The sequence below is a fragment of the Rutidosis leptorrhynchoides genome, chromosome 3 (genome assembly GCF_046630445.1).
Source record: "Rutidosis leptorrhynchoides isolate AG116_Rl617_1_P2 chromosome 3, CSIRO_AGI_Rlap_v1, whole genome shotgun sequence".
Lineage (NCBI taxonomy): Eukaryota > Viridiplantae > Streptophyta > Magnoliopsida > Asterales > Asteraceae > Rutidosis > Rutidosis leptorrhynchoides.
The window spans coordinates 119,775,025-119,847,113 of NC_092335.1; positions in this window are offsets into that span (position 1 = coordinate 119,775,025).

The window sequence follows — 72,089 nt, forward strand, 5'->3', positions numbered from 1 at the left end:
GAGGACAATCCGAAGATTGCGGAACCAATCCATAAAGTTTGTATGGTTGAGTTTGTCTTTCTCGAGGAGAGACCGTAATGATAGGTTGTTAAAGTTAAGTGGTGCGATGTTCAAGTTGTTGTTGTTATTAGCGGCCATCTACAAAATTCAACAAGGTTCATATAAGTATTGATTTCAAATTTAATAAACAATACCCTTTTAATTTGTTTTTATTAAATATTAGAATCCAACGGTAAATCAAATTTCGGTTAGGTGACCTTTATCCCGTCATTTGATTTAGCTAGGTAGTCATAATGACAATTGCAATCCTTTTGCAACTTCTAAGTTATGGGATCATGCAATCCTTTTGCATGGCATATTAATCCCATCAACGCCTATTTGTTCCTCATGCTTCGGTGACCCTAAGATCATGATTCCCAAATCAAGTCGTCCTACTTGTGTAAACATGTAGACTTAACATACAAGTGGTTAGGTGACCTTTATCCCACATGTATGCAAAGTGCACCTTATTCATATTAGTTCACTCATGACGGTTAGGTGACCTTTATCCCATCAAGAGATTCCTAATATGTCTAAGTGTTTCCACAAAAGGATGGCGTTTAACTTGTTTACCTTGTTTTAATTAAAGGGATTTTATGTTTTCTACATTCTAGTTTTAGAAAACAAAATGCTATACACCAACATGCATTTGGTGTGTAGTGTTTTATGAAAACCTATTTTCATGTCCTTTTAGTAAACCAATTACTAGTTTTGAACCAATTCATTACCTTTTAAATAAACCATTTTATTTAAGTTTAATAACCAATTATTAGTGTCATTTTGTTATGTTTTATTATAACTATTTATAATGTATTATGCAAGTTGTAAACATGTGATGTTCTTGTAGCAACCAAACATACAAACATACACAAACATGCATAACAAAGTGTTCACAATCAAGAGCCATTTTAGTGGACATTTGTTTAGCCAAAAAACAAATGCCACTTAAGAGGGTTAACCAAAGTAAGAGATTTTTAAACAAAATCTCCCACTTAATCTTGTAATCTTCAAATCTTCATCTTGTAATCTTCATCATGAGTCTTCATTTTCATTTTACAAAATTATATCCTAATACAATTTTTCTAGAAAATGAAATAACAACCTATTCTATTTTACAAACCAAATAGAATAAATTACATCAACAAATTACAAGATTACTTACAACTTATTACAAACCAAAATTACCAAAATTATTACAACCATATGAATGAATATTACAATCATGAATAACAACCAAATCATTCAAACATATAACCACATGGTCTAGGCTCGATTGTGAACAACAACATAACAATAATCTTGGCCAAACTTGAAGTCCCAAACCCATTTTTGGGACCCCAATAATTCGGCCATCCCATGACACCCACCAAAACTCAAAGTTTTTACATTCTACTTTCATGCATGTTGGTAGATTGTAAAATAAATGAGTTTACTAGCCAAAACAAGAAGCATATTAACAAGACTTTGGCTCTAGATACCATTGATGGAATTCATCACATAAACAAAGTCACAAAACCCATTTTTGGATATATAAATCCGTGTGTGTATGTATATAACAAGCGGAAGCAGTTTATAGTTTATGCATGTAAAGTTTAACCTTTTTAAACTATGAATTCCATTAAAGATCTAGTCTTGAAAAATATGCCAAAATGTAAATAGAAGCTAGTAAGATGTTTATACCTTCTCCTAAAATGGAAGTGAAGCAAGATGAAGATGATGATGATGAAAGGCAAGTTTCTAACTTGAAACCTCAAGATTTGTATACCCACAAGTTATGTAATCAACACCACCAATCTAGTTAGGATTTTACACACTTAGAACACTTGCAAAAATCAACCAAAACCCTTTGAAGAAGCCCCAAGTTTTCGGCCAAAAGAGGAAGAAAAAGGAGAGCAAATTGCAAGATTTGAAATGCTAGAAATGTATGTGTGTGTTGGTTGAACAAATGCATGCAAGTAATAATAATAATAAGAGAGTACCAAGGCAAAGTGGCTCCTTGGTTACCCAAATATGGCCGCCACTTTTTGCCCCCATTTCCCTTTTATTTTATTTTTTTAATTATTATTATTACACCCTTAAACATGCATGTTACTTTCAACATTTTTTATACATTGTGCATATAATTTTATAAACCCATTATAAATTAATATGCCACAAGTGTTAGTTTAATAAAATAATTAAACTTGCATAAATAATTATCCATATAATTATCTCTAGCATTTCACTTTAGAAAACCAATTTCATAGATTCAAGTGTCGTGTATTAGTTTTAATGATCCAGTCGTCAAAACAAATACATAAAGTGTTGATAACTTGTTATTGTGTATGACCCGACTTGGGTCATAACATGTAAGCCACATTAATTAAATATGTCTCTCGGGCATAAGAAAATCCTTCATTTGGTACACTCAAGAACACACCATGAACAGCCCACAAGTCATGATATGCAGCCAATACACTACTTGGAACTTCAATTCAACCAAAAACGTATTTTAGACGTAACGGGTGATTCGTGGCTCGGATTGAGATGACCCGAACAAGAAAGTTCGCCCCACCATCAGTCCTAACACACTAACACACCCTAAAGTCACCAAATATGGTCACAAAGTCAGAGCCAACCTGGTTCATACCAAAATCACATTTCAATCTTAACAAAATACCACTTTGATCATAATTAGGGTTCATGGAATCGAAACGACATGAATCCGGAGTCTAAAATTAATGTCTTGATGAGAGGAACTCATTTATATACTTTATTTTATGATCAACATCAGTTACAAAGTCAGAAACACACGAAAAATCTGCTGTCCCAAATATATCAAACCGAAAACATAAGTTTACGAGTAATTCTACGCATACAATCAACATTACAACAACTAATAATCATCATACTAATAATATAAACATAAAATACAGAAAAATAAATAAAAGTTAAAAGTTCTAGGGTTAGTGTTTATACCCTAATCAAGAATCAATTGGTGTTATCGCGTAGAGAACGGAACGAGGAATCCGATTATATGAACAATTGATTGATCCAAGTAATATAATTTATGAAATGATGATGATGAAGGTTGGTGGTGGCGTTGATCTCAAAGGAGGAAGAAGGGAGGAGAGGGTTTGAGAGGAAATAGAATTTTAGGTTTAACAAATAAAATGTAAAGTGAAAAATGAGAAAAAGAGAAAGGCTCCCCTCCCCTATGGGGGGTTAGGCTGATTTGGATGGGGTGGGCCCCACTTTTGGGCCACCTTGCTAATGTGATTAAATCCTAGTAGCCCGAAAGTCCGAACGAACCCGAAACGCAAAAACGCACGTACGCGATTAAAAATTCGGAAAGATAACAAACGCGCGACGAAAAATAAATATAAATAATATATATAATAATATGATCTTAAAATATCATATTTAAAATAATTAGGATTTAAATATCCCAAAAAAGCGACCGTTGGTTTGAAAACCGAAAAGATTCGCCGGATAAAAATCCGCAATTCGTATAAACGTACGATTTAAAATATGAATACATATATTCACATAACACATAATAATTAATATATTATTACTAAAATAATAATATAGGTCATGAAATGAAGTAACACAATTAACAGTTAAATGTCGTTAAATAATTACCGGAAAAGATAACGGAAAAAGTAGGGTCGTGACAGTACATTCCCGTTACGGAAATTTCGTCCCGAAATTTAAGCAGGTGCAGGGGTTAACTCAGCATCTGGGAACAAATGCGGATACTTCTGCTTCATCTGATCTTCACGCTCCCAAGTGAACTCGGGACCGCATCTGGCGTTCCATCTAACCCGGACAATAGGAATTCGGCTCTGCTTAGGAGTCTTAAATTCTCGATCCATAATTTCAATAGGTTCCTCAATAAAGTGTAGTTGCTTATCAACATGAAGTTCTTCCAAAGGAATAGTCTTATCGGTTCTGGCCAAACACTTCTTTAAGTTCGATACATGAAAAACATCGTGAACAGCATTGAGTTCTTGTGGCAACTTCAAACGATAAGCCGCCGGTCCAACTCTCTCAACAATCTCAAACGGTCCAACAAAGCGAGGACTTAGCTTTCCCCTTTTACCAAAATGGATCACACCCTTCCAAGGTGAAACCTTTAACATAACACGATCACCAACTTGAAATTCCACATCTTTCCTTCCCCTATCGGCATAACTCTTTTGCCGACTTCTAGTGGTTCTCAACCTTTCCTTAATCTGTACAATCTTCTCGGTAGTCTCGTGAATAATTTCTGGACCTGTGAGTTGAGCAACCCCAACCTCATTCCAATAGACAGGAGACCTACACTTCCTACCGTACAGAGCTTCAAATGGTGCGGCTTGAATACTTGCGTGATAACTGTTGTTATAAGAAAATTCAGCTAGCGGCAAATATTTATCCCACCCATTACCAAAATCAATAACACACGTTCGCAACATATCTTCCAATGTCTGAATAGTCCTTTCACTCTGACCATTCGTTTAAGGATGATAAGCGGTGCTCATATCTAACCTAGTTCCCAAGGCTTCCTGTAAAGATCGCCAAAACCTCGATACAAAACGACTGTCTCGGTCCGAAATAATGGATACAGGAACACCATGCCTAGAAACAATCTCCTTCAAGTACAAACGAGTGAGCTTCTCCATTGAATCTGTTTCCCTGATCGGCAAAAAGTGAGCCGACTTAGTGAGTCGATCTACAATCACCCAAATAGTGTCATAGCCACCCGCAACTCTCGGTAACTTAGTAATAAAATCCATCGTAATTCATTCCCACTTCCACTCGGGAATCTCGGGTTGTACCAACAGTCCAGACGGTTTTTGATGTTCAGCTTTAACCTTAGCACAAGTCAAACACTTAGCCACATACGTAGCCACATCACCTTTCAAATTTGGCCACCAATACAGCTCCTTAAGATCATGATACATCTTTCCTGAACCAGGATGAATAGAGTACCTAGACTTATGAGCCTCATCCAAAACAAGTTGTCGCAGTTCACCAAACTTCGGAACCCAAAGACGTCCTACAAAGTACCTAGTACCATCTACTCGAATCTCAAATTTCTTAGCCATACCTCTTACGTTCTCTTTCACAAAATTCTCTTCCTTTAAGGCTTCTTGTTGTGCCTCAAGAATCTGCCTTGCGAGGTTTGTTCTAATTGTCATATTCAAGGTCCTAAACCTGCGAGGTTCAGCCCTTTCTTTACGACTCAACGCATCAGCCACAACATTGGCCTTACCCGGATGATACAAAAGTTCACAATCGTAATCGTTCAACGTTTCAATCCGTCTTCGTTGTCTCATGTTCAACTGTTTCTGATCGAGGATATGTTGAAGACTTTTGTGATCTGTGTACACAGTACTCTTGACCCCATACAAATAATGTCTCCAAATCTTAAGTGCAAAAACAACGGCCCCCAACTCTAAATCATGAGTTGTATAGTTCTGCTCGTGAATCTTCAACTGACGTGATGCGTACGCAATAACTTTCTTTCGTTGCATCAAAACACAACCAAAGCCTTGACGCGAAGCATCACAATAAACAACAAAATCATCATTACCCTCAGGTAGTGACAATATCGGAGCGGTAGTCAACTTCTTCTTTAAAATATGAAAAGCAGTCTCTTGTTCATCCTTCCACTCGTACTTCTTCCCTTTATGCGTTAAAGCAGTCAGAGGTTTTGCAATACGAGAGAAATCTTGAATGAACCTTCGATAGTAACTTGCCAATCCTAGGAACTGACGAATCTGGGTAGGAGTTTTTGGAGTTTCCCACCTTTCAATTGCCTCAATCTTAGCAGCATCAACTTGTATCCCTTGCTTACTAACAATATGTCCAAGGAATTGAACTTCTCGTAACCAGAATGCACACTTAGAGAACTTAGCGTACAACTCTTCTTTTCTCAACAGATCAAGCACTAACTTCAAATGTTCCTCGTGCTCTTCATCACTCTTCGAATAAATAAGGATGTTGTCGATGAACACAATAACGAACTTGTCCAGATAGGGTCTACACACACGGTTCATGAGGTCCATGAACACAGCAGGTACATTCGTCAATCCGAACGGCATAACAAGAAACTCAAAGTGACCGTAACGGGTGCAAAAAGCAGTTTTTGAAACATCAGATTCTTTAACACGCAACTGCTGATAGCCAGAACGAAGATCGATTTTTGAAAAAACATATGAACCCTGAAGCTGATCGAACAGATCATCAATTCTCGGAAGGGGATAACGGTTTTTAATAGTAAGCTTGTTCAACTCACGATAATCAATGCACAAACGAAAAGAACCATCCTTCTTCTTAACAAACAGAACAGGAGCTCCCCAAGGGGACGAACTAGGACGAATAAAACCTTTGTCTAACAACTCACGGAGTTGACTTGACAATTCTTGAAGTTCAGAAGGTGCAAGACGATAAGGAGCACGTGTTACAGGAGCAGCACCGGGAACAAGATCAACTTGAAATTCTACCGCGCGTTGCGGCGGAAGGCCAGGTAAATCTTCGGGAAATACCTCGGGAAAATCCCTAACAACATGAACATCTCCAACACTCTTCGTTTCTCTTTCGGAATCAACAACATGGGCTAGAATAGTATGACAGCCTTTGCGAAGATGTTTAAGAACTTTCAAACAGCTAATAAGATTTAACTGTCGGCATTTCTTATCTCCAAGAACCATCAGCGGCTCTCCAACCACATTAGTAATACGAATAGCTTTATCATAACACACAATCTCAGCACGATTCGCAGATAACCAATCCATCCCAATAACAACATCAAAACTACCAAGTTCAATCGGTACCAAATCTATCTCAAAATCTCTACCAGCTAAACTAATGTTACACTTACGATGCACAGTCTTAGCAGTGAGTACCTTACCATTAGCTATTTCAACAACATAAGTATTGTCTAAAGGAGTTAACGGTGTTTTGATTTTTGGACTTAATTTACTCGATACAAAACTCAAATCAGCCCCTGAATCAAATAGTACATAAACTGATAAATCGTTGACCGAGAATGTACCAGTAACAAGTTTAGGATCTTCCTCAGCATCCCTAGCGTTAATGTTGAAGGCTCTACCATGCGCAGTCTCTGCAGTCTTCTTGTTGGGACAGGCATTACGGAAATGCCCCAGCTTTCCACACTCGTAACACACTCTCGGATTACCACCATTATTCGACTTTCCATTTCCATTACCATTACCATTACCACCTTTATTACCAGCATTATTACCACCTGCGGCAGGAGTAGCAGAACCCGGCAAAAGCACCTTACAATCCTTAGCAATGTGTCCCTGTTTGGAACACCTCTTGCAAGTCACAGTACAAAAACCATCATGAGCCTTGTAACAACGTGGACACACACGCTGACTGCGGTTATTTGAACCAGAAGTATCCTGCTTTTTCTGCTGATTCTGTTTTTGATTGCGGTTATTATCCCACTTTCTCTTCCCATTATCAGCTCTCTTAACAGCCTCTTCACTGGGTTCGGTTACAGCAGCCTTGCTTCTTCTCAAGATCTTATCATTCAACTTATGAGCCATTGACATCGCGGCCTCAATAGTCTGAGGCTTACTAGATTCAACTCCATGTTCAATTTTCTCAGACAACCCATCAATGTAAGCTTCAATCTTAAGATTCTCATCGGCATTGTAGCGACCCGACCAAATCATGTTTGACGGCGCCGTCTACTTAGGTCCCGTTACGTGGTCATAAGTCTTTAAAACAACGTTTGACCAAAAGATATGTCGCATTCATTTCAAATGTAAAGATTGTTCAAAGTCTACAAGAATAGTTCCACCACAAGTTACGTTACAAAGTTATAAGTACAAATGAAACTTATGCGACACAATTTAAAAGTAGCCAAAAACGCTCCATGTATGCATAAATATACTCGACATCCAATGCAAGTATCAAAATAATGAGCGGAAGCATGTATCATGTATCGTTCAAGGACCTGAGAAAAACATAGAAATCTGTCAACGAAAACGTTGGTGAAATCATAGGTTTAAGTAAGTAAGTACAAGTGAACCACAAGATTTGCAACAATGAGATAATAGTAGTACATTCCAAAAGTTTGTTTCACGAGCACCCAATTATCAATGCTTAACATTCCATCCATTGAACCCCATCACTTAGTGCTAGAACATACACTGTTTCTCAAAAATATATTTTATTCGTAAACGGTAGCCAACCGTTTGAATGAGGGTTTGTCAAACCCATATGGATCCATACAACATAAGTTCTCGCTTACACCCGACAAGTGTAACTAATGATAATCGAATTGAGGATTTTGTTCTAAACTCGTATGTAGAATGTTTGTTTTCCTGTACTTGTGTTCACTTAGTAAAAGAAATGTTTATGTTTTCTCATCCCAAATGTAAGTTCAAAAAAAAGAGTAAAAGTGGGACTATGATCTCACCTTGAGTGCACGAGTAGTAAAGTACTTCAACAAGTAAACGTGTGCAAAGAACAATGCTAGTCTTGACCTAAACAATAGGTTGTATCAATAACGGTAAACACGATAGGTCAAAGATGTTCAATTAGTCCTATGGCTCGTTAAGACTCGATCATAATAGCATGTGAATTAAATCGTCATGTTTCATGCAAGGTACAAGTATAAAAGCATGTTAGAACGATTGCACAAATATTTGGTTAAGTTTGATTAAAAGTCAACTTAGGCCGGGTCAAAGTCAACGAAAAAGTCAACACGTTCGGGTCGGGTCCCGAACTATTTTTCTGAGGTTTTTAATCATATATGAGCATGTTAGAACAAGTTACATGTGAATCGGAGGTGCGTAGCATAGTAAACATTTTTCGAAAAATGACCAACGAAGACAGAGGCCTGTCAGCGTATCTGGACGGCGTCCAGATTTTCTGGACGGCGTCCAGCTTTGAAGGCTGGGACGGCGTCCAGACTTTCTGGACGGTGTCTAGCTTTGAATACCTGGACGGCGTCCAAGTATCTGGACGGCGTCCAGGTTGGATTTCAAGTCTGATGCAGAACTCCTAAGTGCACGAACCAAAAACCAAATAAACACAATTTATGATCCGCAACAATCAAGTCAAGTATTTTATACCGTTCAAGTATTTTATACCGTTGGGAAGGTAATTTGACGAGGAAGACAACTAAACACATTTCATCAATCAATCTACCTATTATAACAACCAAAACCGCATCTAATGCTCAACATTAATCGCATACAAGTTCATAAATGCAATTCAATGATTCGGGCAACCAATTTACATGAATGACATGCCGTTTCGAAGGTAACCAAGCATACAATCCAACTAAACACTTACCAACCATAATCCATGGCATTCAATGCATCAAAAGTCCATTTCAAGTTCATCAAACCCTAACCCAAATTCACCAAAATCATAAATCGAGTTCATGAACTTTTCTAAAGCAACCTACACATCAAATTGAAGCTAGTGATACTAGGAACACAATTAGAACATGAACTTTTAACATCTAACAACATATGATCATCCAAAATTCAAGAACAACACACCAAAATTCAAGTTCATGCTAGTTACACTAAAACAACGAGATCGAGCATAATAATCATATACACGACATCCCAATGAGCCATAGACACTAACTAACACCATTTCAAGTCAAAAACACGAATTTAGAGAAATCTAGAGTTTTAGAAATGTTACCCAAACGAGATGAAGTTGGTACCAAAATGAAGAGGATGAAGAGAGGATCACGAATATGTAATTTATTTTGTGGTAAGCCTCCTAGATCGAATTTAGATGATGATTGAATGAATTTGGTAAATGTGTGTGTGTTCTTGCTAGAGAGAAAGAGAGAGAGAGAGAGGGAGATGGTTGAATGGTGGTGATTGGGGTGGACTAGTTGACCTAGTCAACTAGTTTGCCCCGTGTCAATTTTAGTCCCTCGAGTTTGTAGTCGGGTGCGGAAAATACCTAAACGGAATATTTTAAAACACGTATTAACGGGAGATGTTATAAACATATAACGGAGTTTAAATTAGTATAACGGAAAAGTAAATGGAAAAAGGCGGGATGTTACATTACCTACTCCTTAAAAGAAATTTCGTCCCGAAATTTAAGTAGGCGTAGTAGTCGTTGTTTCTTCCTCGAGATCTTGCGTTTCCGAATTCACGAATAGATGAGGATACTTCCTTTGCATTTGATCTTGTCTTTCCCAAGTAAACTCGGGTCCCCTTTTGGCGTTCCAACGGACTTTAACAATCGGAATTCGGCTTTGTTTCAATGTCTTGACGGAGGTGTCCACAATTTCAACCGGTTCCTCCACAAAATGAAGTTTGTCATCAATAGTAAGTTCCTCGAGAGGAATGACGATATCGGGTTCGGCAAGACACTTTTTCAAGTTAGATACATGGAAAGTAGGATGAACGGAACTCAGTTGAGGTGGAAGATCTAAACGATAAGCAACGGTTCCAATACGCTCCAAGATTTCGAAAGGACCAATATACCTTGGATTCAGCTTCCCGCATTTCCCAAAACGGATTACACCTTTCCAAGGCGCGACTTTTAACATGACGCGGTCACCGACTTGAAATTCAAGGTCGTTGCGTCTTTTGTCGGTATAGCACTTTTGACGACTTCGGGCCGTCCTAAGCCTATCTCGGATTTGAACGATTTTCTCGGTGGTTTCGTGAATGAGTTCGGGTCCGGTAATTTGCACGTCGCCTACCTCGGCCCAACAAAGAGGTGAACGACATTTTCGGCCATATAGCGCTTCAAAAGGTGCGGCCTTTATACTCGCGTGATAACTATTGTTGTAAGAGAACTCGGCGAGGGGTAAGTGCTTGTCCCAAGCTTTTCCGAAATCAACCACGCAAGCTCGTAACATGTCCTCTAAGGTTTGAATTGTACGTTCGCTTTGTCCATCGGTTTGAGGATGATATGCGGTGCTCATGTCTAAACGCGTTCCCAACGCTTCTTGCAATGTACGCCAAAATCTAGAAACGAAACGGCCATCTCGGTCGGAGATAATCGATAAAGGTACACTGTGTCGGGCTACGATCTCCTTAATGTAAAGTTGTGCAAGTTTCTCCATTTTGTCCGTTTCTTTCATGGCAAGGAAGTGTGCGGATTTGGTGAGACGGTCAACAATAACCCAAATGGTATCATAACCGCCCGTCGTTTTTGGTAGCTTGGTGATAAAATCCATCGTTATCTTTTCCCACTTCCATTGCAGGATCTCGGGTTGTTGAAGTAGTCCGGACGGTCTTTGGTGTTCGGCTTTGACTTTGGAACACGTCAAACACTTGGAAACATAAGTAGCTACGTCCCTTTTGATGTTCGGCCACCAATATTGTTGTTTAAGGTCGTGGTACATCTTATTGGCACCGGGGTGAATCGAGTATCGTGACTTATGGGCTTCATCTAAAATAAGACTTCGTAGGTCCCCATAACTAGGCACCCAAATCCTTCCGGCGTAATATCGGAGTCCGGTCTCCCTAATTTCGAATCGAGAGACGAGAATGTTCAAGAGCTCGTGTGAAAGGTTTTCATCCTTGAGAGCCTCATCTTGGGCTACCCGAATTTGGCTATTAAGGTTCGTGTGAATGGTGATGTTTAAGGCTCGGACACGAAGAGGCACCGCTCTTTCTTTTCGACTTAAGGCATCGGCTACTACATTTGCCTTCCCAGGATGGCAACGAAGCTCGCAATCGTAATCGTTTAAGGTTTCAATCCACCTACGTTGTCTCATGTTTAGTTGCTTTTGATCGAAAATGTGTTGGATACTTTTGTGGTCGGTGAAGATAGTACTCTTGGTTCCATAAAGATAGTGTCTCCACATTTTAAGTGCTAAGACAACGGCTCCAAGTTCGAGATCATGAGTCGTGTAATTCCGTTCATGAATTTTTAGTTGTCGAGAGGCATAAGCAATGACTTTCGTTCGTTGCATTAATACACACCCAAAACCATGTTTCGAGGCATCGCAATATACAACAAAGTCATCATTGCCTTCGGGAAGTGACAAGATAGGAGCGGTGGTTAGCTTTGTTTTCAAGATTTGAAACGCGGATTCTTGCTCGGTCGCCCAAATGAATTTCTTTCCCTTGTGAGTTAAAGCGGTTAGAGGACGAGCAACCAAAGAAAAATCCTTGATGAATCTACGGTAGTATCCGGCGAGACCCAAGAATTGACGAATGTGAGTAGGAGTAGTAGGAGTCTCCCATTTGCTAATGGCTTCGATTTTCGTTGGATCGACTTTAATACCTTGGTCACTTACAACATGACCAAGAAATTGAACTTCCTTCAACCAAAATTCACACTTGGAGAATTTGGCATAAAGTCGTTCTTGTCTCAAGAGTTCAAGCACAAGTCGGAGATGTTGTTCGTGCTCTTCTTCATTTTTAGAATAGATCAATATGTCATCGATGAACACAATAACGAATTTATCGAGATACGGTTTGCACACGCGGTTCATAAGATCCATGAACACCGCCGGTGCGTTAGTGAGACCAAATGGCATTACAAGAAATTCATAACTACCATAACGAGTTCGGAAAGCGGTTTTGGAGACATCTTCCCCCTTAACCCTTAATTGATGATAACCCGAGCGGAGATCGATTTTTGAATATACACAAGACCCTTGTAGTTGATCAAAGAGGTCATCGATGCGAGGAAGAGGATATCGGTTCTTAACTGTCAATTTATTTAGTTCACGATAATTAATGCACATTCGTAGGGATCCGTCTTTCTTTTTAACAAACAAAATCGGAGCGCCCCAAGGTGAATGGCTAGGTTGGATAAAACCTCGGTCAAGTAGTTCTTGGATTTGACTTTGTAATTCTTGCATTTCGGATGGAGCGAGTCTATATGGTGCACGTGCTACGGGTGCGGCTCCCGGAATAAGATCGATTTGGAATTCTACCGGTCGATGAGGTGGAAGACCCGGCAATTCGTCGGGAAATACATCGGAAAAGTCACTAACAATTGGCACATCATCGATGTGCTTCTCATCGGGCTCGACTTTCTTAACGTGAGCAAGGATCGCAAAACAACCCTTACGGAGTATTTTTCTAACTTTAATACATGAAACGAGGTTGAGTCCGGTGCAACTCTTATCGCCATAGACGATCAAAGGTTCACCATTCTCGATAGGGATTCGGATTGCGTTAAGATCACAAAGGATGTGAGATTTCGTTTTGACTAACCAATTCATACCGATTATTACATCAAAGCTTCCTAGTTCCATGGGTATCAAGTCAATTTCAAATTTCTTACCCAAAATGTTTAACGTACACCCCCAGTAATATGTGTCGGCACTTAATAGTTTCCCGTTAGCCACTTCAATGGTATAAGTGGTATCTAATGGAAGAGGTGGAGTGCTAAAAGAATGAGTCAAAGTCTTGGATACAAAGCATTTATCGGCACTCGAATCGAATAAGCAAGAGACATAAGAATTGTTGAGAAGGAACGTACCCGTGACTAGTTCAGTGTCATCCCGGGCTTCCTCGGTGTTGATGTTGAAAGCTCAGCCGCGCGTGTTGGTGTTATCTTTCTTCTTTGGGCATGCATTTCTATAATGACACGTTTGGCCACATTCGTAACAAGTGCCCGTCTTTGGTGCATTGGGCCACTTTCGAGCGACGGGAGTGGCACTTTTACAATCATTGGCCTTATGACCAATTCCTTGGCACCGATGGCAAATTAGCTTACTACATTCGCCAAAGTGATGTTTGTTGCATTTGTTGCAAAGAGGTAGATTTCCGGCATAACCCTTCTTGCCGTCGGAGGTGAAATATTTCTTGGCAAAGTTGTTGTTGCTTGATTGGGGAGCTTCCCATTTTCTTTTGTTGTTACCCGACTTGTCCTCGGCTTTAGGTGCCGGAACTACGATTTCGTCAACCGTTTCTATCAATTTGCGGGCCATGTTCAAAGCTTCTTGATGATTAGTGGGTTTGGATGACATTACTCCGTGTTTGATACTCTTTGGAAGACCATCCATGTAAAGTTCAACCCTTAAAGCTTCGGGGTTCACAAGATTTGGGCACATCAAGGCTAGTTCGGAAAATCGTTGATTATAAGCCTTGAGATCATTTCCGATTGCCTTTAAAGTTCTTAGCTCTTGCTCGAGCCTTAGGGTTTCTTCACGAGGGAAATATTCGACAATCATCTTTTCCCTCAAGTCGGCCCAAGAGAGGGCGTGAGCTTCATCGGTACCCACCGATTGTACATAAGTATTCCACCATGTAAGAGCGACACCGGCGAAGGTGTGAGTGGAGTATTTGACCTTGTCTTGGTCCCGACAACCGCTTATGCTAAAGACGGCTTCCGTTTGCTCAAACCATCGGGTGAGCACGACCGGTCCCCCGGTTCCATCGAAAGTGTGAGGTTTGCACCCCATGAAAGCTTTATAGGAGCATCCCTCATTTGAGTTACCGGCTCCATTGTTGTTGTTGTTGTGGTTGTTGTTATTATTGTTGTTGTTGTTGGATGAGTGACCGGCCATGGCCGCATCCACGGCGGTGGCTATCATTCGTTTTAGAGCTTGTTCGGGAGTTTCATTGCGGCGTACCCAACGAGGAGCCATTGTTCCTTCAAGACATAAGAATATCATTGATTAGTATTCTCAATAATACTAACCGTGATATAGAATAAAGATAAAGAGAAATTTTTCCTCGACTCGCCTTAAATTCTTTATGTCATAATGTCGGAACGTTCATATGAGTCACCGTAATATAATCCCGGCAATTATATTACCCTGATTCATATGTGCATTCGACATTATTCTATAAAGTCAAGATGGCGTGTCAATCAAATTAAACAACGTGAGATTAAAGTGAACTCAGAGTAGATATGAGTAGAAGCATTCGAGTATAAATGCACAAGTAGCCAAGTAATTCCTACTTCAAGTCTATATGCCGGTTGTAGTCTAGACTCACCAATGTACCCTATGACTCGAGGTTGACACCAATGAACTCTAAATCCCTACAACCAACGCTCTGATACCATCTGTAGCGACCCGACCAAATCATGTTTGATGGCGCAGTCTACTTAGGTCCCGTTACGTGGTCATAAGTCTTTAAAACAACATTTGACCAAAAGATATGTCGCATTCATTTCAAATGTAAAGATTGTTCAAAGTCTACAAGAATAGTTCCACCACAAGTTACGTTACAAAGTTATAAGTACAAATGAAACTTATGCGACACAATTTAAAAGTAGCCAAAAACGCTCCATGTATGCATAAATATACTCGACATCCAATGCAAGTATCAAAATAATGAGCGGAAGCATGTATCATGTATCGTTCAAGGACCTGAGAAAAACATAGAAATCTGTCAACGAAAACGTTGGTGAAATCATAGGTTTAAGTAAGTAAGTACAAGTGAACCACAAGATTTGCAACAATGAGATAATAGTAGTACATTCCAAAAGTTTATTTCACGAGCACCCAATTATCAATGCTTAACATTCCATCCATTGAACCCCATCACTTAGTGCTAGAACATACACTGTTTCTCGAAAATATATTTCATTCGTAAACGGTAGCGAACCGTTTGAATGAGGGTTTGTCAAACCCATATGGATCCATACAACATAAGTTCTCGTTTACACCCGGCAAGTGTAACTAATGATAATCGAATTGAGGATTTTGTTCTAAACTCGTATGTAGAATGTTTGTTTTCCTGTACTTGTGTTCACTTAGTAAAAGAAATGTTTATGTTTTCTCATCCCAAATGTAAGTTAAAAAAAAAGAGTAAAAGTGGGAATATGATCTCACCTTGAGTGCACGAGTAGTAAAGTACTTCAACAAGTAAACGTGTGCAAAGAACAATGCTAGTCTTGACCTAAACAATAGGTTGTATCAATAACGGTAAACACGATAGGTCAAAGATGTTCAATTAGTCCTATGGCTCGTTAAGACTCGATCATAATAGCATGTGAATTAAATCGTCATGTTTCATGCAAGGTACAAGTATAAAAGCATGTTAGAACGATTGCACAAATATTTGGTTAAGTTTGATTAAAAGTCAACTTAGGCCGGGTCAAAGTCAACGAAAAAGTCAACACGTTCGGGTCGGGTCCCGAACTATTTTTCTGAGGTTTTTAATCATATATGAGAATGTTAGAACAAGTTACATGTGAATCGGAGGTGCGTAGCATAGTAAACATTTTTCGAAAAATGACCAACGAAGACAGAGGCCTGTCAGCGTATCTGGACGGCGTCCAGATTTTCTGGACGGCGTCCAGCTTTGAAGGCTGGGACGGCGTCCAGACTTTCTGGACGGCGTCTAGCTTTGAATACCTGGATGGCGTCCAAGTATCTGGACGGCGTCCAGGTTGGATTTCAAGTCTGATGCAGAACTCCTAAGTGCACGAACCAAAAACCAAATAAACACAATTTATGATCCGCAACAATCAAGTCAAGTATTTTATACCGTTCAAGTATTTTATACCGTTGGGAAGGTAATTTGACGAGGAAGACAATTAAACACATTTCATCAATCAATCTACCTATTATAACAACCAAAACCGCATCTAATGCTCAACATTAATCGCATACAAGTTCATAAATGCAATTCAATGATTCGGGCAACCAATTTACATGAATGACATGCCGTTTCGAAGGTAACCAAGCATACAATCCAACTAAACACTTACCAACCATAATCCATGGCATTCAATGCATCAAAAGTCCATTTCAAGTTCATCAAACCCTAACCCAAATTTACCAAAATCATAAATCGAGTTCATGAACTTTTCTAAAGCAACCTACACATCAAATTGAAGCTAGTGATACTAGGAACACAATTAGAACATGAACTTTTAACATCTAACAACATATGATCATCCAAAATTCAAGAACAACACACCAAAATTCAAGTTCATGCTAGCTACACTAAAATAACGAGATCGAGCATAATAATCATATACACGACATCCCAATGAGCCATAGACACTAACTAACACCATTTCAAGTCAAAAACACGAATTTAGAGAAATCTAGAGTTTTAGAAATGTTACCCAAACGAGATGAAGTTGGTACCAAAATGAAGAGGATGAAGAGAGGATCACGAATATGTAATTTATTTTGTGGTAAGCCTCCTAGATCGAATTTAGATGATGATTGAATGAATTTGGTAAATGTGTGTGTGTTCTTGCTAGAGAGAAAGAGAGAGAGAGAGGGAGATGGTTGAATGGTGGTGATTGGGGTGGAATAGTTGACCTAGTCAACTAGTTTTCCCCGTGTCAATTTTAGTCCCTCGAGTTTGTAGTCGGGTGCGGAAAATACCTAAATGGAATATTTTAAAACGCGTATTAACGGGAGATGTTATAAACATATAACGGAGTTTAAATTAGTATAACGGAAAAGTAAATGGAAAAAGGCGGGATGTTACAGGCATAAACATTAGGGCACAACAAAGTCAACTCAAAGAATCTATGCTCGTAGGCATCTAATTCGGTGCCCTTCATTTTCAAGTTTTTAAGTTCAGCCTCTAACTTCGTAAGCTCACCCCTAGGACGGTAGCGGGTGATCATTCTTTCCTTAAAATTATTCCAAGTTAAACCATAAGCCACATCATTTCCCAAACTGTTAACCAAGTTGTTCCACCAGGTCAATGCACTATCCTTCAAAGTGCAGCTAGCAAAACTAACCTTGTCCTCCTCTCGGACTCGACTAACCCTGAAAATAGACTCAATTTTCTCGAACCAGTGGGTAAGTCCTATAGGTCCTTCCGTACCACTAAATTCCTGTGGACGACTTGCCATAAACGTTTTGTGGGAGCATCCCACCTGATTGTTGTTTGCATTAGCATTTGCATTAGCATTCGCTGCCATAGCAGCAGCTATCCCTTCGGTAACAAGACGTTGGATACGGGCTTCGTTGGACTCTCTAGGAGGCATGATCTTCAAAACAGAATAACACAACCGTTAGTACTAAGAATAATACCAGTGTTATAAAGGAATAGATCGAACATTAACCATTAAAATAATAGTCAGTAACCACTATGTGTAATAACATGACAGTTATGATTGTTATAGAAATAACCACCACATTCATACATATTTTATGATAACATCATACAACATACATAGCACCTAACATACATGATCTACATTACGCATAATATAACATGCCAAGAGTCACAACATCAGAAATAAAATGTGATAATGATAATAGATGTCATAAAAATAATCATCCATACATAATGAAAAACATCCCATAACAAAATCTTAATAAAATCCTCGGCAAAACGCCGTACATAACCCAAAAATGTATGTATGAAAGGACATTAAGTTTTATGAAATAAGTAATCAATCATGAATCATCATATCACATCTGCTTAGAGCAGGTGTGATAAGCTGGGCCAGCATGAGTCTCAGCAGAAGGCTCATACTTCCGCAACTTTCCTTTCACTTCTTCCAACTCTTCTTTCAAACCACGAACTGTGCTCTCTAGAGCCTCGAACCTAGCGTCAACTTCACGGTTACGCTTACGAGTCTCGAACCCAACATTGTTCTTGAAGCCAACAAACGAATCTATACTAGCTCGAATCTGGTCCATCATCTCGTTGTGTGGCAAAGTACGCATACAATCACTAAGAGCATTAATACGCGTCACTTCATTGTAAGCCCTGTTCATATGAGTAAGGGTGGAAAAGTAGTAGTAAACAGGATCATCGATCTCTGGTTGACCAGCACGGCGTCTGGTAGCAGCCGGAGGAGCAGGAGCAGCAACTGAGTTATCGCTCGAAGTCGACATCTGCAAACAGTAAAACCGCAAACCACATACCAAAAGATATAAATGCTAATGATATAACTCATACGAAATGAAATGCATAATAATGCTATAGCAAAAGGGTCGGGCTGTAGACTAGACTCTAATGCACCCTAAGAACCACGGGTTGACCACATTAAGACCGCCTAGTTCCCTACAACCTGGCTCTGATACCAACTGTGATGGCCCCGTCAAAACACTTAACGGCTCCGTCACTTGGTCCCACAGCTTGATCGAACTTAAATGAATTTAATAAATGACATTGCATTCTTTTATTTCAAAAGTTTCCCAAAAAGGAAAGCATACCAAATTATGTAGTTTAAAAATAACCCAACATATTAGTAATCCAAAGTTGACACAAAACATTGTCAACAACCCACAAGTATTAATTATTCAAAAACCGAATGCAAGCCAAAGTTTCATAAATTATTTCATAAAAATCTGCCCAAATGCATGCAGACTCTTCTAAACACAGCAGAAGCATCACATAAACTCAAGTACCTGTGAAAACATGCGAGTAAACTGTCAACACAAAGGTTGAGTGAATTATAGATTTAAATAATTGAATAAACTTTAGACCACAAGATTTAAAAATGTTAGAAAACATTAAACATTATTCCATTATCAATGAGCCACCTAGTAACCACTTAAGCCTTTATTTACCCTTACCAAACACAATAAAAATATACACTGGACAGTGTATCTACAACAAAATACGAAGTACTAAACATTCTGATTATAAATTGCTAGCGCGACTAGCTCAAAATGGGGTTGTCAAACCCGATAGATCTATCCGTAGGATTCGCGTTCACCGGTAGAAACCAATGATTACAGTTACCAGGCTAGGGAATATTTTTGTCCAACTCACAATGAATAATTTAAATTTAGTCGTCACTTGTGTCTAAACGTGAAGTAAAATGCATGTAATCACATCCCAAAAATATACTTTGAAAAGTATGTAAAAACGGGACTATAACTCACCTTAATAGTAATGAAGTAACCAACACAATTAAGCGAACAGCAAATGTAGTACAGTGATCAGGAATGATCACAACGCCGACCTATAAATAAAGCAGGTCGATATAAATAACTAACTTAGGTCAAGTCTTAGTATGATAGCTATTGTACATGTTGCAAGTAGTCATAGAACAATACTCAATATGCATCGGTTTGATCGGAACAGCTTACGAACACACACTTTCTATTTTTGGAAAGTTTCTATTTTTAGCAACTTTCCATTTTTGGAAAGTTTCCATTTTTGGAAAGTTACCATTTTTGGAAAGTTTCTATTTTTGGAAAGTTTCCATTTTTGGAAAGTTTCTATTTTTGGAAAGTTTCTATTTTTGGAAAGTTTCTATTTTAGGAAAGTTTATAAGTTAGGAAAGTTTCCTTAATTAGAAAGTCAACAAAAGTCAACTGAAAGTTAAAGTCAACCGAAAGTCAACTCAAAAGTCAACCTTGGTCAAACATGGTCAACATAAATTTTAAAAGTGTAAGTTATAATAATAATATAAGTTATAACGTTTATTAAAGTTAAATATGTCAAATTATGTCATAACATAAGTTTAATTAAATTAAAATGAATTATTAAAGTTAATATAAGTTTAAATGATATAATTAATATAACATAAGTATTTAATTAATTAATTAAATATTAGTCATAATGTAAGTATTATTAATTAATAATAATTTTTAAATCATATCATAAGTATTATTAATTAACAATGAATTATTAATCATATCATAAGTTGCTAATTATAATTATTAAATCATAAGTATTTAATAATTAAATTATAATTAAATAATAATTAAGCCTTATAATAATTAAATAATTAATTAATCCTTATTATAAGTGTTATTATAGAAATCTCATAATATAAGTTTAATACTTATCATAAGTATTTTCCATTAATAACGAAGTATTATTAATCATATGTTTAATTAAAAAGTTAATTAAATCATAAGTATTAATTAAATGATATAATAAATATATATCATAAGTTGTAAATAATAATAATTACTTTTTTATCATAAGTAATTAAATGATAATGAAATTCATTATTTATATCATAAGTTTAATAATTAATCACAAGTTTTAAATCAAAAGTTCATCGGGTCGTATCCTGAGCCCCGGGTGTCGGTTTTCGGCGAGCCTTACATATATCTCCGCCTAAGCAAACCACCCGACACTTTGGTACACTCAAGAACACACCATGAACAGCCCACAAGTCATGATATGCAGAAAATACACTACTTGGAACTTCAATTCAACCAAAAAACGTGTTTTAGACGTAACGGGTGATTCGTGGCTTGGATTGAGATGACCCGAACATGAAAGTTCGCCCCACCATCAGTCCTAACACACTAACACACCCTAAAGTCACCAAATATGGTCACAAAGTCGGAACCAACCTGGTTCAAACCAAAATCACATTTCAATCTTAACAAAATACCACTTTGATCATAATTAGGGTTCCGGGAATCGAAACGACATGAATCTGGAGTCTAAAATTAATGTCTTGATGAGAGGAACTCATTTATATACTTTATTTTATGATCAACATCAGTTACAAAGTCAGAAACACACGAAAAAGCTGCTGTCCCAATTATATCAAACCGAAAACATAAGTTTACGAGTAATTCTACGAATACAATCAACATTACAACAACTAATAATCATCATACTAATAATATAAACATAAAATACAGAAAAATAAATAAAAATTAAAAGTTCTAGGGTTAGGGTTTATACCCTAATCAAGAATCAGTTGGTGTTATCGCGTAGAGAACGGAACGAGGAATCCGATTATATGAACAATTGATTGATCCAAGTAATATAATTTGTGAAATGATGATGATGAAGGTTGGTGGTGGCGTCGATCTCAAAGGAGGAAGAAGGGAGGAGAGGGTTTGAGAGGAAATAGAATTTTAGGTTTAACAAATAAAATGTAAAGTGAAAAATGAGAAAAAGAGAAAGGCTCCCCCTCCCCTATGGGGGGCTCGGCCGATTTGGATGGGTTGGGCCCCACTTGTGGGCCACCTTGATAATGTGATTAAATCCTAGTAGCCCGAAAGTCCGAACGAAACCCAAAACGAAAAAATGCACGTACGCGATTAAAAATTCGAAAAGATAACAAACGCGCGACGAAAAATAAATATATATACTATATAAAATAATATGATCTTAAAATATCATATTTAAAATAATTAGGATTTAAATATCCCAAAAACGCGACCGTTGGTTTGAAAACCGAAAAGATTCGCCGGATAGAAATTCGCGATTCGTATAAACGTACGATTTAAAATATGAATACATATATTCACATAACACATAATAATTAATATATTATTACTAAAATAATAATATAGGTCATGAAATGACGTAACACAGTTAATAGTTAACGGTCGTTAAAAAATTAACGGAAAAGATAACGGAAAAAGTAGGGTCGTGACACTTAACAATCCAATCGTTAAAATAAATACATATAAAGTGTTAGTAAGCTTGTTATTGGGTATGACCCGACTTGGATCATAACATAGTGGCCACGTTAATTTAATATGTCTCTCGGGCGTACGAAATACCTTCAATCTCCCACTTGCACGAGAAACATAAGAAATTAATGCAAGTGATGGATACCACCTAACGACCGTCCATCACCCCCAATATATTATGACTTTTGCCATTCAATAACATCATCTCTTTCAAGTTCCCATCTCGAATATGAATAGGTGAATCTTTCATTAATCCTTTCATCTTAGATGTCATGTTAAATCCAAGAGATACAGAGTGATCACTCTCTTATAGATTTAACTTTATCAGGCCTTAGACATCTGACTCTCAACGAATAAGAGGGACAAATTCCATCTTGACTACATACGTCCTAGATATATACTTTGTATTACACCTGAGCTCTTCCTTATGAGCTACCATATTTCAGAATAGCGAAGGAAAGAATCAAGGCTCAATATTTGGTAGATATCCGAACCCAATATGTATCTCAGGTCAGAGGATACAATGATATTCGCCTTTACTCAAGATTACATGTGATCAACCACAAAGGCTCCATTAAGTAAATATTGAGAGCGGGTCTTCCAATATTTGTATCCCACAAATATCTATGAACCTTGGTAGCAACCTTGCCCCACATTCAACCTGAATGTATACAAATTCAAGTTCATAATAGTCTAAACCTCACACTTGTTCCCACAAATGTAATCGACTACGAAATTTAAAATAATAACTTATTCATGGATAAAATATGCAAAATAGGAACATAACTCAAAATAAATTAATACCATAATTATATTAATGAGTTTGAATAATTTCGGTTCGTTACAATACTTAAACAGATCATGACCAATCACTAGAATATCAAAGCCCTAATGCACAAACATGTCCTGCATGTTTTGATCCATGTAAGAGCTTCGTGAGAGGATCTGCTATATTAAGATCTGTGTGAACTTTGCGAATACATATCTTTCCCTTTTCAACTTCATCCCTTATGTAGATGAATCTCCGCTCAATGTGATGGGTCTTTTGGCGAGCACGAGGTTCCTTGATTTGAGCAATCGCACCCTCGTTGTCACAAAAGTTCTCAAGAGGGTCCTGAATGGAAGGGACAACTCCTAAGTCGTCGATGAATTTCTTCATCCATGCAGCTTCCTGAGCTGTCAATGATGCGGCGATGTACTCCGACTCTATAGTGGATAAAGCAATAACATCCTGTTTCAAACTCTTCCAAGAGACCGCACCTCCATTTAACGTGAAGACATAACCGGATTGTGATCGAGAATCATCTCGATCAGTTTGGAAACTCGCATCCACGTAACCTTTTACAGCGAGTTCCTCCTTACCAGACCCATATATTAGAAACATATCCTTAGTCCTCCTAAGGTATTTCAATATACTTTTGACAGCAATCCAATGACTGTTTCCTGGGTTATTCTGGTATCTACTTGTCAGGCTAAGAGCGCATGACACATCTGGTCTAGTGCATATCATTGCATACATGATTGACCCAATGGCAGATGCATATGGGACTTTCTTCATTCTCTCCTGTTCATCTTTCGTGGTGGGGCACTGAGATGAACTAAGAAGTGTTCCCTTTTGAATAGGTACCAAACCTTTCTTAGAGTTCTCCATCTTGAACCTTTTCAAGATCTTTTGAATGTATGCACTTTGATTCAAACCTATCAGTTTCTTGGATCTATCCCTGTAGATCCCAATCCCCATAACGTATTGTGCTTCTCCAAGATCCTTAATGGAGAAGCATTTACTTAGCCAAGTTTTAACACCTTCCATTGCCGGAATATCATTTCCAAATAACAATATATCATCCACATATAGTACAAGGAACATGATAGTGCTCCCAGTAGCTTTCTTGTATACACAAGCTTCATCACCATTTTTAATGAAGCCAAATTTCTTGGCCTCCTCATTAAAACGATGATTCCACATTCTAGATGCTTGTTTCAATCCGTAGATTGACTTCTTTAACTTGCATACCTTTTTGGGATATTTCGGATCAACAAAACCTTCAGGCTGAACCATATAGACATCTTCCTTAAGATGTCCATTTAGGAAAGCGGTCTTGACATCCATTTGCCATATTTCATAATCATAATGAGCAGCAATGGCAAGTAATATCCTAATAGACTTTAGCATTGCCACAGGCGAAAAAGTTTCATCATAGTCAACCCCTTGAGTTTGAGTGAAACCTTTTGCTACAAGTCTAGCTTTATATGTATCCAAGTTTCCATGTATGTCGGTTTTCATTTTGAAAAGCCACTTACAATCAACTAGCCTTGAGCCAGTGGGTTGTACCACAAGTTCCCAAACTTGGTTGTCATACATGGATTGCATCTCAGCGTTCATGGCTTCCTGCCATTTATCTTTATCAATCCTTGATAAAGCATCTTGGTAGTTTGTTGGTTCATCCAAATCAACCACGTAGCAACCATCCATGAGAAACCCATATCTCTCAAGAGGATTACTAATCCTACCAGATCTGCGAACGTCTTGTGTATTTTAATCATCCATTTAATCATTCACAACATTTTCACGTTGAGTGCTAGTGTCAACCAATTTTGTATTATCTACTTGATCTTGAACCTCTTCAAGATCTATCTTCCTTTCACTATTTCCTTCTATTAGGAACTTAGTTTCAAGGAATTCTGCCTTCCGAGCAACAAATACATTTTGCTCGAATGGATCATAGAAATAGTATCCCATATCATCCTTGGGATATCCTATGAAGATACACTTCGTGGATCGAGCATTCAAATTATTAGGGACATAACGCTTAGGGTAAGCTTCACATCCCCATACTCTTAAGTATGATAGAGATGGAGGTTTTCCAAACCACATCTCATAAGGTGTTCGTTCCACTTTCTTGGTTGGGGCCATATTTAAAATACGAGCCGTAGAGCATAGACAATAACCCCAAAATGATAGAGGTAATGAGCTTCTAGCCATCATAGATCGAACCATATCCATTAGGGTTCAGTTCCTCCTTTCTGAAACTCCATTAAGTTGGGGTGTTCCAGGAGGAGTGAGCTGCGAGATAATCCCACAGCTTTTAAGATGATCATGGAAAGCATCACTTAGGTATTCACCTCCTCTATCGATACGAAGTACCTTGATTGTCATATTGAGTTGATTTTGTACTTCGTTTTGATATTCCTTGAATGCTTCAAAAGTTTCGTCCTTGTGTCTTAATAAGTAGACATATCCGAAACGACTAAAGTCATCAATGAAAGTAACGAAGTATCTTTCACCATTCCTAGTTATGGGCTTAAAGGGTCCACATACATCCAAATGTATTAATCCCAATAAGTCCTTAGCCCTTTCGTAGGTCCCTTTGAAAGGTGCTTTAGTCATTTTGCCTTGTAAACAAGATTCACATACATCAAACGAGTCTAGTTCATTTGATTTCAAAAGTCCATTCTTTTGAAGTGTATGCATTCGATTCTGGTTTATGTGACCAAGGCGACAATGCCATAAGTAGGAATCACTCAAATCCCTTTTGAGTTTCTTGGTGTTTGCATGGTATATTGAGCTATTGTATGATATGTCATCATGAACCAATTCATAAATACCATTCGAAGGCGAAGCCTTGAAATAGAACACATTATCTAAAGAAACATGGATATCATCATTAATGAAATTAAGATCAAAACCACATTGTTTCAAGCGGGATACAGAAATAATGTTTCGAGATAAATCGGGTGTGTAACATCCCGTGATTTTTTTTCCGTTTAATTTATTTTAACACCGTCTTTTTTTATATATATAATATCTTTCGTTATTCAAATTTGTATCTTTCGTTAACTAACGTTCATAATATTCTCGTTATCTAATTATAAAGTCATCCGTTACTCGAACGTTTTTTAAAATATTCGTTGGGTTAATTCCCGCACCCGCTTTGAAACTCGAGGGACCGAGATTGCCAAATGGGCAAACTAGTTGACTAGGTCAACTAGTCAACCCACTTACCACATCCATTCATTTCATCTCCACCTCCCACCTTCATCCTCCTCTTTCTCTCTACTTCCCATTTTTGAACTCAAAACCCACAAACATAAAATCATCATCTAAATCCGATTGGAGAAGCAAACATCAAAACAAATTACATTTTCGTGATCCTCTCTTCATCCTCTACATTTTGATACCAATATCATCAAGTTTGGGTAACATTTCTAAAACTCTAGATTTCTCTAAATTCGTGTTTTTGACTTGAAATGGTGTTAGTTAGTGTCTATGGCTCATTGTGATGTCGTGTATGTAATTTGTATGCTCGATTTGTTGTTTTTGGTGTAACTAGCTTGAATATGAAAATTGCTTGCTTAATCTTTGATTTTGGATGATTAAAAGTTGTTTAAATTGTTAAAGTTCATGTATTAAATGTGTTACTAGCATCATTAGCTTCAAATTGATGTGTAGGTTGATTAAGAAAACTTCAAAAACATGATTATTGATTTTGAGATGTTTGACTAGGGTTTGATAGTTCTTGACATGAATTTTTGGATGCTTGAATGTCATGGAATGTTAATTGTTAGTGTTTAGTAGTAATGTATGCTTCATTACCTTTAAAACGGCATATCATATGTGTGAATTGGTTTCCCGAAACTCAAAATGCAATTGATGAACTTGAAACTTTGAAAATGGACTTTTATTGTTCGTTTGATGAGATTTCGGCTATTGTAAATGATGTTATTGTTGGACCATAAGTGCTTAGTTGTATTCCTCGTCAAAATACCTTTCCAACGATATATGATAGGCATTATAAGTGTTTTCGGTGCATGAAATGTGTTATATTGTATTTTGGTTCGTGACTTGGACCATTTTTCTGCAAACTGCATGATTCCCAGGTATTGCGCGCCGCGCATTTACCCGCGCGCCGCGCAGAATCAGAGATCCCAGATGTTTGCCTTCTTGGTTGAGTTCTGACCAGAAATTGCACTTGGGTGCGCGCCGCGCAACCCAGTGCGCGCCGCGTAAAAGCCCCAGGCCACTCTCTTTTGTTTTTAAATGTCACAAAAATGTTTCCGCTTAACTAAAACTTCGTTTAACATGAAACTTGACTATTAGGCTCTTATATGACTTCTCGTCTTGGGAAAATTGTCGGATACCCGACCCGACCCCGTTGACTTTGACTTTGACCAAGTTTGACTTTTAGTCAAACTTAACCAAACGATTATACAATCGTTCTAACATACTTAACTACTTATATCGTGCATGAAACTTGACAAATTGATTCACATGCTATATTAATCGAGTCGTAACGAGCCATAGGACTAATTGAACATCTTTGACCGTTTGTGTTTACCGTTATTGATACAACCTATATGTTTAGGTCAAGACTAGCTTTGTCTTTGCACGCGTCTACTTGTTGAAGTACTTTATTAACTCTTGCACTCAAGGTGAGATCATAGTCCCACCTTTTCAACAACTTTTATACTTTTAAATCGTGGGCTGAGAAAACATATACTTTGTTACATCTTGTACTACTTACTTTTATGTTTTGAACACAAGTGTGAAAACAAACATTCCACGTGCGAGTTAGAACAAAAATGCCTCAATTCGATTATCATTAGTTACACTTGCAGGGTGTAAGCGAGAACTTATATTGTGTGGCCATACGGGTTTAACAAACCCTCATTCAGACGGTTCGCTACCGTTATGCGGATGAAATATATTTTTGTGTTTTAGTGTGGGTTCTAGCACTGTGTGATGGGGTAACGTTGGTTAAGTTTTGATAATTGAGTGCTCGCGTATAACAACACTTTTGGAATGCAAATGATTTGGATAATCTACGTTATGGAAATACAAAATCTTGTGGTTCAAAAACAACGTTTAATACTTACTAAACCTATGATTTCACCAACGTTTTTGTTGACAGATTTCTATGTTTTTCTCAGGTCTTGCACGATATGTGATACATGCTTCCGCTCATTATTTGATACTTGCATTGGATGTCGAGTATACATGCTTTTCATGGAGCGTCTTATGACTTTACTTTAAACCGTGTCGCCTAGATTTCCGTTGTACTTATAACCTTGTAACTTAACTTTTGGTTGAACAATTCTTGTAAACTTTGGGAACAATCGTTATTTTGAAATGAAGGCGACATATTTTGGTCAAACTTTGTCTTAAAGACTTATGACCATGTAATGGGACCTACGTAGACGACGCCGTCACTTGACGATTTGTCGGGGTCGCTACAAGTGGTATCAGAGCCTTGGTTGTAGGGATTTAGAGTTCATTTGTGTCCACCCCGAGTCATAGGGTACATAGGTGAATCTAGACTACAACCGGCATATAGACTGAAGTAGGAATTATTTGACTAATTGTGCATTTATACTCGAACTCTTCTATCATATCTAACTCGTATTCGATCTTGATCTTACGTTGATAAATTTTGTTTATGCGCCACCTTGACTTTATGAAGTAATGTTAAATGCACATGAGAATCAGGGTAATATAATTTCCGGGATTATATTACGGTGATTCACATGGACGTTCCGACATTATGACATAGAGAATTTAAGGCGAGTCAAGGAAAATTTTCTCTCTATCCTTATTCCATGCCACGGTTAGTATTGTTGAAAATACTAACCAACGATATTCTTGTCTCATGAAGGAACAATGGCTCACCAAGGTCAACACAACACTCCTCTCGAAACTCTAGAACAAGCTCTTCAACGAATGATAACCACCGCCGTGGATACGGCCGTGGCCAATCACTTTTCTAACAACAACAATCATGGAGCCGGTAATTCAATCGAAGGTTGCTCCTACAAGAACTTCATGAAGTACAATCCTCCCACTTTCGATGGAACCGGGGGACCGGTTACTCTCACCCGATGGTTTGAACAAACAGAATCCGTTTTTAGCATAAGCGGTTGTCAGGACCAAGATAAGGTCAAGTTTTCCACCCTCACTCTTACCAGTATCGCTCTCTCATGGTGGAACACGTATGTACAATCAGTGGGTATCGATGAAGCCCTTACACTCTCTTAGACCGAATTAAGAGAAAGAATGATCACCGAATACTTCCCGCGCGACGAGACTCGAAGGCTCGAGCAGGGTCTAAGGAATTTAAAAACGGTCGGGAACGACCTCGAAGCTTATAATCAACGGTTTACCGAACTAGTCACAATGTGTCCAAATATCATGACTCCCGAATCCCTAAGAGTCGAACTTTACATGGATGGCCTCCCTAAGAGCATTCAACACAGGGTAATGACACCTCGACCCACTAACCTACAAGAGGCTTTAACAATGGCCCGCCATACTTTAGACACGGCGAATGAAATGGAAACGCCGGCACCAATGGTCGAGAACCAATCGAGCGGCAATAAAAGAACATGGGAAGCCTCTCAATCAAGCAACCACAACCACAACAACATCTCCAAGAAGCCTTTCACCCTCGACCGCAAGAAGGGGTACGCCGGAAATCTACCTTATTGTAACGAGTGTCGCAAACATCATTTTGGTGAGTGTGGCAAACCATTTTGCATCAAGTGTCACCGAAGTGGCCATGTGGCCCATGCCTGTAAGAGTACCGCTACCGTCGCTCGAAAGGAGCCCAATGCGCCCACGACGGGTGTTTGCTTTGAATGTGGCCAACCGGGTCATTTTAGGAGTGCATGCCCAAATAAGAAAATCAACCCCAACGCACGCCGTTGAACTTTCGACATCAACGCCTAGGATGCTCGAGACGACGATGGACTAGTCACGGGTACGTTTCTTCACAACAAACTGTATGTTTCATACTTATTCGATTCAATTACCGCTAGACGTTTTACAACCAAGACTTTGACTTGTACTCATTACATTCCACCTTTTTCCCTTAGATACTACTTAGGCAATTTAAGCGACCAACGGAAAGATATTGTGTGTCTATAAATTCTATCGGAGGATATACGTTAAGAATATTGACTTGACACCTATAGAACTAGGGAGCTCAGAACCTATTCGTTAAGGAGAAATTGTTTCCCTACAACTAGGTATAGATTATTGTGAACTAAATAATTTTCGGTTGAAAACCGATACCCTCTTCCTCGTATCCATGACCACCTGATTACTTGCATGAATCCCGTGTGCATTCCAAAACGACCTCCGTTCCGGTTATCATCAATTGGGGGTTAAGGGAGACGATGTCTCCTAAGCCATCTTCCGAACTCGCAACGTTAGTTGTGAATCTCTCTTAGTACCGACGATTTATTTAGGACTCCGTCCGTATTCATGAACCTCCTAAACCATGTATGCAAACTTATCTAGACAAATCTGTTATCGTATTTATAGATGACATCTTAACTTATTCAAGTAAAGAAGGAAAACGAACAACATCACCATCTTACGCTCGAACTTTTGAGAAAAGAGCAACTCTATACCAAATTCTCCGAGTGGGAATTTTTGTTGAACGAAGTCCAATTTTCTAGACCATGACGTTAATGGTCAAGGCATTACAATCAATCTCGAAATCAAGCCACATGTAATCAGGAAACTCTCCCAACTCAGACTTGTATTCGTAAAATCTTAGATCTCGCCTGTTATCACCGAAGATTCATTTCTGACTTTTCTCGTGTTACATGACTTTAACCTCGTTAACTCACTAAGGAAAACTTTAAACCTCTCCGTGTTCGAACCTTGAACGTAATTTTGCACGCAAACCTTTCTAGCTAAATTCGTATAGCACATAACGGAACTCAATATGGAAATAATTCTACTTAAACGCCCGAAAGGCATACTCTCTCGACTCGAAATTAACGGAACGGAAATTCGTTATTTTGCACGAAGAATTCGAATACTAAATTGTGGATCCGATCAATATTCTTGTCATCACGTACCACACTACATACCTCTGTTATTTCACCGTTACCGTCTGATATTACTGGAATTTAAGATAACACACAATCCAACGATACTTCACTCTTCTTTGACTTAACGTCCTTGTGTTTCTGAAAATCGGCCAACTATTATTCAACCCCGAACTATACAATTACGTGTACTATCTTGTTTCTCTTCCAGACTTCAATTTTTGACAACTAGAGGCGCGTTATGGCAACCTCGAGATGTAAGCTCATCCTATTCTCAGTCCTCATTTCACTCCTATCTTTATCGCTCGCATTTCCGTTTAAAGAAACTCCTTGTAACATTTCTCCATGGATAGAGAAATTCCTCATATTACATTAGTATTCGCCACGAGGGTGAATAGTCCTAACGAACATTTTTCGAACCCTAACTGACTTGTTCAAACATATCCTAAGAGCTTCTATTCCAACACGGAGTATCTTTGTCAATTATTCCGTATCGAAATAGTCGTTTCACTTCTAGTTTTGCAAGAAACCTTGGAAACCCACTTAGACATGTGTACCGCGTATCTTCCACAACCCGACGAACCGAACAAATGAACGATTTACGTCTTGGAAAGACATGTCACAAACTCGTATTGTCACCTTTAGTAGATCACTCTTACAACAGTAGTTACCACTCGTGTGTTCACGCGCACTTTCCGAAACCCTATATGACCGCTAATGTCATACCCCTATTCATTTAACCAAAGCATCAACCACCGAAATCTGAACTCCATCAAGAAACAACAATTGAAATCATTCAAATCCGAGGAGGGCTCGAGACGATCCGTAGTCGCCAAAAGAGTCATACCAAACTTAGATGAAAACCTCACAAATCCCAGTGTGTAACCGCGTAATATTGAGAAACCGCACCTTGGAAAGGTGTAATCCATTTTGGGAAATCGAGAAAGGCTATATCCGCAATATCGAACCTTTTGAAACCTTGGGGCGTATTGGAACCGCTTCCTATCGTTTAGAACTTCCGACTCAATTAAGTTTCCGTTTACCCTACATTTCGTGTAACAAACTTAGAAACGTGTCCTGCGGAACAGGAACGTGCAATCCTTCTAGATGCACCAACTATTGATGACAAACTCCTCCTCATAGGAAAAATCGGCTGAACTTGTGGATCGTAAAACCAAGCCCTAATACAACGTAACACCCCGACTATCCGGATTCGTGGAATGTCCAAGAAAGTACCTTCAATCATTCGTAGAGTTACTACACTAAGTCTCGAGTAAGAGACATCGACTATTACTTCCAACTAAATTTCGGGACGAAATTTCTTTTGAGGTGTGGATAATGTAACATCCCGTGATTTTTTTTCCGTTTAATTTATTTTAACACCGTCTTTTTTTTTATATATAATATCTTTCGTTATTCAAATTTGTATCTTTCGTTAACTAACGTTCATAATATTCTCGTTATCTAATTATAAAGTCATCCGTTACTCGAACGTTTTTTAAAATATTCGTTGGGTTAATTCCCGCACCCGCTTTGAAACTCGAGGGACCGAGATTGCCAAATAGGCAAACTAGTTGACTAGGTCAACTAGTCAACCCACTTACCACATCCATTCATTTCATCTCCACCTCCCACCTTCATCCTCCTCTTTCTCTCTACTTCCCATTTTTGAACTCAAAACCCTCAAACATAAAATCATCATCTAAATCCGATTGGAGAAGCAACATCAAAACAAATTACATTTTCGTGATCCTCTCTTCATCCTCTACATTTTGATACCAATATCATCAAGTTTGGGTAACATTTCTAAAACTCTAGATTTCTCTAAATTCGTGTTTTTGACTTGAAATGGTGTTAGTTAGTGTCTATGGCTCATTGTGATGTCGTGTATGTAATTTGTATGCTCGATTTGTTGTTTTTGGTGTAACTAGCTTGAATATGAAAATTGCTTGCTTAATCTTTGATTTTGGATGATTAAAAGTTGTTTAAATTGTTAAAGTTCATGTATTAAATGTGTTACTAGCATCATTAGCTTCAAATTGATGTGTAGGTTGATTAAGAAAACTTCAAAAACATGATTATTGATTTTGAGATGTTTGACTAGGGTTTGATAGTTCTTGACATGAATTTTTGGATGCTTGAATGTCATGGAATGTTAATTGTTAGTGTTTAGTAGTAATGTATGCTTCATTACCTTCAAAACGGCATATCATATGTGTGAATTGGTTTCCCGAAACTCAAAATGCAATTGATGAACTTGAAACTTTGAAAATGGACTTTTATTGTTCGCTTGATGAGATTTCGGCTATTGTAAATGATGTTATTGTTGGACCATAAGTGCTTAGTTGTATTCCTCGTCAAAATACCTTTCCAACGATATATGATAGGCATTATAAGTGTTTTCGGTGCATGAAATGTGTTATATTGTATTTTGGTTCGTGACTTGGACCATTTTTCTGCAAACTGCATGATTCCCAGGTATTGCGCGCCGCGCATTTACCCGCGCGCCGCGCAGAATCAGAGATCCCAGATGTTTGCCTTCTTGGTTGAGTTCTGACCAGAAATTGCACTTGGGTGCGCGCCGCGCAACCCAGTGCGCGCCGCGCAAAAGCCCCAGGCCACTCTCTTTTGTTTTTAAATGTCACAAAAATGTTTCCGCTTAACTAAAACTCCGTTTAACATGAAACTTGACTATTAGGCTCTTATATGACTTCTCGTCTTGGGAAAATTGTCGGATACCCGACCCGACCCCGTTGACTTTGACTTTGACCAAGTTTGACTTTTAGTCAAACTTAACCAAACGATTATACAATCGTTCTAACATACTTAACTACTTGTATCGTGCATGAAACTTGACAAATTGATTCACATGCTATATTAATCGAGTCGTAATGAGCCATAGGACTAATTGAACATCTTTGACCGTTTGTGTTTACCGTTATTGATACAACCTATATGTTTAGGTCAAGACTAGCTTTGTCTTTGCACGCGTCTACTTGTTGAAGTACTTTATTAACTCTTGCACTCAAGGTGAGATCATAGTCCCACCTTTTCAACAACTTTTATACTTTTAAATCGTGGGCTGAGAAAACATATACTTTGTTACATCTTGTACTACTTACTTTTATGTTTTGAACACAAGTGTGAAAACAAACATTCCACGTGCGAGTTAGAACAAAAATGCCTCAATTCGATTATCATTAGTTACACTTGCAGGGTGTAAGCGAGAACTTATATTGTGTGGCCATACGGGTTTAACAAACCCTCATTCGGACGGTTCGCTACCGTTATGCGGATGAAATATATTTTTGTGTTTTAGTGTGGGTTCTAGCACTGTGTGATGGGGTAACGTTGGTTAAGTTTTGATAATTGAGTGCTCGCGTATAACAACACTTTTGGAATGCAAATGATTTGGATAATCTACGTTATGGAAATACAAAATCTTGTGGTTCAAAAACAACGTTTAATACTTACTAAACCTATGATTTCACCAACGTTTTCGTTGACAGATTTCTATGTTTTTCTCAGGTCTTGCACGATATGTGATACATGCTTCCGCTCATTATTTGATACTTGCATTGGATGTCGAGTATACATGCTTTTCATGGAGCGTCTTATGACTTTACTTTAAACCGTGTCGCCTAGATTTCCTTTGTACTTATAACCTTGTAACTTAACTTTTGGTTGAACAATTCTTGTAAACTTTGGGAACAATCGTTATTTTGAAATGAAGGCGACATATTTTGGTCAAACTTTGTCTTAAAGACTTATGACCATGCAATGGGACCTACGTAGACGACGCCGTCACTTGACGATTTGTCGGGGTCGCTACAGGGTGCATACAAAACATTTTTCAACATAAGCTCCAAACCACTTGGAAGCTTCAAAATAAAGTCTCCTTGAGCTACTACTTGCACCTTAGCTCCATTTCCCATGTAGAGACTTGATGTTCCCGCTTCTTGTTTACTTCTTTTGAACCCCTGCATAGAATTGCAAATGTGAGTTTCACATCCTATGTCTAATACCCATGTATTAGAAGAAGTAATACTAAGCTCAATGTATACCATATATACATTACCTGAGGTTTGCCCTGCATCCCTCTTTTCCTTCAACTCCTTTAGGTAGACCGGGCAGTTGCGTTTCCAATGACCCATTTCACCGCAACCAAAGCACGGATCTTCCTTGGGATTAGCTTTACCGGCAACCTTTTGCTTTTTGTTCTTGTTGGTTGGGGTAGCCATACTTCCCTTTCCCTCGCTCTTACCTTGGTGGGCGGGTCCTTTCCTCTTAGCCGCCTTCGGCTTAGAAGTGTTATTGTTCTTGGACCCGCCTTCATTGATCATAAACATGGGTGAAGCCCTTTTACCCATGCTCTCTTCGGCCGTCTTAAGCATGGCGTGTAATTCGCCAATGCTCTTATCCCATCCATTCATGTTGTAATTCATTACAAATGTGTCAAACCTCTTTGACAAGGAATTAAGGATAAGGTCCTTGGCTAATTCATTAGACAAGTTGCAGTTTAGACGGTTCGCTCGATCAATTAGGCTTTTCATCTTAAGGACATAAGATGAAACGGATTGGGAGTCATCCATCCGACATGCAGGAAGCGCTCAAACCGTTTCGAAGCGCTCGACACGAGCTTGTTGAACGAACATCTCCTTCAACTGTGTGATCATGTCATATGCACTATGATGCTCAAAATCCTTTTGGAGGTCGGGCATCATAGTCCCAAGCATGAGGCAAGAAACTTGCACGGAATCGGTGCAACATTTCTCCCAATAAGCCATGCCTTCCGTATCATCCTCGTCCGGTTGATCGGGAATGGGGTCTTCCAACACATACGCCCTATCCTCTAGTTTAAGGACTATTCTTAGATTGCAGAACCAATCCATGAAGTTCGTATGGTTGAGTTTTTCCTTTTCGAGGATTGACCTCAACGATAGGTTGTTAACGTTGATTGGTGCGTTTGGAATGTTGTTGTTATTGGCGGCCATCTACAAAATTTAACAAAGTTGTTTAAGTATTAATTTTAATTTAACAATCAATACCCTTTAAATCCAATTGATATTTATTAAATTTTAGAATCCAACGGTAAACTAAATTTCGGTTAGGTGACCTTTATCCCGTTATTTGATTTAGCTAGGTAGTCATTATATGACAATTGCAATCCTTTTGCAACTTCTAAGTTATGGGATCATGCAATCCTTTTGCATGGCATATTTATCCCATCAACGCCTATTTGTTCCTCATGCTTCGGTGACCCTAAGTTCATGATTCCCAAATCAAGTCGTCCTACTTGTGTAAACTTGCAAATTTAACATACAATTGGTTAGGTGACCTTTATCCCACAAGTTTGTGAAATTCACCTTAATCACATTAGTTTGCTCATAACGGTTAGGTGACCTTTATCCCATTATGAGTTCCCTAATATTTTTAAGTGTTGCACCAAAGGATGGCGTTTAACTTGTTTACCTTGTTAATAAGGTATTTTAAGTTTTCATTAATTCTAGTTTGAGAAAACTTTTATACCATACACCAACATGCATTTAGTGTATGATTTATTTGAAATCCATTTTCATGTCATGTAATAAATCCAATTTTACTACATTGATATAAACCATTTTATAAGTGTTTTAACAACCAATTATTATAATCCATTTAACCATTTTAATTTAACCAATTAAATTATGGTTTATTCTTTGCATGTTGTTAATAATTCCTAATTTAACCAATTAAATTGTCGTCTTGCTTGTTGTTAATTTATGATTTACTTGTAGCAACCAAACATACAAATTATAATCAAACAAATGAACAACCACACATGCAAAACAATATGTTCACAATCAAGCCAATTTGGTAGACATTTGTTTAGCCGAAAACAAATGCCACCGGTTAAGGGGTTATAACACAAGGTAGGAGATTTTAAATCTCCCTCTTAATCTTGCATCCAAATGCTTCTTCTTGTGTTCTTCAAGTCTTCATCATCTTCATAATTTTTACAAAATATATCCTAATACATTTTTCTAAAAAATGAAATACAACCTAATCTATTTTACATACCAAATATAAAATAAATTACATAACCAAATGAATAAATATTACAAACCAAATGAATGAATATTACAACCAATTGAATGATCAACAAATCAACCAAACTAACATGCATTCAAACATAAGGTCAAGGCTATGATTGTGAACATGAACATGCAATCAAATATGACCAAAATGGAGCAACCCAAAACCCATTTTGGGTGTCTAAGAATTCGGCCAACCTTAACAACCCTCCCAAACCCGAAAAATTTTGTATTCCATTTTCATGCATGTACTTGGAATGCAAATATAGTGGGTTTAATGACAATATAAAAAGCATAATCAATAGACTTCGGCTCTAGATACCATTGAAGGAATTTAACAACTTTAAAACCAACATGTTCTTAAAGTATACATGTTATGAAAATCATTTTATGATAGTTATAGAAAGCGGAAGCAAGATAACAAGTACATGTTTATATGTTCAAACGTTTAGTTAAATTCCTTGTTAATATCAAGTCTTGGATAAATACTTACAAATATAACAAGTAGAGAAGATATATATACCTCCTCAAGCTAGTTGAGGGTTGTTACTAATGTGCTAGAAGATGATGAAGATGATGGAATGAAAGCCTCTAAGTTGAAGCCTCAAGAGTGTTATACCCACAAGCCTTTTGTTACCAACACCACCAAAGATTTGGTTAGGATTTTAGACACTTGAATAACAAGATTACCAATCAAAAACTCTCCCTTTCTCCCTCTAAACAGCCACGGCCATCAGCTCTCTTACAGCAGAAATATTGCAGTTTTTTTTATGAGTGTTTTGCTTGTTAACTTGTTTTCTTGAGTCAAGGAATGCATTGGTTAAAGAGAGTCTTGCATGCTTAAGGAATATGTTGTTCTAAGTAACTAAGCAAGCATGGGAATCACACCTAGGAGTCCCAAAAACTGCATCCTTTTTTCATTTAAATAACAAGTGTAAATTATATAAAACTTGTTAATACAATTACAAAACTTGTTAAATAAAACCATGCATTATTTATGTTACTTATATTTTATAAACCTTTTATAAAATATAATATAATATAATCATTTAAACCTATAAACAATTATATATAAATTATCCAAATAATTTACCTCAAGTGATAATACTTTAGAAAACCGATTTTCTAAAATCTAAGTGTCGGGTATTTACTTAACAATCCAATCGTTAAAATAAATACATATAAAGTGTTGGTAAGCTTGTTATTGGGTATGACCCAACTTGGATCATAACATAGTGGCCACGTTAATTTAATATGTCTCTCGGGCATACGAAATACCTTCAATATACACTCCAATGATCAGCTCTTAGCAGCCCATGTGAGTCACCTAACATATGTGAAAACCATCATTTGGAAACTAGCATGAAATATCTCATAAAATTACAAAAATATTAGTAATCATTCATGACTTATTTACATGTAAACAAAATTACACATCCTTTATATCTAATCCATATACCAATGACCAAAAACACCTACAAACACTTTCATTCTTCAATTTTCTTCATCTAATTGATCTCTCTCAAGTTCTGTCTTCAAGTTCTAAGTGTTCTTCATAAAATCTACAAGTTCTAGTTTCATAAAATCAAGAATACTTCCAAGTTTACTAGCTCACTTCCAATCTTGTAAAGTGATCATCCAACCTCAAGAAATCCTTGTTGTTTACAGTAAGATATTATTCTAAATCAAGGTAATACTCATATACAAACTTTGATTCAATTCCTATAACTATAACTATCTTAATTCGAGTGATAATCTTACTTGAACTTGTTTTCGTGTCATGATTCTACTTAAAGAACTTTCAAGCCATCCAAGATCCTTTGAAGCTAGATCATTTCTTGTCACTTCCAGTAGGTTTACCTACTAAACTTGAGGTAGTAATGATGTTCATAACATCATTTGATTCATATATATAAAACTACCTTATTCGAAGGTTTAAACTTGAAATCACTAGAACATAGTTTAGTTAATTCTAAACTTGTTCGCAAACAAAAGTTAATCCTTCTAACTTTACTTTTAAAATCAACTAAACACATGTTCTATATCTATATGATATGCTAACTTAATGATTTAAAACCAGAAAACACGAAAAACACCGTAAAACCGGATATACGCCGTCGTAGTAACACCGCGGGCTGTTTTGGGTTAGTTAATTAAAAACTATGATAAACTTTGATTTAAAAGTTGTTATTCTGAGAAAATGATTTTTCTTATGAACATGAAACTATATCCAAAAATCATGGTTAAACTCAAAGTGGAAGTATGTTTTCCAAAATGGTCATCTAGACGTCGTTCTTTCGACTATAATGACTACCTCTTACAAAAAAGACTTGTAACTTATATTTCCGACTATAAAACTATACTTTTTTTATTTAGATTCATAAAATAGAGTTCAATATGAAACCGTAGCAATTTGATTCACTCAAAACGGATTTAAAACGAAGAAGTTATGGGTAAAACAAGATTGGATAATTTTTCTTGTTGTAGCTACGTGAAAATTGGTAACAAATCTATATTAATCATATCCTAGCTAACTCATATTGTATTACATGTATTCTAATATATTATGTAATCTTGGGATACCATAGACACGTATGCAAATATTTTGACGTATCATATCGACCCATGTATATATATTATTTGGAACAACCATAGACACTCTATATGCAGTAATGTTGGAGTTAGCTATACAGAGTTGAGGTTGATTCCAAAAATATATATACTTTGAGTTGTGATCTAGCCTGAGACGTGTATACACTGGGTCGTGGATTGATTCAAGATAATATATATCAATTTATTTCTGTACATCTAACTTTGGACAACTAGTTGTAGGTTACTAACGAGGACAGCTGACTTAATAAACTTAAAACATCATAATGTATTAAAAATGTTGTAATTATATTTTGAACATACTTTGATATATATGTACATATTTGTTATAGGTTCGTGAATCCACTAGTGGCCAAGTCTTACTTCCCGGCCAAGTAAAAATCTGTGAAAGTGAGTTATAGTCCCACTTTTAAAATCTAATATTTTGGGATGAGAATACATGCAGTTTTATAAATGTTTTATGAAATAGACACAAGTAAATGAAACTACATTATATGGGTGAATGATCAAAGCCGAATATGCCCCTTTTGCTTGGTAACCTAAGAATTAGTAAACCGATCTACTAATTGACGCGAATCCTAAAGATAGATCTATTGGGTTTAACAACCCCCATTCAGGTTATGGATGGTTTAGTACTTCGAGATTATTATACAGACGAGAGGTTCTGTTTTAGGGATATTCTATGCATTAAATTAACGTCGGTTACCAGGTGTTCAACATATGAATGATTTTTATGCACTTGCGAGTGTAATGATATTTATGAAAAATGAGAAATCTTGTGGTCTATTATTATGATTTGATAATATGTAGGTTAAACCAATAACTCACCAACAATTTTGTTGACGTTTTAAGCATGTTTATTCTCAGGTGATTATTAAGAGCTTCTGCTGTTGCATACTAAATTAAGGACAAGATTTGGAGTCCATGCTTGTATAATATTGTTTAAAAACTGCATTTGAAGACTTATGTTGATGTGTAATATTATTGTAAACCATTATGTAATGCTCGTGTGAAAAACGCTATATTTTAGATTATCAAAATTTGATAATCGTCGTAATATTTTAAAGGTTATGGTTTGTTCTAAAATCGAATGCAGTCTTTGAAAAACGTCTCATATAGAGGTCAAAACCTTGCAACGAAATCAATTAATATGGAACGTTTATAATAAATATGAACGGGACATTTCAACCTCAAGGTAACTCACGCTATTGTTCAACAATCTTCATTCGAGCCACTAGATAAGTCGACTATCATTCGAAGTGGTCATCTATCATAATCCTCTCGTGGAAGAAGATCAAGTCTTTAAGAGGATCTCATCGAGATTGAGAACTATCAACCGGGGGAGAAATCGGATGAAGAAGGAATAGAAGATGAGGAGGCAAACTTACATGAACATCAAGAATTCGTGAATTGGAATTTCGAAACCAAGATTCATAGGATTCTTAAGCAGGAGGAACTAAATTAGGGAGAATCACTCTAGGTTCAAGAAGTCTTTGAAAGGATTTGTGAAAACAATCTCTTACAGTAGGTCATAACTTGTGTGTTTGGGATAATGATCTCTATTTGTGTACTCTGTAAAGTGCTTAAGTGTTGGCACTAAACAATTATGTGTAAGATAATTAGTAATGTTATGTTTATTATGTTCTTGAATTGATTTTGCTTGTATACCCATGCAAAAAGATAAATCTGTCACTGTACGGCTGCTCCCACGGTCGACTGTAGTTCGACCGCAGAACACCTGGCAGAATTGATTTTTCCTAACACTCTTACATAAATTCAATGATCAATAGATTGCAAAGGGCAAATTAATATCTCTGTCAAAGTGCTCTCAATTTAGCTACCTACCCCATTAAAGTCTACTAGACAACATTCATCATTTGTCTATTAAAGCAAATACATTCAACAAATTCACATCCACTTCAATTACTCCAAACATCTCTTTGCAAAACAAAAGTTCTTCACAATGAGGTCTATTGTTGAAGGGAGAGAAGTTCTTACACATCATCTTACTACCTACTCTCTTGAAAGCTTCTCAAACATCAAGTGGGATGTTTTTCTCAATCTAAGAGGTACACTTTACCCTCTTCACATCAATGAACTCTATGAGAATTTTCAATTCTCACAAAATAATGAGAAAATCTCATTTTCTCTTTATGGAAGAAGTCATTCATTAACGTTTAAAGAATTTGGGAATATTATGTATGTTCCAAATGAAGGGTGAACATTCTTTCTAAAACCAAATTCGTTCAATGAATTTCCTGAATGGGTAAAGAGACACAATGCACTAGACATTATGTGCAACGGAACTCTTAAACCTGAATACATCAAAAAGGATGGATTCCTTTGTCAACGTCTTACATCGACATATGATCTCTGGCAACATATCATCACTGTAAATGTTTACGAAAAAGGGGAACTACTGGATCGACTTGATGCAACTGAAATCACCTTCGTATGGTGTCTCCTGAACTCCACCAAAGTAAATGTTGCACACTTCATGGCATCAAGAATGCAACATGCAGCTCAACATTCCCATATGTCGCTTCCATATGGTCTCCATCTGACCAAACTATTCGCATATGTTGGAATGATATCTCCATTTCACCATTCCATTCAAGTCTCTTGATATCCAATATGCAAAGCTTCAACCAAGCAAATTCAAGAACCTCCTCTTGAAAATCCACCCAACTTTTGTTCTCTTTCCACACAGGGACAAAACAGTGTAATTCATGGAAACATTCTAAAACTTGGTCGAAGATTGTCACGACTTGAGGACAAGGACAAGGGTCACTCCTCTCATCATGATAATTGAACTTTTCTAACGGTCATAAATTATCTATATATGAATTATCTATGTTTAGTATGTGACTTGAATAAAATGTGTGCTTGTTATGCTTTAATAAATGTTTTTCCAACGTGCACAATTTAAGGGGGAGCTTTGCTCTAAGGGCGAGCTTAGTTCTAGGGGGAGCTAACCTTTTTGCTTCGACAAAAGAGGGAGAAAGATGGATACAAGTGATTGTTAACACTTGTGTATTTATAGCAAAATGTCCCTCATTTCTTGTATGTTTGTCATCATCAAAAAGGGGGAGAATGTTGGTTGAATGTTGGTTAATAAACTAAATGACAAACTTAAGTATGATGATTAACCAAAGAATATGTTTTGATGATGACACATACATATGCATAAGTAATGACTGGCATTTTAACATAAAACACGCAAGGTCACGAATCTATACTTTATCTTGCAAACGACCAAGTCAAACATAGCTTAAATAATAGTTCAGTAAAATACACGGTCAAGGTACGGTCGACCGCACAGCTAGCCGCAGAACCCCAAACTGAATTGCAACGCAGTTTTATGAAAACAAGTTGCACGGTCGACACCACGGTCAACCGCAGTGCAACTGCAGTTTTTTCTGTTACCAATTTCGACTAAATAAAGTTTGACTAGTTTCCGACATCTATAATTCATGAAACCTTTCTCAACATGCTTAGAATAAATGCGTTCTCCATACTCAATTGAGTTTTGGTCATAAAAACACTAATTGTGGTTAATTACGCCTAATGACATCTTAATGACAAATTAACCAAGATTAGGCATAACACATAAGTGTTAATCAACAACTTGTGATCTTAATTCTTATCTAGATATCCTAAATATGATCATCAAGTACCAACACACTTAAGCCAATGTCACTAGAACAATAATTACTATTGAAAATGACTTAGTGATTAATTAAGGCTAAATAAGGAACAATGCTCTCATGTATAACTAAGTAATGACTTGTAATCCTAAAATACACTTAGATACATCTAGGATGGTCACCAAGTCCCAACTAGAGATTGCTCTTTCCTTGTGCATGTGTTGGACATTAATGTGTGCTTACACATTAATCAAGCAATATGTTATATTGCACTTAAGCTTGAGTCATAAGTTGTACAAGTATCTATATATTTGATCCTAGAATAACTATCTCTTGCTATATGTGAGTATTACTTGCTACTTGTCAATATGCTTAGTACTCATAAACTTGTCAACTTGATTAATATGTTTGCTATGTGCTTACTAGTTAGGATTCAAGTAACTAACATACTCCAATAGATTAAGTGTAAAATGGTTCACAATGAAATTATAGTCAATTGTCTATTTGGTCTAGTCTAAGTAAATAAGTGTGATTGCTTATTCAAGAATGACTTAACTTTAATGTCTCTACATACTTCATGATTATCTTATGGAGACATTGTTCAATTAATCTCTATCTAAACTCAAATGGAACATAACTTGTGATTAATTAAAACTAGGAAGTTAATGACATGGTGACTAGTCTTTAGAATTGAACCAAAGGCATTAATGTGACTAATAAGTCTTGACCAAACTGAGATTTCTCAATATATCTATCAAGACACTTCTTCAAGAATGTTGGGTTTGTCACTTTTGGAATGTAAAGTCACTTTCATGCAATAAGACCAAATCTCACACATTTAATGCATATAGTACTTGTATAGGATGTTTGGTTTCTTTTGCATGTGCTAGAAGGAGTAAAGGTGCCAAAATGTGGTGTTTAAATTTGAGTCAAACAGCTATACAACGGATACTAAATTTGGACTGGAGCACGCACGGTCGAACCATGGTCGACCGTGATGGCAACCGTATGTCAACGGCTACTTTTTGAATCCCACTATAAAAGGCAAACTTTAATGAGCATTTGAAGCTGACCCTCTTGCATATTTCAAAGGCTTATTTTCAGAGATTACAAGGGCTCTAATTACTACTCAAATATGATCAAGCAAGAGATGATTCTATGATCTTATAGATATAGAATTTGGTTGTTGTAAACTTACTAATCAAAGTCATTAATCTTGTGAGTTTACTTAGTGTAATGTATGTCCTAGTATTATCTTAGGATCATCATTACAAAGTGTATAAGTCTTGTAACTTCAATTAGTAGAAGCATAGGCTAGCTTAGTGATCTACTTCCTTAAAGGGACTTAGGAAGTTGATTAATCTTATTTGGAGATTAATACTTGTCCAAGGTGAAGATAAGTTGATCTAGGTTGGAGTTGATCTTTCAAAGGAATAGAGAGATTAGGTTTGTTGTGTACCAAAGAAGTTGAAGACTTGTAAATCGGATCTCCACCGGGTTTGGAAAAAAGTGCTTAGTGAAGTAACAAATCCCGATTAGTGTAATCGGGGAGTAGATTAAGGTGGATTAGTTAACATCCACCCGAACCACTATAAATCCTTGCGTCTATCTTCTTTACATTACTTCATTTATCATTTTGAACATATACACAACACACATCAAGTTTGAGTTGAATTAGTTGATCAAAGTTAATCGAATTTGGTGATCAATCGAAAAAGTGTTAAAAATGTATCAAGTAACTATTCACCCACCTCTAGTTACTTACAGATACCTAATCCCATCGACCCATCCTTCTTCTTAACAAACAAGACCGGAGCTCCTTAAGGTGAAGAACTCGCTCGTATAAATCCCTTGTCTAACAATCTTGCAATTGGTTAGACAACTCTTGTAGTTCTGGTGGTACAAGTGATGTGCGAGAGGTGGTGTACGAAATACTATTATTTTTAATACGAAATATGGTACAATTTACACAAGTTTTAATTATTTATATAGATGGGATATACCTAAACCTTTCTACAACACTTATAGGCAGTGTACCTAATCGTAGAGTAGTGTAGTTTTTAGTAAGTCTGGTTCATTCCAAAGGGAGCTAGTGATTACGTACTATATTTTTAACAACTATATTTATATAAAATATATATAATTATATATAGTAATAATAATATATAAAAGGGGAATTTTACTGTTTAATGACCGGTTTGTCGATTTTATATTTTAAGCGTAAAGATAAATGACAATAATTAAAGTGCGTAAAATAAATGAAAAAATTAAAATGACAATAAATAAAATGACAGTAAATAAAAGTACGATGAGAAATACAATAAAAGAATTATGCTTATTTAAACTTCCGTAATCATGATGTTTGACGTTTTGATTTTAATTAATTGTTACCCGGGTTAATTGTCCTTTGTCCTGGTTTATTTGATACCTATCTAGTTTTTGTCCATAATAGTCCATAGGTCATAATTATAAAATACTCGTCAAATTAACCTTATTCCCGAAGTCAAATATTCCAACTAATTAGGGATTTAGATTGTAACAAGGTTTTAATACTTTGTTAATAATTACACCAGGTTATCGACTGCATGTAATTCAAGGTTTTAATACTTTGTTAACAATTACACAAAATACCCTTATATGTAATCCATCCCTGTTTTAATTAGTCCATGATATATTAATTTATCCACTTGGCCAGAATGAATAATCAATTACGCAACCCAATTGATTAATTAAATGATTGTAAAAGATGTCGTATAAACGTCACTAAATAGGACATTCATAATCATTTAATAATTATTAAGTTAATTAATTTGAAGATAGGTTCGACAGATTCCAATGAGTTGTCGCTCAATTAGACAATACCCCCCACCTATTAATAGTCATAGTCCAATGTCCACAAGTGTCGGTCTTTTGTCCAAACCCTAATTATGGTACAAAATCAAATAACCCCATCTTAATATTTAGCCCAACATCACGATTACTTCGGCTTAAATAAGCATAATAATAACTTAGTTACGAGACATTAATTTAAAAAGGAAGAACATAGCTTACAGTGGTTATTAATAGCGTAGCGTTACACGGACATAGTTCCGACTTTAAAACCCGTAAAACATTTCTTACAATAACCCAATTATTATTAAACTTAAATTATAATTATAATTATAATTATAAATATATATATATATATATTACATATATATATATATATATATATATATATATATATATATATATATATATATATATATATATATATATATATATATATTACATATAGAGAGAAAGAAAGAGTGTGAAGTATGAAGGTGTGTATCATTCGGGCAGAACTTGTCGCCTTTTATAGAACTTGGCATGCTACATGGTTCCATGTGATCGCATGGTTTTAAAGCTTCCATGCCATGCAATAGCATGGCCAGCTGGATCTGATCACATTCTCATTTAAAACGTGGGCGGCTGCTGATTAAATTAATATATAATATAATATATAGAATTATATATATATATATATATATTATATTATATTCTTGTGCATAGTTGACTTGTAACTTTAGGTCCGCTGACTCGCGCGTTGATGCACGGTTTACGTCTCGGTTTCGTATTTTCGAACGCCTTTTTGTATGCTTAGATATCTTGTACTTTGCGTTTCGCGACTTGTAATCTTGTCAATTTTAGACGTTTCTCATCAATAAATTGAACCACTTGGATTGTTTCTTGTACATTTGAGCTTTTTGGTCATTTGCGTCTTCAAATCGTCGATTCTGTCTTTTGTCTTCACCTTTTATTATTTAAACGAATATTACTTGTAAATAGAACAACTGCAACTAAAAGCTTATCTTTCTGGAAGGATAATGCTATGAAATATGTGTTCATTTTTAGCATTATCAACAAGTCTATACGGTAATCGTGCCACCGGTGCCGCTCTTGGCACTAAATCAATCTGAAATTCGTCTTCCTGGTGAGGTGGAAGACCAGATACTTCCCCGGAAGGATCTTAAGGAAAGTTTCTAACGGTTAGGACATATTCGGGTCCCTTAAATGTTGATTCAGATTCACTCACATGTGTCAGAATTGCAAGACATTCTCATCTCATGTACTTCTGGACCCTTGAGTAATTAGTGTAACATGACGGTGTACTGATCTCCTCTCTGTACACCATTATCACCGGTGAAAGGAATTCGAATAGCCTTCTGGTCGCAGCTGTCTCGGTTGTGTCATCAGAGAACCAGTTTGTTTCAACCACGAGGTTAAAACTTCCCAGTTTAATAATTCTATAGAGTACACATTGTCTAGGGAAGGTACGGGATTATAGACATTGTGACTAGATTCTCTAGCGTTAAAGCTTCTTTCTGCACTGGTGTCGATGGTATATATATATATACACAGTATGATTGATGAGTAAGAACAAACTCGTGACGAACTTCATGGAGAACGATACTGAACAAGGTGTAACGGCAACTCAAATAAAGTCTTATATCTAATCAAAGGAGTCGGTGCAAATTTGCAAATGTATGTGTCTTGCGGGAAACAGATGAGGTGTAGTTCACGTCAATGTGTTCAAGGTTGGTCGGTAATGTCTTTGGGTGTAATGAAAATGATTTTCGCTTAAGAAAAGTACATTAGAATAGAATGGGAAGGGATACGGTAACCAGTAGTACTTTACTAGTAATAATAAGTTGTGGGGTTAGTGATAAGTAGCGATAGGTTGTGATGTGCAGTGATGATAGTAGTGACGAATAAGTTATTAGATAGCATGCTCGCATCATAAGAATATACACATGTATATTAATGTGCATAATAATACATATTAGTTATCATTCGGTAGGCTCGTGTTGGGAAACAAAATCGTGAACTGTGGGTGGCTAAATGATAGGTAAGTTGTAAGTCAAGTAGACAACATCTACTATGTCTTGTGTGGGTTGTTACCAGGAATTCCTCCTCTAAAGACGTATAAGAAATGAGTTGTGATGCACAATAGCGAGTAGTAAAGCATGGAGTTGCTAGTAGTGACGAGTGGTACTTAGTAGTGGTAAGTAGTATCAGGTAGCATTAGGTAGTAGCTAGTAATGACAAGCAGCGAGGAGTAGTAATCGGTCGAGACCAGCAGTGAGGGGTGGCGTTGGGTAGTAGTTAGCAGCGATTAACAGTACTGAGTAGTGGTAAGAGATGATGAGTGTTTCCAAGTAGTGTCTTTGTAGTGACAAGTAGTGATCGGTGGTGACGGACAGTGTTGAGCAGTGACGAGTTGTGTTATGATTACAAGTTACTTATAAGTTATAATAACAATTAATTTGCACAGTGTAAGTTTCTAATCACATTTGAGATTATACGGTTTGTGTTCTAAACGTTGTTTATCCAAGTACCCTACTTGACTCGGCCCCAATTCCTTTTTTTTTGATGTTGGAACTTCTATATGAGTTACCGTAATGTAATCCCGGTCATTACATTACGCAATCTCACATTTCCATTCGACATCGCTCCATAAGTTCAAGATGGCGAAGTCAACTTAATTCAGTTAAATCTCGCGTCGTGTGTACGTATGTGTTTCGTGATATAGTATATTTAGTCCAAGTCTATATCGTATGGGTATACGGTGCATATGTATGTGATGTAATGTGTAGTTCTACATGTAGTATAGTGAAGAAAATAGTGCAAGTATGGTGCATAAAAGTCGTCCAAGACACACGGCTATAGACTAGACTCACTAATGCGCCCTACGGTTAGACACACTAATGCATCCTAGTTCTCTATAGCCAAAGCTCTGATACCATATGTAACACCCCGTCAAAACCCATTAACGGAATGTTAACTCTGGTCCCAGTGCTTGGTTTGACTTCTACGTAACAGCAATAATTTACAGCGAAAGCAATTAATATCTGAGAATAAAACACGCAAAACGGATCAACAATAATGTTGAGTGAATTTACAGATTTTTGGTAAACAATACAATATGTTTAAGAAATGATATTCAGAAAATGTTTACTAGTGAAAGACCACCAAGGGTTAATGTTAAAAGTTTGCAGACAGCACCGTGTCCCATTTCAAAAGTTTGTTGACACTATCATATCAAGCTTCAAATATTTGTAGACAATACCATGTCAAGTTTTAAATATTTGTAGACAATACCATGTCAAGTTTTATCTCATTTGTTCGTAAACCACAGTTTTAAATAACGTTGTACAGTATCCGAAAACATTATTCAGAAAAATAGTTTAATCACATTTGACTACGAAATTTCAAATGTTTACATAATCCATGAACACCTGAATACTAACAATGACCTGAGTATAGAAACCACTACACTCCCTTCACCCCATAAAAATGTTATACACTTGTTCAAGTGTACTTAATGTTCAAAGTAAATGCACCACGGTTAATATTGTTTGGGTGAGGTTGTCTAACCCAACGGATCCGTCCATCTAAACTGTGCTAACCCGAAGGTAATAAAAGTATTCAAGCTAGGGGCTTTGTGAACAAAACTCAATATGTATAATAAGTACTCGTGTCAAACATAAAAGCATTTATAAAAATGTAGGTAATAAGCGTGTATTCTCATCCCAAAAATAGTAAGTAAAAGTGGGACTGTAGACTCACCTTTGAATAGCTCTTGAACAAACATAAGCAAATTACTTGTATAGTTTATATCCGAATAAAGAAACCTAAGTATACGTATATAGGTTGGTCATTATTTATGTCTTATAATATAGTGGTTTCATAGAGTAAGTTGTCTTATTGCTCGACTCGACTCGTTTCAAAGTAAAATTCAACTAATTCATGCAAGTCAACAAAAGTCAACTAAAGTCAAACCAAAAGTCAAACTTAGTCAAAGTGGTCAACTAAAGTCAACATCAGTAGGTTCATGTCAAATGTTGGTCAACATGTCAAAATTAGGTCAACTAACACGTTTCAGATCAAAGTTTGTCAAATACGCGATCACAGTTTATCGTCTAACATAACGTTCATGTACAGGTTGCAAACAATGCACAATATCTCATAGATCATACTACATGGTAGTATGAAAAGCTCTAGATCTTAACTAGACATATAAACGTTTCCAAAAAGCAATAGCAAGGTCTCATACGATATATATAAGTTGGGTTTCAGAATGGACGTATTAATGATTCACTAAATCAGTTCCTGACTACGCACCAATATCGTTTTGGCTATAACCGGATCTAGGGACATGCAATTGATGCAAGGTCAGTGGCCATGGTTCAAGGACAAATAAATTTACCACGTATCCAAAATTTAGCCATTTTTGTTCAGCCAATATGAACAGTTAATTCAATCAAGTGGGACGTTCTGTTTCAGCTCAATTCAGAAGTCACCAAAACTATGGCCTTAATGTGCACAATGGATCAGTTTTCATGAATTGACACTAAACATAAGTCACAGAACATACAAAGTTTCAATATCCAAAAGTGAAAGGTCTCAATAGGTCCACAACTCATGCTATAAGACTAGAGGTGCATACGTTACATATTTGGACTGAATTCAGGTTATCGTTTTGATTCGCATATTACTCAAGTTGCAAAAATCCAAATGATACAAGGTGTAGTGACCCGAACTTTTCCATGTTTATATATATTAAATTAAATTGTTATTTACATGATTAAGTGTTTCCAACATGTTAAGCAATCAAACTTGTTAAGACTTGATTAATTGAAATAGGTTTCGTATAGACAATTGACCACCCAAGTTGACCGGCAATTCACGAACGTTAAAACTTGTAATAACTATATGATGACATATATATGTATATATATATATATATATAGTTAACATGATATTATGATAAGTATGTATCTCATTAAGTATATTAACAATGAACTACATATGTAAAAACAAGACTACTAACTTAAGGATTTCGAAACGAGACATACATGTAACGATTATCATTGTAACAACATTTAAATGTAAATATATCATATTAAGATATATTAATACATCATAATATCATGATAATGTAATAATTTAATATCTCATTAGATATAATAAACAATGGGTTAACAACATTTAGCAAGATCGTTAACTTAAAGGTTTCAAAACAACATTTACATATAACGACTAACGATGACTTAACGACTCAGTTAAAATGTATATACATGTAGTGCTTCAATATGTATTCATACACTTTTGAAAGACTTCAAGACACTTATCAAAGTACTTCTACTTAACAAAAATGCTTAAAATTACATCCTCATTCATTTTCATCAACAATTCTACTCGTATGCACTCGTATTTGTAATCATACAATACACAGCTTCTAAATGTATTTACTATTGGTATATACACTCCAATGATCAGCTCTTAGCAGCCCATGTGAGTCACCTAACTATGTGAGAACCATCATTTAACATCTAGCATGAAATATCTCATAAGATTACAAACTAATGAAGACTATATTGCCACCCATATTCACGTGAAGTAGGACTCACACAAACACTTTCATTTTCAATTTTTCTTGAATCAAACTCATCTCTCGCAAGTGTTCTTCCTTTGTTCTAAGTGTTCTTCATCATATTCAACAAAATCTAGCTCAATCTAGTTCATAAATCCATACATAAACCAAGTTATAAAACAACTACTCAAGAACACACCAACAACACTTCCAAGTTTGCTAGCTTACTTCCAATCTTGCAAATCCACTTTGAGTGATCATCCAACCTCAAGAAATCTTTCTTATTTATAGTAAGATATCTTTCTAATATAAGGTAATACTCATATTCAAATTTTGATTCAATTTTTATAACTTTAACAATCTTATTTCGAGTGGAAATCTTACTTGAACTTGTTTTCGTGTCATGATTTTGCTTCAAGAACTTTCAAGCCATCCAATGATCCTTTGAAGCTAGATCTATTTTTCTCATTTTCAGTAGGTTTATCCACAAAACCTGAGGTAGTAATGATGTTCATAACATCATTCAATTCATATATATAAAACTACCTTATTCAAAGGTTTAAACTTGTAATCACTAGAACATAGTTTAGTTAATTCTAAACTTGTTCGCAAACAAAAGTTAATCCTTCTAACTTGACTTTTAAAATCAACTAAACATATATTCTATATCTATATGATATGCTAACTTAATGATTTAAAACCTGAAAACATGAAAAACACCGTAAAACCGGATATACGCCGTCGTAGTAACACCGCGGGCTGTTTTGGGTTAGTTAATTAAAAACTATGATAAACTTTGATTTAAAAGTTGTTCTTCTGGGAAAATGATTTTTCTTATGAACATGACACTATATCCAAAAATCATGATTAAACTCAAAGTGGAAGTATGTTTTCCAAAATGGTCATCTAGACGTCGTTCTTTCGACTGAAATGACTACCTTTACAAAAATGACTTATAACTTGTATTTCTCACTATAAACTTATAATTTTTCTGTTTAGATTCATAAACTTAAGTTCAATATGAAACCATAGCAACTTGAATCACTCAAAATGGATTTAAAACGAAGAAGTTATGGGTAAAACAAGATTGGATATTTTTGCTTGTTGTAGCTATGTGAAAATTGGTAACAAATTTATATTAATCATATCCTAGCTAACTCAGATTGTATTATACATGTATTCTAATATATTATGTAATCTTGGGATACCATAGACATGAATACAATGTTTTGACATATCATATCGACCCATCTATGTATATATTTCGGAACAACCATAGACACTCTATATGCAGTAATGTTGGAGTTAGCTATACAGGGTTGAGGTTGATTCCAAAATATTATATATACATTGAGTTGTGATCTAGCCTGAGGCATGTATACACGAGGTCGTGGATTGATTCGAGATAACATATATTGCTTTATTTTCTGTACATCTAACTGTGAACAACTAGTTGTAGGTTACTAACGAAGACAGCTGACTTAATAAACTTAAAACAGCAAAACGTATTAAAAATGTTGTAAATATATTTTGAACATACTTTGATATATATGTACATATTTGTTATAGGTTAGTGTATCAACCAGTGGCCAAGTCTTACTTCCCGACGAAGTAAAAATCTGTGAAAGTGAGTTATAGTTCCACTTTTAAAATCTAATATTTTGGGATGAGAATACATGCAGTTTTAAAAATGTTTTACAAAATAGACACAAGTAAATGAAACTACATTCTATGGCTGGATTATTAAACCGAATATGCCCATTTTTAGTCTGGTAATCTAAGAATTAGGGAACAGACACCCTAATTGAGGCGAATCCTAAAGATAGATCTATTGGGCCCAACGAGCCCCATCCAAAGTACCGGATGCTTTAGTACTTCGAATTCATCATGTCCGAAGGGAGTCCCGGAATGATAGGGGATATTCTATATGCATCTTGTTAAGGTCGGTTTCCAGGTGTTCACCATATGAATGATTTTTATCTCTATGTATGGGATGTATATTGAAACATGAAATCTTGTGGTCTATTATTACGATTTGATAAATATATAGGTTAAACCTATAACTCACCAACATTTTTGTTGACGTTTAAAGCATGTTTATTCTCAGATGATTATTAAGAGCTTCCGCTGTTGCATGCTAATATATGGACAAGATGTGGTGTCAGCATGCTTGTATAATATTGTTTAAAACTGCATTCGAGATTTACTTTGTTGTAACATATTAAAATTGTAAACCAATATGTATTGGTAGTGTGTAAGTGTGATATTTTAGATTATCATTTCTGGATAATCTAGGTGGTGACTTTTTAACCTTGTCGATAAAATAAAGGTTATGGTTTGTTTTAAAAACGAATGCAGTCTTTGAAAAACGTCTCATATAGAGGTCAAAACCTTGCAACGAAATCAATTAATATGGAACGTTTATAATCAATATGAACGGGACATTTTAGTTGGTATCCGAGCGTTGGTCTTAGAGAACCAGAAATTTGCATTAGTGTGTCTTATCGAGTTTGTTAGGATACATTAGTGAGTCTGGACTTCGACCGTGTTTTCTTTAAAAACGATTGCTTAACACTTTTGTTGGAAACTACAAATTGTAACATGTAGATATTGTGTGATATATTAATATCTTAACATGTTTGATATTGTGTGATAGATGTCTACCTCTAGTACAAATCCCATCTACTCACCTAATAATAATGAAGAGTCGAATATATATTGGGAAGATTCACAAATTTCCGAAGAGGAACCGGAAGAGGAGGAACCAGAAGAAGAGGAACCGGAAGAGGAGGAACTGGAAGAAGAGGAACCGGAAGAAGAAGAGGTTCTGGAGGAAGAAATATTGATACCTACAGTAAATTGTTTAAATAAAATAAAATCCTCAACCAACGGACCAAAGTTAAAAATGGTCAATGGTGTTTCCGCCGAGGAAGCAAAATATTGGAAAGATTACCAATTTTTCGATGAATCGGATCCCGATGAGGATTCCGATGATGTTATAGAAATTACCTCGACCCAATTTGGAAAAGCAAAAGAAAACAATAAGGGAAAAGGTATCAAAATAGAGAAACCTGATTACAACCCCGATGAACTTTATATATATCGTAAACGCCCGTATTTCTTAGATTTTAACAATAACCCGGGAACCTGTAAACCACCAGGTTTTTCTAAACCATTGTGGAAAACGACGGCTCGTATTATAGGAACACCATATATCCCTAGAAAATTAGGAAAATGAACCAAGTCCGAAGAAGAAGAAACGAGTAATTCAGATTAGAGGGTTGTAAATTGTGTATTATATGTATTGTAGTGTGCTTGTACTTTTATGTTCTATGTAAAAATTGCTTGTATTATTTGTTAATTATCTTTTACGAATCTAATCCTTGTCTATTTTACATTATAAAAACACAAAATGGACGTTAAGGGTAGACAACCGAATATTTTAGAAGACCTACCAAAGGATATGATTGAGGAAATCTTGTCTAGAGTCGGTCAGAATTCATCAGCACATTTAGTTATGGCGAAATTAACTTGTCAAACATTTGAAAGACTTTCCAGAAATGCCTTAGATTATAAAAGGCTTTCCTTTGATAGGTGGGGTATATCACATTGGGGAGACTTTAAATTCCGCCAAGTTTTCTTTAAGGCATTTAGTGCGAGAAACCTAGATGCAATTTTACGCTACGGGTTACGAACCTATTTTGACTCAACATATCCCAACATAGGACTCCGTTCTTTAGAAAGAGCTTCTAACATGCAACATAAAGAAGCATGTTATGCTTACGGGTTAATAATGTTCGCTTCTCATCAAATTGAGAAAAAGAACATTGGGTTGCAACTTTTAAATAAAACATTCCCACAAGTGACGGACTCGGTAGTTGAGGTGAAAAACAAGGTTTTTAGATTATTACGGAGCTGTTGGGCATTACGAAACCCTCGTCCTTTTGACGACGTTACAACATGCTGCCTAGCTAATGGTCATAATGGTTATCTGCTACATAACCAAGGATGGGAAATAATATTAGTACAACCAGAATGCATGACTTGTTTCTGGACTTATGAATTACATGTCTTTATTTCTTTTGCTGAATGGCTTGCGTATTAACTAGAATTGCCTTTATAGATGCCGGGTAACAAGTTATTATGTGCTATATTTCATCCTATATGTATAATAGTGGTATTGTATGTTTGTAAAATATTGTATAAAAGTTTGAACGCGAAATATAATTGCAATAAGTTTTTCATATAGAATCGTAGTAGTTGAATTGTATAATAGCTACTAAGTATGAACTTAACGGGTAGGTACTACCCGAATTAAAACTATAAAATGCTAATATGAAGAAAAAGTTTTTATAAATAAGTTCATATTATGCTACGAAATACTATTGACTACTCTTAAATTCTATATGATTAACTCAATTCTTTTGGCTATTTTTGAAAGAAATGGCACCGACAACTCGTCATAACTTGAACATGAGTGAGGAAGACTTCCGTGTTTTCCTTGCTGCCAACATAGCCACAATTTAGGCCGTAATGCAAAATAATAACAATAACTCTGGTTCTAGCAGTGGAACAAATTCCACAAGAAATCGTGTAGGATGTTCCTACAAAGAATTCACTGCCTGTAAACCTTTGGAATTTGATGGAACCGAGGGTCCAATTGGATTGAAACGGTGGACCGAGAAGGTCGAATCGGTGTTTGCCATAAGTAAGTGTACTGAAGAGGACAAAGTTAAGTACGCTACGCATACCTTCACAGGTACTGCGTTAACGTGGTGCAACACCTATCTTGAACAGTAGGACAAAATGCTGCTTACGCACTACCGTGGTCGGCATTCAAGCAATTGATGAACGAGCAGTACCGTCCTAGAAACGAAGTCAATAAGCTCAAGGTAGAACTTAGAGAGTTACGAATACAAGGATTCGACATTACCACATATGAACGACGATTCACAGAGTTATGCCTATTGTGTCCGGGGGCATTCGAAGATGAAGAAGAGAAGATCGACGCATTTGTAAAAGGGTTACCAGTAAGGATTCAAGAAGATGTGAGTTCACACGAGCCCGCTTCCATACAGAAGGCAAGTCGAATGGCTCATAAACTCATAAATCAGATTGAGGGGAGAATTAAAGAACAGGAGGCCGAAGAAGCCAACATGAAACAACTCAAGAGGAAGTGGGAGGAAAACGGTGACAAGAGTCACCAGTACAACAACAATAACAATTACAACCACAATCGCAACAATAACTGCAATCCTAACAATAACTACAACAAATGTCCGAACAACAACAACAACTACAACAACCGTTTCAACAACAATAACAATCCCAACAACAACCTTAATAACAACAAACAACAGAAACAGCCATGCTTCAGGTGTGCAGAGTACCATCCGAATGCATTTTGCACAACAGTTTGCTCCAAGTGTAAGAGAAGTGGTCATAGCACGGCAAAATGTGAGGTTTACGGACCAAAGAACAACAAAAATAAATAAACAAATATGGTCGGAACAAATAATGCCGACATAGTTTGTTATAAATGTGGAAAACCTGGCCACATTATTAGAAATTGCCCAAACCAAGGAAATACTAATGGGCAAGGCCGCGGAAGAGTTTTCAATATTAATGCGGCAGAAGCGCAGGAAGACCCGGAGCTTGTTACGAGTACGTTTCCTATTGACAATACATCTGCTTATGTTTTATTTGATTCGGGTGCGGATAGAAGCTATATGAGTAGAGATTTTTGTGCTAAATTAAGTTGTCCACTGACGCCTTTGGATAATAAATTTTTACTCGAATTAGCAAACGGTAAATTAATTACAGCAGATAATATATGTCGGAATCGAGAAATTAAGCTGGTTAGTGAAACATTTAAGATTGATTTGATACTAGTAGAGTTAGGAAGTTTTGATGTGATAATTGGCATGGACTGGTTGAAAAAGGTGAGAGCAGAGATCGTATGTTACAAAAATGCAATTCGCATTGTACGGGAAGAAGGAAAACACTTAATGGTGTGCGGAGAAAAGAATAACGCGAAATTAAATCTTATTAGTAGTATGAAGGCGCAAAAACTAATAAGAAAAGGTTGTTACGTCATTCTAGCACACATCGAGGAAGTTAAACCTGAAGAAAAGAACATCAGTGATGTTTCTGTCGCAAAAGAATTTCCCGATGTATTTCCGAAAGAATTACCGGGATTACCCCCACATCAATCCGTTGAATTTCAAATAGACCTTGTACCAGGATCTTCACCAATAGCTCGTGCTCCATACAGACTCGCACCCAGCGAAATGAAAGAATTACAAAGCCAGTTACAAGAACTTTTAGAGCGTGGTTTCATTCGACCAAGCACATCACCATGGGGAGCTCCTGTTTTGTTTGTCAAGAAGAAGGATGGTACATTTAGGTTGTGTATCGACTACCGAGAGTTGAACAAACTTACCATCAAGAACCGCTACCCACTATCGAGAATCGACGACTTATTTGATCAACTACAAGGCTCATCGGTTTATTCGAAGATTGATTTACGTTCTGGGTATCATCAAATGCGGGTGAAGGAGGATGATATTCCAAAGAATGCTTTTAGGACGCGTTACGGTCATTACGAGTTTATGGTTATGCCTTTTGGGTTGACTAACGCAGCAGTTGTGTTCATGGACCTCATGAACCGAGTGTGTGGACCCTATCTTGACAAGTTTGTCATTGTTTTCATCGATGACATACTTATTTACTCAAAGAATGACCAGGAGCACGAAGAACATTTGAGAAAAGTGCTAGAGTTGTTAAGGAAAGAAAAACTGTACGCTAAGTTTTCAAAGTGTGCATTTTGGTTGGAAGAAGTTCAATTCCTCGGACACATAGTGAACAAAGAAGGTATTCAGGTGGATCCAGCAAAGATTGAAATCGTTGAAAGGTGGGAAACCCCAAAAACTCCGAAGCATATATGCCAATTTTTAGGACTGGCTGGTTACTACAGAAGGTTCATCCAAGATTTTTCCAAAATAGCAAAACCTTTGACTGCATTAACGCATAAAGGGAAGAAATTTGAATGGAAGGATGAGCAGGAGAAAGCATTTCAATTATTGAAGAAAAATTAACTACGGCACCTATATTGTCATTACCTGAAGGGAATGATGATTTTTTGATATATTGTGACGCCTCAAAGCAAGGTCTCGATTGTGTATTAATGCAACGAACGAAGGTAATTGCTTATGCGTCTAGACAATTGAAGATTCACGAGCAGAATTATACAACACATATATTTGGAATTAGGCGCGGTTGTTTCTGCATTAAAGACTTGGAGGCACTACTTATATGGGGTCAAAAGTATTATATATACCGACCACAAAAGTCTTCAACACATATTTAATCAGAAACAACTGAACATGAGGCAGCGCAGGTGGATTGAATTGTTGAATGATTACGACTTTGAGATTCGTTACCACCCGGGGAAGGCAAATGTGGTAGCTGACGCCTTGAGCAGAAAGGACAGAGAACCCATTCAAGTAAAAGCTATGAATATAATGATTCACAATAACCTTACTACTCAAATATAGGAGGCGCAACAAATTTTTTAAAAGAAAGAAATTTAAAGGATGAAATACCCAAAGGATCGGAGAAGCATCTTAATATTCGGGAAGACAGAACCCGGTATAGGGCTGAAAGAATTTGGGTACCAAAATTTGGAGATATGAGAGAAATGGTAGTTAGAGAAGCTCATAAAACCAGATACTCAATGCATCCTGGAACGGGGAAGATGTACAAGGATCTCAAGAAACATTTTTGGTGGCCGGGTATGAAAGCCGATGTTGCTAAATATGTAGGAGAATATTTGATGTGTTCTAAGGTCAAAGCTGAGCATCAGAAACCATCAAGTCTACTTCAACAACCCGAAATCCCGGAATGGAAATGGGAAAACATTACCATGGATTTCATCACTAAATTGCCAAGGACTGCAAGTAGTTTTGATACTATTTGGGTAATAGTTGATCGTCTCACCAAATCAGCACACTTCTTGCCAATAAGAGAAGATGACAAGATGGAGAAGTTAGCACGACTGTATTTGAAAGAAGTCGTCTCCAGACATGGAATACCAATCTCTATTATCTCTGATAGGGATGGCAGATTTATTTCAAGATTCTGGCAGACATTACAGCAAGCATTAGGAACTCGTCTAGATATGAGTACTACCTATCATCTACAAACTGATGGGCAGAGCGAAAGGACGATACAAATGCTTGAAGACATGCTACGAGCATGTGTTACTGATTTCGGAAACAGTTGGGATCGACACCTTTCGTTAGCAGAATTTTCCTACAACAACAGCTACCATTCAAGCATTGAAATGGCACCGTTTGAAGCACTTTATGGAAGAAAGTGCAGGTCTCCGATTTGTTGGAGTGAAGTGGGGGATAGACAGATTACGGGTCCGGAGATAATACAAGAAACTACCGAGAAGATCATCCAAATTCAACAACGGTTGAAAACCGCCCAAAGTCGACAAAAGAGCTACGCTAACATTAAAAGAAAAGATATAGAATTTGAAATTGGAGAGATGATCATGCTTAAAGTTGTACCTTGGAAAGGCGTTGTTCGATTTGGTAAATGGGGGAAATTAAATCCAATGTATATTGGACCATTCAAGATTATTGATCGTGTCGGACCAGTTGCTTACCGAATTGAATTACCTTAACAACTCACGGCTGTACATAACACTTTCCACGTCTCAAATTTGAAGAAATGTTTTGCTAAAGAAGATCTCACTATTCCATTAGACGAAATCTAAATCAACGAAAAACTTCAATTCATTGAAGAACCCATTGACATAATGGATCGTGAGGTTAAAAGACTTAAGAAAAACAAGATACCAATTGTTAAGGTTCGATGGAATGCTCGTAGGGGACCCGAGTTCACCTGGGAACGAGAAGATCAGATGAAGAAGAAATACTCGCACTTATTTCCAGAAGGTACTGTAGTGACCCGAACTTTTTCATGTTTATATATATTAAATGAAATTGTTATTTACATGATTAAGTGTTTCCAACATGTTAAGAAAACAAACTTGTTAAAACTTGATTAATTGAAATAGGTTTCGTATAGACAATTGACCACCCAAGTTGACCGACAATTCACGAACGTTAAAACTTGTAAAAACTATATGATGACATATATATGTATATATATATATATATATATATATATATATATATATATATATATATATATATATATATATAGTTAACATGATATTATGATAAGTATGTATCTCATTAAGTATATTAACAATGAACTACATATGTAAAAGCAAGACTACTAACTTAAGGATTTCGAAACGAGACATACATGTAACGATTATCGTTGTAACAACATTTAAATGTATATATATCATATTAAGATATATTAATACATCATAATATCATGATGATGTAATAATTTAATATCTCATTAGATATAATAAACAATAGGTTAACAACATTTAGCAAGATCGTTAGCTTAAAGGTTTCAAAACAACATTTACATATAACGACTAACGATGACTTAACGACTCAGTTAAAATGTATATACATGTAGTGTTTCAATATGTATTCATACACTTTTGAAAGACTTCAAGACACTTATCAAAGTACTTCTACTTAACAAAAATGCTTACAATTACATCCTCATTCATTTTCATCAACAATTCTACTCGTATGCACTCGTATTTGTACTCGTACAATGCACAGCTTCTAAATGTATTTAATATTGGTATATACATTCCAATTATCAGCTCTTAGCAGCCTATGTGAGTCACCTAACCATGTGGGAATCATCATTTAACATCTAGCATGAAATATCTCATAAGATTACAAACTAATGAACACTATATTGCCACCCATATTCACGTGAAGTAGGACTCACACAAATACTTTCATTTTCAATTTTTCTTGAATCAAACTCATCTCTCTCAAGTGTTCTTCCTTTGTTCAAAGTGTTCTTCATCATCTTGTGACGACTCGGAAATTTCTGACCAAATTTAAACTTAATCTTTATATGATTTCGACACGATAAGCAAAGTCCGTAATATTAAGTCGCAAAACTTTAAACTATGTTCATGTGTACATTTAACCTTTGACTGAGTCCGACGATTCACGAACAATTGTTGTAAGTAAATATGTATATATATAGGTATATATATATAGATATAAAGATAAGTATATATAATGATTTGGAATTATAGACTGCAGTTTAATCATCTGAATTAAATAAGTAAAATAATATAATGAATCTATATATAAATATTTATGATTTGTGTGCATAATTATTATATGTACAATGTATATGCATTAAAATGTATAAGAAGTTAATACTCAATATAAGTTATTACATAATAGATATTATATAATTATAATCAACAAAATGTAATACAAATATATTAAATTTAATTATAAAAATAAGTTGTTATAATGATATTATTACTACTTTCAATATTAATAGCAATACTAGTGTTATCAATATTATTATTTTAAATATATAATCTATAAATATAATTTTGATATATATATAAATTGTTATAGTATTATTATTACTCATATTATTATTATCATTAACAATATTAATATAATTATAATTAGTATTATTATTATTATTAATATCATTAATAATATTATTAATATCAATTTTATAGTTATTATTATCATTATTAACATAATTACTAAAAATTATCATTTTTATTTAAGATTATTATTATTTTTATTACTTTTATCATATGACATCAATTACTGTTATTTTACAACAAATCAAATAAGTGTGATTATGCTTGGGTCCAAGTATGCATGGGCCACTCCATTATCATCATACGTTTGCATGTTTCAACATGATAGTTAAATCATTGCATTAGGATGTAATACTTGTATGATTAGTTAGCCATCAACAATCAGCAATTTAAATATTTGCTTCTCTCTAAAAAGCAAACCTAACACCATTCATTCAATCATTCGGATACATAATATCATTATTTGGATTCCTACTCAATTCTTTTGTTTTGATTCTACCTACTTCAACCCCAAAACAAGAACAACAATCCATCATCTACCACTTTTATAAATTCCATCTATTATTAGATATATATATATATATATATATATATATATATATATATATATATATATATATATATATATATATACATATATATATATATACATATATACATATATATATATATATATATATATATATATATATATATATATATATATATATATATATATATATATATATATATATATATATATATATATATATATATATATATATATATATATCTCCACATGTGCAATTTATATGCCGTGTTTTATGGAATACACATAAGGACATACATACACAAACAAACTTCTATGATTTTTTTTTCATTTGGTTACAAGTTACAATCAACTTTAAGGGGTACCATCTCCACTATCTAATCTAATTATACACATATACAAATGCAAAAGAATAAACACACGCTTACATCAACCATTCCAAATACTACTCTTTTTTCATGAGCACAACCTCAACATCATCATGAACAACTGCCAGTCACTCTAAACCACCACCATTATAGTCATTGTCCCTGCTGCTGCTACGGTACAAACTCGCAACCAACACCTCTTGACACCCTAAACCACACCCCATCAATTTGAATCTATCACATATGCAAAGCTACTACACCCCGGTTCCTGTTAAAAGCTACCTCACAAACACTAAACGAAAACCCTTAATAATTGATGTATTACCATATTTGAACATCCTCGAAACTTGTTGCTGCTACACATGTATATTGTTATGTTTTATTCAGTTAAACGAACACCAAAGATACCTTAATGTTACTGCAGCTGCAACTACTAAGGTACAAATGTTCCTTTTCTATTCAAAACTCACCATCACCATCATAAACAGTTTCAGAATCAAACACCATTTTTTTCCTTTTATTTTGTTACAGCAACTGTAACGAATCCCTGCTCGAATCAAGAGCTTCTGCTACTGCTATTCGCTACTAACTGCTGTTGTTGAGCTAATACAGTCGCTATTCACTCCTGATAAAGCTGTAAAACATTTCACCATCAAACCACAATACCATAACCATTACCAACCGAATCAATAACCTAAAAGGAAGTATATCTGTGAATTGAATCAAGAACAACGAGCACCCAATTTTCATAAATTCGAACTTAATGAAATTAAACTCCAAAACAATTTCATAATCATCTAAATGGAATGATTAACCTATTTGTGAAGAATCATCAAGCAAAACAACAACAATTTTTTTTTATTTAAAAAGGGACGGTTATAAACCCTAGATACAAAAAGATTCACAAAATGTTTGATGATGTGAACCTGTTCGAAATTTCAAATAACTGAAACAAACAATTTTGAACACGAATTTACAAATGAACTAACCTGCAAATGGATGAATCGAACAAGAGAGCTTTCGATTTATTTTGGAATTGATCTCGTGAAGAACAAATAATCAGAGAGGCAATTGTGGTTGTAAATCACAATGGAAACCTGACGAAATTTAGGATCGAGATCGTGATAACATTCCTGAGTCCAATTCAGTTTAAGATTCACTAAATGATGATGGTGATATATATATCTGATGATATACGGTTATAGGGTGTAGAAGAGAAAGAAAACAAAATTTTGGGTTAAAGTAATTTAGATCCGTATTGTATCAGGAAATGCAAGACAGAAGAATGGTTGGGGTTTGTTGTTGGGGAGCGGGAGGTCACGGGTTCGAGTCCCGTCTGGGCCAATTTTTTTAGAGAAGGGTATACCTTTTGATTTATTTTCTTATCATTATTATTATTATTATTGTTATTGTTATTATTATTTTTATTGATTACTAATGTTATTATAACTACTAAAGTAGTAATTATCATTTATTATTATTAGTATTATGATGTAGCTACAATTGTGGTTATTTTTATTATTAATAAGTTTATTTATTATTATCACTATCAAAATGCAAATTAACAGTAATATTATTATTATTAAAACTATTATCTTTAGTAGTAAAAATTATAGTTATTATTATTAATATTATTATTATTAACAATATCTTTATTATTAGTAAACCATTATTATCAAAACTATGAAAAAATTTTAGATAAACATTATGTACATAAAAGTATACATATTACATATACAATAATTATATTAACATTTCATATAATTGTATATCAAACAAATATTTATATATATATATATAAATATATATATATATATATATAAATATATATATATATATATATATATATATATATATATATTTTCCTATAAATACCTTCGTATAACAAATCACTAATCTTAAATAATACTAAACATATATATAAATATATTGACATATATGATTAAATGAATAGATATCAGTCACTTTATGATATATATATATATATATATATATATATATATATATATATATATATATATATATATATATATATATATATATATATATACAAAATAAATATATATCACATATAATTTAAGATATAATATAAGTATATGTTTTAAATGAAAGTTAATATAAATACTATATAGATACAAAAAAAAATATATAAGTAATATATATTAATAAATAAAAATTATGTGATTTCTGTTATATATTTTGATATATATATATATATATATATATATATATATATATATATATATATATATATATATATATATATATATATATATATAAATGATATAGGTTCGTGAATCCGAGGCCAACCCTGTCATGTTCAATATCGTCATATGTATTTTTACTACAAAATACATGATGGTGAGTTTCATTAATCCCTTTTTAAATGCTTTTGCAATATATATTTTTGGGACTGAGAATACATGCGCTGTTTTTATAACTGTTTTTACGAAATAGACACAAGTAATTGAAACTACATTATATGGTTGAATGATCGAAATCGAATATGCCCCTTTTTATTAAGTCTGGTAATCTAAGAATTAGGGAACAGACAACCTAATTGACGCGAACTCTAGAGATAGATCTATCGGGCCCAACAAGCCCCATCCAAAGTACCGGATGCTTTAGTACTTCGAAATTTATATCATGTCCAAAGGAGGATCCCGGAATGATGGGGATATTCTTATATGCATATTGTGAATGTCGATTACCAGGTTTTCAATCCATATGAATGATTTTTGTCTCTATGCATGGGACGTATGTTTATGAGAAATGGAAGTATGAAATCTTGTGGTCTATTAAAAATTATGAAATGATTATTTATGTTAAACTAATGAACTCACCAACCTTTTGGTTGACACTTTAAAGCATGTTTATTCTCAGGTACGAAAGAAATCTTCCGCTGTGCATTTGCTCATCTTAGAGATATTATTTGGAGTCATTCATGACATATTTCAAAAGACGTTGCATTCGAGTCGTTAAGTTCATCAAGATTATTATTAAGTCAATTATAGTATGATATATTACAAAATGGTATGCATGTTGTCAACTTTCGATGTAATGAAAGATTGTCTTTTCAAAAACGAATGCAATGTTTGTAAAATGTATCATATAGAGGTCAAGTACCTCGTGATGTAATCAACTGTTGTGAATCGTTTATAATCGATATGGACTTCGTCCGTATGGATTAGGATGGGGCGTTTTAGTTGGTATCAGAGTGGTGGTCTTAGCGAATCGGGTCTTGCATTAGTGTGTCTAACTGATATTCTTTAGGATGCATTAGTGAGTCTGGACTTCGACCGTGTCTGCATGCCAAAAGTTTTGCTTATCATTTCGTGTCGAAAATTATCTGCTTATCATTCCTAGAGAATCACTTGCTTATCATCCTTAGTCTAGACACATCTTATTGCATTGATTACATGATTAGTGTATAGACAAAATTCATATCTTAGCATATCTGCTAATTCATATCTTAGCGTATCTGTTATTGTAAACTTTGCCTGACATTTTCTGTAGATTCCTCCGTAATTTATGGGATTTTAGTATTATATATGCATATGTAAATTATGTATTGCAGGGTACTAATCTACATCCTATAATCTATTTCTTATCGAAAATCCTTCATCGGATCGTACGAGATGAATCCCTCAACCAGTTCGAGTCCCTCAGATTTCGATAGATATTCCGATAGTTATTCCGACAGCTATTCTGACATGGATATTCACCTAAGCTCCGAAAGTGGTGTCATCAGAATGAATCCATCAATCAGTCATCCCCAATTCATCTGATGGGTTCCTAGCCTCCTCAATCATTGGAGACAAGAAGAAGGTGATCCTTTCCATCCGCCATGTTACCCTATTGGCGAAGAACCTGAAGCACTTACCGGTGAACCTGTTCGAAACACCATCTTTTCTCTCATTTCCAGAGTATCTCGCCACGATTATATACTATACCAAATTCTAGATTATATTTATCCACTAGTCCGAACCAAAAATCACCCCAGTGTAATAGAAGAAGTCAACGAGCTTCGCGCTCGGGTAGTGGCTTTAGAGAATGTGGTGCGAAGGTTATAAACACCAGCAGCAGCACCAGCAGCATAACCAGTACCACCACCAACGCCAACAGTACCATTACCACCACCAAAAACAACCGCATCACAAACCTCAACTTCACAATCTGTCATGCGAACATCAACGTCATACGCACCATGGATACCAAGGAGTACCAACAACAATGAACGATAAAGTATTAATTCATAACTTCATTGAAGAAATATTCTGCGAAGAATATGTGGTTTCTAAAAGTTTTAGCGATTATTTATCTTAGCTCAAACCGAAAATTAAATAAGTTTAATATCATATTGACTCATTAAATCCATAATTAAATCTGAAGAAAATATATATGTATATATTTTTTCATAAAGATTGTAACTAAAAATTCTTTCGTACAAACTGTTAATGGTGAAACTATTTTAACGGGTAGGTAATACCCGAGGAACATTTAGATTTCACATTAATAAGTTATACTGTACATTCTTCGAATCTGATTCAACAGTCATTTACTATCTTACTTACAACCACCGATATACGTATCCGTTCACTGCAGAATAACCATTTTTATTCAATTTCATATTCGGATTTTGACCTATCAAAATCCAACAAGTGGCATAATGAAGAAAACATATGACAAAATAAAATTTGTTAGAAACAGACTAATTAACTATGAGAAATTGTGTTAAGAATCCACACTAACTGTTCCTAGCTAATTGTTCCTAACTAACTGATTACAATTTATTTATCGCAATTTACATTCTCGCAATTTACATTCTCGTAATTTACATTCTAGCAAATTTATTTATTGTCATTTAATTTCTTTATTTATTTTACGCACTTTAAATATCGGGACACGTATACAAGGTTTTGACATATCATATCGATGCATTTATATATATTATTTGGAATAACCATGGACACTCTATATGCAGTAATGATCGAGTTCTCTATACAGGGTTAAGGTTAATTCTACAATAATATATATAATTTGAGTTGTGATCGAGTCTGAGACATGTACACGGGTCACGATACGTATTAATTAATTCAAATATTATAAATTAAACTATATATGAATTATTGGACTATCAACTATGGACTATCGACTGTGGACTAATAATATTGGACAATTAAAATGAATTAAAATATTGACTATAACATATGAAACTAAACAATTCTTCAAGTTTGCCACTTGATCTCATCTTAAACCTCAATTGTATCTTGCTGATTACAATCTACGTTCAAACCTTTCATGATTCTTGAAAACACCTCAATCAAGAGGATGAATCAACCGCACTTCATCTACGGGGAAAAAGATTGATGCATATAGTTATGCACCTGAAAACACTCGGAACCTGAGTAAACGCTTAAAACGTATCTGTCCTAGCTCTTTTGGCGTTGTTATTACCGAAAATAACTTTGCTATTCATTTTCAAAGTAGCAAATTTTGTCACAGCTCCAGCAAGTCAACATCGACTTTTCGTTCGAAACAGCCTTATTATAATCTTGATATATATGCGTGCTCTTTTATTGTTACCAGGGAACCTTTTATATTCTACCATATTACCAGCAGACATACCAGTAATCTCATTGCTCCTTAGTTTAAATCCCTCCGACAAATCACTATATTTATCTATTGAAGTCTCATCATGTACTCATCCACATCTTGTAACAAGAATTGCCATACCAATTACCAGAAAATAGCAATCAGTATTTTGAATCTCACAATGTCTCTACATCAACAGTTAAACGTATACATATAGCATTTATCTCTTGAAATTAAGATTTTCCATTCTTAAATTTTGAAAAGTATCCAGCCTACGAATCAATACATTAATCTTTGAAAAAGCTGAATGAAGCAGCAGAAACGATAGACAACCGTACACGATATTAACCATCGGAAGTTTGATGATAAAGAATAGTATGTTGGAAAAGCTCAGAAAAGTTGGAACTGGAAAATGGATTGAGCTAACCACGAAGGAGACCAAGGACAAATACAAGGACCATACCCTATATTCAAAGAATTTAGGTAATTCTGGATCCGTTGAAATCTTTAGAGAATATCTTGCTCCGAAGTCATGTTAAAATCTTGCGGAAAATTTTTCTTCATCAACCTTCGAACTTAGAAATTCCAAAATATCATCATCAATATCTTCGATATTTCTGAGGATATTTTCATAAATATTCTCGTTCGAAAATTTATACCTCTTCGTGCTTCCTGTGTTACATCATAAAAGAAACTATTTAAGTTTCTAAATTTTGAAATCTTCGAGTTTAAAATATGAATGTTATTGAAGTGATGTTGGGAACTGATGCATGAGTTAGTATAATATCATGACACTTGATCAACGTGATTATATTACAGTAAGCCATGCTGAGTTTCTAAATGGAACATGATGATTCACAGATTATAACGTCATCAGGTGTCATGTTACATAACTCTTTCATTATGATTAACTTTTCAACATATCAAGAAAATATATTCTTGATAGTTCTATTCTCAGTGATTCTGGTAATTTGACAAATCAAATCGTGCTAATACATTCTTTCTTATTTAGAACATGATGTTTATCCGAAATTCCATACTTATGAATTCTGGACCGTTACTCGCTTTACTAGAGGTCGGGAGGATAATAACAAGGCAAAGAGCTCCAAAATATAAGAGAAAATATTAAGCCCAATAACAACACGGAGGTTACAAACCGTGGATATTAATAGGAATAGCAATAAAAAGACACGGTATAATTAAGAATAGTATCACCCCAAGGTAATAGTATAAGTAGACAGATTTTTCTGGTGAAAGATGGAAAAGAAGGATGACAGAAATGATAATTAGGAAAATTTTATGGATTAGAACTGGACTAAGTATTTTCACAATCTTTTGGATGTATGAACTAAGAAAGAAAGTATAGGAATGGTGAGAATAATGGAACGGATGAGTTTAATTTATAATAGAAATATCCGACAGAGCAATCGAGATAGATGACTGCATTGAATTAAAGAGATTCTAATATCCTTGAATCCCGAAGAATCAGATCTTATAGATTTTCAAGATTTCCTTTTAAATCCCTTGAATTCCGGAATTCAAACGTGACTACGTCAAAAGTAAAGACGAATATCTATTACCTTATCTCAATCTTTTGTGATAGTTTCACTCATGTGCTTCGAGTAATCGAATTGTTTTATCCATATTACTAAAATATGATAAAACTCTATTTATCAACTCATATTCGTCATGAAAACATTTTTATTGTTAGCCACAACCACCTCACTCAAATTTCGGGACGAAATTTCTTTAACGGGTAGGTACTGTGACGACCCGGAAATTTTTGACCAAATTTAAACTTAATCTTTATATGATTTCGACACGATAAGCAAAGTCCGTAATATTAAGTTGCAAAACTTTGAACTATGTTCATGTGTACATTTAACCTTTGACTGAGCCCGACAATTCACGAACAATTGTTGTAAGTAAATATGTATATATATAGGTATATATATAAATATAAAGATAAGTATATATAATGATTTGGAATTATAGACTGCAGTTTAATCATCTGAATTAAATAAGTAAAATAATATAATTAATCTATATATAAATATTTATGATTTGTGTGCATAATTATTATATGTACAATGTATATGCATTAAAATGTATAAAAAGTTAATACTCAATATAAGTTATTACATAATAGATATTATATAATTATAATCAACAAAATGTAATATAAATATATTAAATTTAATTATAAAATAAGTTGTTATAATGATATTATTACTACTTTCAATATTAATAGCAATACTAGTGTTATCAATATTATTATTTTAAATATATAATCTATAAATATAATTTTGATATATATATAAAAATTGTTATAGTATTATTATTACTCATATTATTATTATCATTAACAATATTAATATAATTATAATTAGTATTATTATTAATATCATTAATAATATTATTAATATCAATTTTATAGTTATTATTATCATTATTAACATAATTACTAAAAATTATCATTTTTATTTAAGATTATTATTATTTTTATTACTTTTATCATATGACATCAATTATTGTTATTTTACAACAAATCAAATAAGTGTGATTATGCTTGGGTCCAAGTATGCATGGACCACTCCATTATCATCATACGTTTGCATGTTTCAACATGATAGTTAAATCATTGCATTAGGATGTAATACTTGTATGATTAGTTAGCCATCAACAATCAGCAATTTAAATATTTTCTTCTCTCTAAAAAGCAAACCTAACACCATTCATTCAATCATTCGGATACATAATATCATTATTTGGATTCCTACTCAATTCTTTTGTTTTGATTCAACCTACTTCAACCCCAAAACAAGAACAACAATCCATCATCCACCACTTTTATAAATTCCATCGATTATTAGATATATATATCTCCACATGTGCAATTTATATGCCGTGTTTTATGGAATACACATAAGGACATACATACACAAACAAACTTCTATGATTTTTTTTTCATTTGGTTACAAGTTACAATCAACTTTAAGGGGTACCATCTCCACTATCTAATCTAATTATACACATATACAAATGCAGAAGAATAAACACACACTTACATCAACCATTCCAAATACTACTCTTTTTTCATGAGCACAACCTCAACATCATCATGAACAACTGCCAGTCACTCTAAACCACCACCATTATAGTCATTGTCCCTGCTGCTGCTATGGTATAAACTCGCAACCAACACCTCTTGACACCCTAAACCACAACCCATCAA